This window comes from Cheilinus undulatus, linkage group 4 (genome assembly GCF_018320785.1).
Source record: "Cheilinus undulatus linkage group 4, ASM1832078v1, whole genome shotgun sequence".
NCBI lineage: Eukaryota > Metazoa > Chordata > Actinopteri > Labriformes > Labridae > Cheilinus > Cheilinus undulatus.
Genome location: NC_054868.1, coordinates 12,721,460 through 12,793,548, shown reverse-complemented (window position 1 = coordinate 12,793,548; position 72,089 = coordinate 12,721,460). Strand labels below are relative to the sequence as shown.

General features: G+C 39.0%; 2 protein-coding genes across 5 annotated transcripts; both read right to left on the bottom strand.

Annotated features, from left to right (window-relative positions):
- Positions 1-7,738: 7,738 nt before the first annotated feature.
- Positions 7,739-15,880, bottom strand: crybb1l2 (crystallin, beta B1, like 2). Of its 4 annotated transcripts, none has more exons than XM_041785536.1 (6): positions 15,822-15,880; positions 13,847-13,947; positions 13,015-13,133; positions 12,256-12,388; positions 11,988-12,130; positions 7,739-8,652 (listed from the first exon to the last, which is right to left on the bottom strand). In XM_041785536.1, the coding sequence occupies exons 2-6, from the start codon at positions 13,940-13,942 to the stop codon at positions 8,481-8,483; spliced, it is 663 nt and encodes a 220-aa protein (XP_041641470.1). In that variant the 5' UTR covers positions 13,943-13,947; positions 15,822-15,880; the 3' UTR covers positions 7,739-8,480. The 4 variants fall into 4 exon arrangements, with proteins under 4 accessions (XP_041641470.1, XP_041641468.1, XP_041641469.1 ...); XM_041785534.1 differs by lacking the exon at positions 15,822-15,880 and adding an exon at positions 14,669-14,722; XM_041785535.1 differs by lacking the exon at positions 15,822-15,880 and adding an exon at positions 14,582-14,700.
- A 24,379-nt stretch (positions 15,881-40,259) lies between these two features.
- unc93b1 (unc-93 homolog B1, TLR signaling regulator) lies at positions 40,260-71,727 on the bottom strand. The gene is made up of 13 exons (XM_041785525.1): positions 71,584-71,727; positions 65,377-65,493; positions 65,139-65,280; positions 63,211-63,364; positions 62,957-63,118; positions 60,886-61,015; positions 60,019-60,112; positions 59,388-59,512; positions 56,082-56,264; positions 55,618-55,891; positions 55,408-55,529; positions 55,190-55,312; positions 40,260-43,506 (listed from the first exon to the last, which is right to left on the bottom strand). The coding sequence occupies exons 1-13, from the start codon at positions 71,584-71,586 to the stop codon at positions 43,249-43,251; spliced, it is 1,887 nt and encodes a 628-aa protein (XP_041641459.1). The 5' UTR covers positions 71,587-71,727; the 3' UTR covers positions 40,260-43,248.
- Between the last annotated feature and the right edge of the window lie 362 nt (positions 71,728-72,089).

The window sequence follows — 72,089 nt, the reverse complement described above, 5'->3', positions numbered from 1 at the left end:
GATCAGCTGTTTTAAAATCAGAAAATGGGAGAAAATAAGTAAAGACAACATACATTTTAAGGTGATTTAACAGAAGAAAGGCTACTGATGATAACACTGAAGCAGAAAAACAGTGAAGATGAGAAAGAAGCAAAACAAATTAGCTGCTGTGTGTAAGGGAGGTGTGCAGGGGTGTGTTTGAGGGGGCTGAGGAGGCAAGGTTACTGGTTTATTAGTTTTATTTTGAGGAGAAGACCCCAATAAAACAGATCACTAATAAAGTGGGATTAATGTTATGATGAAAGTATTTCACCTGCAGTGATTACCTTTAAGAAAATAAAAATTAAAAAGATGGAAATTAATACTAATATTTTCATTATTGCAATGAGGAATGTGATCATTAAAAGCGTGTTGAGGGCCAGAGTCAGAGTCTGCTTAAGGCCTGACTTTGGCAAGGGGCGGCCCTGTTTGGGTTTCATTTACTTGCGCATGTGCGACCAGTAAATCTGCTGATTTTTAAATTATTATTAAATATTTTTTGTTGCTAACAAACTTCTGCTCCACACTTCAGCCCACTTGTTCAAGAGGGTCTGGCTGCAGCCCTCGAGCAAACCTCTATGCTGAGGCGTTCGGCTGGAGACCTCTATGCTGGGGTGAAACCTCTTCGCTGGGGCGTGACGTCATTGCCCAAGCCTACGCTTGGGCGTGCAGCGTGTTAGCTGTTGTTAGCATGACCTAGCTGTTGTTAGCATGACTACAACGCTGTGCTTATGACACATTAGCATAGCCTATATTTGGGCTATATTTGGGCGTGCAGCAACACACCCCAGCGTATGGTTCTATGCTATTAAACCCTGACTGGTTTGGTTTAGGCATTAAAACCCGACTGGTTAGATTTAGGGTCAGCCTGTTGGCAAGCGGATAGAGCTGAAATTTCGTCGCGGGTAATATACGTCACGCCCCAGCGGAGAGGACTGCTGGCTCGGGCAATATACGTCACGCCCCAGCGGAGAGGTCTGCAAGCTCGGGCAATATACGTCATGCCCCAGCATAGAGGTTTCGCCCCAGCATAGAGGTTTCACCCCAGCATAGAGGTCTCCAACCGAATGCCCCAGCGTAGAGGTTTGCCCGAGGGCTGCAGCCAGATGCCTCTCCACTTGTTGGCGGTAATGTACAAATGAGCTGGTTTGCCTACCGACTTTAACTCCAACAGAAGAAGGCATATCATCTGCCTCGAGGCTTCGCTTGAATCCGTCATGTATCCATATATGCTGTGGTATAAGCTTGACATCGTGCCGGCGTGCTGTGTTTCACACGGATGGTTATTTGTGTGGCACAATGTATTTGTTTTTACTGTTATTATAGCATAACATGCAGTAAACATGTGCTGCGCTGTGTGAAAATCATGAGTGAAGAGAAAGAAGACGATGCATTCATGCTGACAGACACTCGTCCTGCTGCGTTTTTACACACTCACTGGCTGTTAAATAATGGCAGATGCGGCACTATGCTAGCGCTGTATCGATATTTTATCGTAAAAAAGGTTTAAATAAAGAAAAATAGTTTCCTACGGAGATTGAAGAGCCTTTAACGGGTGGAAGTGTTCAGAACTCCAAGATTACTAGCAGCCTGCACATCGCGCTCATACGAGATAGCGGTCAGTTTATGTCTGCAGACTTCAGGGGATTTAATAAACTTCAATGAAGAGAGACACGCTTCATTATTCAAGCATTGCTCAGATGCTTTCTCCCTTCTCTCTCTCTCTCTCTCTCTCTCTCTCTCTCTCTTCTGTGTGCGCATGTCATGCATTTAATTAACGATTTCAATTCAGCACCCACACATCTTTGTTTCAGCGTATTTTTTTCAAAATGCTTTAGCACTCTGAAGCATTTCATAAGACTACATTTTGATGATAAGATGCCAGTTAAATAGAAACATTATTGCTACTAACAGTGACTGAAACAGAGAGAGCACAGAGGTCAGAGTTCATGATCATACAGTCAGGATTCATCACCCTTTGAGAAATAGATCAAATTTCTGGAATGTAAAAGTCCAGCTTCCAGAAATCATCATACCATTGTGTGGATATTCTTGCTAGAATGTGAAATATTACACTAATGCTTGAAGTAGAGGAAGTTAAAATAGTTAAGTGTCTCTTTACCTCAATGACAAAGTGAAAAACAAAAGTAAACTACAATATAAGAAATAAAGAATTAGCTGCCAAAATTTCGATGATCCCTAAACCTCAATTATGGCATAATCTAATGGAATTATTTAACGTCCTTTCCTTTCGACTTTGATAAATGTAAGTTGACAACAGAACTATTTTAGATATTTTCTTTAGATAACCTTTAATACCTATTTTTAACATACAAGTAGTCCATTTAAGGGACCCACTATATTTTATCATTTGTCTGGTACTATTTCTCTTGAAAAAAAGCAAAAAGGGTTGATTTAAAAAATGCAATATTTGTTATTAGAGTACTCAAAAGAATCGATAGAGTACTCGATTACAAAAAGACTTGATAACTGCAGCCCTAATACCCACAACATGTGGGAACACGAAATTTGCTGATAATACTGGCACTACACAATTAAAACACGACACTTTGAGCAAACCCAATGCCAGTCGGAAACATAAAATGTGTATTTATCAGTAATACAGTGAAAATGAGGGGAAATGTCAGTATTTATTTCGCAAGTTTACAGTGTGCACCCCTAAATTTTCTGCTTGCGTCCCTAAAATTTTAAGTTAGGGGCCACTGTGCTCCTAGTAAAAAAAAAAAAGTTAGTCTGGAGCCCTGGGTGCTTGTTCCTCAATTAAATGAAGAACTCGGTTAGCAACCACCACAGTCTCAATCTGCAGGAAAGTCTCTCTTTAACTGACAGGCCTATTAAAGGCTAAGCACAGAGTTTGTTATACTGACAACTAAGCCTTCTGCAGACATGTCTGACTCATACGCTCATATATCCACAGTAAACAGCGTGTCATACTTGCTGTAAAAACCTGCCTGTTTTTTACTCTGTTGTATTTCTTGTCTCCTCCAAAGTCTGCAGACTCAAGCAGTTGATCAGTGCACTGCTGGCAGAAGAACACAAATGCCGTGTTTCAAAACAGTGGCAAAGAAAATGTGAGAGTCAGTCACTTTAAAGGGGGTGAACATTTATGCTATCACTTAACGTATTTCTCTTAACTGACATTAATATGTAGAAATCTGCTTTCACTTTTATATTAAAAAGGAGTTTTTTTTAAATAAAAAAAAATGCCAAATTATATTGACCATGATTTATTTATAACACCAATAGAAGGGTAAAACATCAAAGGGTGTGAATACAGGTGGGGATGTGCGTGTGTGTGTGTGTGTGTGTGCACGTGTGGGGGTGTGTGTGTGTGTGTGTGTGGGGGGGGGGGGGGGGGGGGTATTTTTCTGCTTGATGTCTTTTATTAAAACATGGTGATTCTCAGAACAAACATGCCAGAGTCTGTTTTCCACAGAATCAAACTGTTTCCAGCACAAGCACATGACACTAAATACTGTCCTCTGAAAAATGAATGCACTTTGTCAAATTGACCCACTTATGATGAAGTACCAATAAGCCGGCTATTTTGTTGAAATTTGCGGTGTGTTTAAATTTTGTCGTACATAAATAGAAACTCTATTGATAGCTGAAAATAATAAGTAGATGTGATGAATCATTTTAACAGTTATTTCTAGCTTGAAGATAACTGAAAAGCATCCTCATATAATTCACTAAAACTATCCTTTGTATGATTTGAAGCCCTGTCAGCTATTTAAAAGCCTGAACAGTCTGAACATCACTGACAGAGGAGAAACCAGACCGCACTGACAGTGTGCAGATAACGTCATCAAGGAGGAAGTTTGGAAGTTTTGAATATTTGATGAGTCTAAGGGGAAGAGGTGGGCAGAGCATAATCGATTATACGTTATTAAAAGTGCAAATCCTGGAAAAGTCAATTTTGGTGCTGACGTCTGCAGGCCACACACAGCATTAATATTCTGTTTGGTGAGAGAGATAAATCATGCTTCAAAATATAATATGCCACTGTAGAGAGAGTGCTGGAGGAGTTGGAGTGCTGCTTTCTTTCACACATTAACAATGTTGGTCCAAATTGTTTTCCATCAGTGCAAATCAAATCTGTGTCTCTGCAGCATCATTATGTTGAGAAATCAGACTGAGTGGACACAGTCTTACACTAGCAAAAACAGATCCAACAAACTGGTTGATTTTTCAGTTTACTAGAAGTCTGGAAAATTAGAAAGAAGAAGAGAATTTTGAACGAACATGGTCTATCAGTATGCATGTTTGGCCTGTAAAAATAGCCACAATGATGTATGTTTCCTATGAAAATTAAACTTGCCACTGTACAAATTCCAATCCAATGCAAAATTATACTGTTTAAATGGTAGATTAACTTTGGTGTGGACTGTATCTTTTATTATAGTCTTTTAAGTCTCCTTCAGTGTGATTCGATGTGTACCCATCAACCGGCTTTGCACACAAAGACACGTACGCAGAAGCTAACATGAGAGTAGTGATAAGCCCATCAGCAAAGTCTTTGACCTACTGCGGGATCAAAAGATTGCATGGCACGTGACCTCAGTCAAGACAAATCATACGTAGAGGATGGACATGAACAATAAGCTAAGAGTGTCTGTCTGAAGTTAGCAGTAAAATACTGCTGTTGCTATTCTGTACTCTTTGCAGACACGGATACTAAAGATGAATATTTAAATTACTGGAATTTGATCGCAAACAAAGTGACTTTGTGTTTCGCAAGTATCCATATACAGGTGCATCCCAAAAACTAGAATATCATGAAAAAGTTCAATATTTTTTGTCACTCTTTTCTGAAAGTGAAACCCATATATTGTGTAGACTTGTTACACATAGAGTGAAATATTTCAGGCCTTTATTTCTTAAAATGTTGATGATTATGGCTTACAGATAAGAAAACCCAAAATTCAGTGTCTCAAAAAATCAGAATATTACATAAGATCAATTAAAAAAGGATGTTTTACACAGAAATGTCAGGCTTCTGAAAAGTATGTTGATTTTTATGTACTCAATGCTCAGTTGGGCCTCCTTTTGCATGAATTACTGCATCAATGCGGTGTTGCATGGAGGCGATCAGCCTGTGGCACTGCTCAGGTGTAATGGAAGCCCAGGTTGTTTGATAGTGGCCTTCAGGTCATCTGCATTGTTGGGTATGGTGCCATGGCAGCCCAAATCATCACTGACATCTGCTGGTGCTGGTCCACTGTGTTTTCTGAAGTCCACAGTCGTCACAGCCATCTACCAGGAAATTTAAGAGCACTTCATGCTTCCTTCTGCTGACAAGCTTTATGGAGATGCTGATTTCATTTTCCAGCAGGACTTAGCCCCTGCCCACACTGCCAAAGGTACCAAAAGCTGCTTCAATGACCATGGAGTTACTGTGCTTGATTGGCAAGCAAACTGGCCTGACCTGAACCCTATAGAGAATCTATGAGGTTTTGTCAAGAGGAAGATTAGAGACACCAGACCCAACAATGCAGATGACCTAAAGGCCACTATCAAAGCAACCAGGACTTCCGTTACACCTGAGCAGTGCCACAGGCTGATCGCCTCCATGCCGCATTGATGTAGTAATTCATGCAAATGGAGGCCCAACCGAGTATTGAAGGCATAGAAATGAACATACTTTTCAGAAGCCTGACATTTCTGTGTAAAACATCCTTTTTTAATTGATCTTATATTCTGATTTTTTGAGACAGTGAATATTGGATTTTCTTATCTGTAAGTCATAATCATCACATTTCAAGAAATAAAGGCCTGAAATATTTCACTCTATGTGTAACAAGTCTATATAATATATGGGTTTCACTTTCAGAAAAGAGTGACAAAAAATATTGAACTTTTTCATGATATTCTAGTTTTTTGAGATGCACCTGTACACCAATGAGGCATCATGTTCTTCCCTACATTCTTTGTGTGCCATATAGAGACACCTAGTGGTGTAAACATGCACTGCACTTAAGTTCCATTTGATTGCCATAGACCAGGGGCCACCAAATGGTGGACCGCGGTCCGGGTCTGGACCCAGTCACCATCCGATACCTGGACCCGGACCTACAATCATTAGAAATACAAAGAGAGTAGACAAAAAGATGAGTGAGCTGAGACCAGCAGTCTAGGGCCCTATGGCAGGGGTAATCAATTAAAATTCAAAGAGTTTGTGTGATATGTGCATCTGGGTGCGATTTCAGGGACTTGTTGTGCTAATAAAATATGAAAATTTTCTTTGTCCACAGCTCACCCGTTTCTCCGTCGGTGAAGTTCTCCTTTAGGGCTCTATGAAATCCATTTTATTTTTTACCAAATTCCGTTTTAATATTTTGGAATTCCTTTTATAACCTTTCCACTAATTTTACCATAAAAAGAGTGCTCTGTTTATTTAAATGAATAAAATGTTCACTAATTAAATAGAAACAACCTTAAATGTATTGAAAAAGGGCCACAGTTGGCCCATGAGCCACAGTTTGGATAACCCTGATATAAAATAAATATAACCAGTGTAACAGTCAGATATTTCCAACATAAGACACATCTACTTGTATAATCACATCCTAACTGATGTTTGTAATGTAAATGAATCAATCCTTCTGTTCTCTCAAACAAACAGTGATACTAACTTAATAAGAAGGTCACAATAAAATGAAATGGTTAAAAGTATCCCTGTTACCTAAACATTTTTTACTCTCTCAATATGTAACAGCCCATGCAGTTTGATGCTGCATTGTCTTTTTACTCATGACTGTAACTTTTCTCTCCTCATCTCTCTCCACCCCAGCTGTCCGTCTGTCTGCTTCATATTAGACTGCGTTAATGCAGACATGTATTGCGTCGTTAACCAACCAAAGGGAACTACGGTATCTACAGGAGGAATTATTAAGCTAATTGATACTCAAATAGAACATCATTTAGACTGTGGGACTTCGAGTCCGTCCAACTCAAGTTTGAAGCCCTTGAGGGGTGGGTAGGTGAGAGGTGTGTCTGTGCCTCACGCAGAGTCTCTCCGTGACTCTTAGGTGTGGTGGTACCCTGATAGTAGGATTCTAGTTTGGTACAAATGTCAGAAATAACACCTGCATTGATGTGTTTTATCATTGTTCAGTCAGATACTTTACAGTAAAGATGAAAAAAAAATGTTAAAGTGTTAACTACCTCTTTAATGACAGGCCACATACCATGACGCCTGTTTCAGAATGTGTAGTCTCATGAGTGAGTCAATGTATGCTTAATTATCTACTGAGTTTTTCAGTTAATATTTTATTATCATAATAATAAAATAGCATAATTTTTTTTGCAATATTAACCGCTAATTTATTGGCACTGATAATTATTATACATCCTAAAAAAATATTACAGCCTTTTATGCAAATATGTAATTGCACAGCCTGACATCACAATCACAATTGCACTCAGATTAATTGTACAGCATACTGTCCAGTAGCTGTACACATCATGGAAGTCTCTAAACACCATATGTAGTTCTAGTAACTGGATGTCTTGTCTCAGGCGACGCCCAGCCTCCCTCCATCCAACAAGGATAGTCTCCCATTGAGACGCACATGTTCACAACTCAGATCAGGAGGAGTGCTGGGAAAAACCACTTGAAATTCTCAAGAAAATGTTAGGGATGTCTGTGTGTGTTATTATTACAATATTATGAAAGTACTATACAAATAAAGTTTTATTGATTGATTAATATCACAAACAACATAAATATGGTAGCAGCTTTAAGTTCCCAAGATGAATCTTAGACAACAGTCTCAAATGGTGAAGCTAAGCTTGCAAAACATAACTAAAACAAACAAATAGCCTCTTGTGAAATGGGAGGTTTGTACATTTGTTAAATAAGACATTGTTTCAAATGGAGCAGGATGTGAGATGCTTTATTTGGTTTTAGGTTTATGTGTTTTGAGGGTCTGAGCACAGAAAATCTATGACCCCTTATCTTGCCATTGCTTTCACCTGTCTCAGCCCCTCAACAGGAGCGCACACAAATCCAAACTGGTACCCCCGTCAGTCAGACGGTAATGGGCTGTGTGAGGGCTGACGCTGGTGTGATGTGGAAGAGAAGTTTGAGGGGGAGAGAGGAAGTGAGGGGAGGAGAGACAAGAGTGGGGAGAGGTGAGCTGACAAACAGAGATGGTGTGAGAGAGAGAACAAAAATGATGCATGATTAAAAACAGTCTCAGTAGACTGGGGAGGAATCTCCTCTGTTACTTCAATTACAATGTTGCAACAACTAAAAGAACCAACCTACTGAATTCCCTTCATCCTGCAGCTTAACATCTAAGAGGCCGTAGTTCAGAGAAGAAATATCAAACCCTTTCCCTTTTCCTCTCCTTCTTTGCCCTCCTCCCCTCACTTTCCTCTCTGTCTCTATGCTCTGTCTGTCCTCCTAGCCCTCTCTTCCTCACCCTCGCCGAGTTTCACTTGGAGGACGGGGTGTAGCATCCATGTGGGTGCCACTGCATGTCACGAATGCGCCTGATGGACTGCATCTGGGGGCTGCGGGCACCAAACTCATTGAAATGTCTGAATTCACCCTTCTCCAGCAGGTACTGGCTGCCACGATATCCAGGGAACTGATAGCCCACAAAACTGGTGAGAAAAGAAAATGAGGAGGAAACAGTTAGCATGTTCATAATGGGCATAAATAGGAAAGATGAACACATAAAGTTGTACAAAACAGGGTGCCTGTGCCAAACACAGAACCTGTTTTCATTTAAGAAACAAAAATGAGATTAAAGGATGAGTACATAGTTAAAAGTGAGACTAAAATCCAAGACAGCTGTGGACCAATCAGGGAGGATAAACATCTAACAAATAAAGACATCAGTTTGTTTGTCATGCCGTCAGGCATGAAACCACAGGGCAGCTGGCCTTCCAGCTGTTTGTTTCAGGCAACCTCGAAGACCAAATGATGAAGTAATCACAACAGTTAAGAAATCGTGTCTGCTGCGGTCCACACCTCTTTGCACAGAGACCGAGAGCTGCTGACGTTCATGACACCCTCTGTTAGCTGCTGATGAAAAAGCCCCACAGAAAAACACTTGGTTGCTGATTATGCTGTTCGACGATGACGACAAGGATGTGATAACTGTCTGACACAGGCAGCAACACAAAGAGAAACCTTTTGTTCCAGCAGCAGGTTTGAGTTAGACTGAAATGTTTCAGTGGTTATGGATTGGGAGCTGCAAATACAGAGGAGGTTTAAGTGAGCTGAGTCTCAGTTCCATTGTAAAATAATAATGAATGCTTCAGTTTTGGAAAGCATTCCTGCTTTGTTGCAGATTTAGTGAAGGTCAGTTTCACTCTTAAGTCTGCATTCTTAGAACTAAAACAGCTTAGCTTAGCTTAGCTTTAACAACTAGAAAGAGCTTTGTGGGCCTTTTAGGCCAGGGGGGAGATTGGGCTGTGATAAAATAAGACCTGTATTCGTTAGATCAGATTTGACTCTGTGGATGACAATGCTGGTAATTTAACCCCCTGACTATAACAAAGAACACAGTGTGTGATGCTCCACTAATACTAAGTAGTTTTAACTTTACAGCAAGCTAACGGACATATGGCTAATAACATAAGCATGAAGTAATTTTGATGGCACTATAGTGAAACATCAGCTAACAAATGTTTACATGATTACAACTTATTAAGTCTGGTCTCACAAGCAGATAGAAATCTGCTATATAGTTTGTATATCTCTTTTTGCAAAACAAGCTTTTTGTTAGATTGCTGCAAGAGTACAGCTAACATTTCAAGCATCAAACATCAGTCATATTCTAGGTCAGTTTAACAAGCTTTTAGAGATTATTTACAGTTTTTCTTATAAACCCTTCTTTATCTCTGTCTTCACTCTTTCACCAAGGTCAAGTTTATAGAGAATCAAACAATTAAAAATAAATAAATGTTAGTTAAACTGCAGGGTATTTTCAACTGTTTTAAATGTGATGAAACAGTTTTCCTCTATCTTAGTATCAGTAAACCAAGGAGGGCAGGGTTTGACCAAGGGTCTTAGTAGTTGCTGTTGGTCAGAAGGCTTAACCTCTTAAGATTCTGTGTGTACATATGAGGTCATTAAATCTTGTCTGCCTACCATATAATAACTTCTACTTTTATAACTTTTTGGAACAATTGGACTAATTGGACAGTTGGAGACTAATGTTCATGGAAATGTTGGGGAATTTGTTTGGAAATTTTCAGGTATTTTCATGGACATTTCAGGTATATGTGTATTTTGGAGAGTTTCACAATTTCAGGAAGTTTGTTTGGATGTTTGGGAGAATTTTCTGTCGTTTTCATGATGTTGTATTTGTACATTTTGGAGAATTTACTTAGATATTTTGGGGTTATTTGCTTGAAAATTTTCAGGCTTTTACAAGGTGTCAGCAACTTTTGGGGATTTTATTTTTAAATGCTTGACCTTAACAAGTCCATGTGGTCCATCTTCAAATAACAAGAAAAGTGACTCCCCCATAGCTCTCTCAATGACTGGCATCATGTCATGCTGACTGAAGACCCCCAGCAACTGGGCGGTACATAGCACAAAACATCCGCCCTAAAACCGGGGCAGTGCAGAAACCTTGAGGAGATTTGCAGACATAAGTTTGAATAAAAAATAATAATAATTCCTGTTTGGGGACAAAGCAGAGCCTTTAAAATTCTAAGGTGCCCCTATTCCCTAAACCAGTGGTTCCCATTTTTTTTTGTTTGTTTCACACATCCATCTGGTAAACTTCCATACACAGCGTTTGGGAAAGGGCAGAGGCTTTGAAAAAAAAACTTGGAGGGTGATTGGATGAACGTTATGTCTGTCACATCTTCATGGGCCAATCAGAGTATCAGAATATCACCAGTATCTTGTTGTTGCTTGCTTACATCATGACTCACACCCGAAACTCCTGCCCCTCAACGCTGGTTGGTCCTGTCACTTTCTAACTGGGCCCAAACGGTTCAGATGGGAGCTTTGCAAGGTGGATATGCCAGTGAGAAACTTAGAAACCTTGCTTTGCAAGGTTAGCTCTCCTGCATGTCTCTCCCCCATTCTCTCATCCCTGTTTGTGACTCTGGCCACTGTCCCCTTTTATGGATAAGGGCATAAAAGCCCAAAATGTATCTTGACAAAGAAACAAACTCAAAATTCCCAAGTTTAAAAAGTCTTTAATTATTGAGAAAAAAGAGACCCTTTTTACTTTTAAAGGCTATAAATAAATGTGAAATAAAAAGCAGAATTTCTGATGCAAGGCGAAAAGTCAAAAATCCAACATCTGTTTTCAGTTTGGGTTCTTGTTAATCTGTTACTTCACACTGATGTTAATTTCTAATTTAAAAACTTGATTTTTTTAGGTACTAGTGTCAAAAATCAAGGCTTTGTTTTGAAAATTTCATTTTTTTCTAGCAAATTTCTGAATATCAAACTCTGAGATTCTGAGTTTGATTTCTCAAAAATTAGCAACTTCATAATCTCCAAATTTTTAATATATTTTCCTTAAAAAACTTGACTTTTTTGCACAAAACTAAGAGATTTCTTAATCTTTTCATCTTTTAGGTTTGCCCTCATACATAATTTTTCAAATAATGATTTTAAAAAATGTATATACACACCTAATTTTACCACATCTGAGCAGATCTTTGGCACCCCTTCAGGGGTGCCTGGACCCCAGGTTGGGAGCCTCTGCCCTAAACCAAAGTTCAGGTCTCAGGAGTCTTAGGGCCTGTCTCAGCTCTGCCTTTTTGTCTGTTTCTGAGCTGACAGATAGTTTGAGACAGCATTTTCAGTATGGCAGCTTTTAATACAGTCTATGGTCAAGTTAGCTTGATGTTGTCTGGGTTATTAAATCTGAGCAAAGTTACCGCAATACAGTGCATAACTCAATCATTAATCAGAGTATTTGAATGTTAGGCTAGCCTTTTCATACCCTAATGGTACTACTCACGTTCCACAGCTGACCACAATGCTGCCCACTCTATCAGTGAAACCGTGGGAAGATAGACTAGGGACATCATCATCTATGATCTCCATCTTGCGGCCCTTGAACTCTCCAATCTCATGCAGGGTGATTTTGTGTTTCTCAGGGTCCTAGAGGGTGATGGGGGAAGAAAACAAGAGGAGGAAGTAGTCGAATAAATAATATACAGTCGACTTCATGCAAGGATAATAACTGCCATACTCTTAAAGGAATCATTATTGGACAGGAAGGCTACCATGCGGACAGGTCTAAAGGATAGCAGGTAGTCATTTTTCTGGCTGTTGCTCCAGGAGTCCCAGCGGGGATACTCGCCCTTCTCCAGGATGAACATCTCACCTGTGAGGTTTGTCTGCTCAAAGCCCACAAATCTGAAGGAGAGGAGAGAAAAGGTCACGAGGGAATGAGGGAGATGCACTATAGCTTTGACTGACAGTCATTTTATTGCTTTTAAAGGAGGCCTCTGATGATTTTATACATTATGGAGTATGTGAAACTAAAAACAACCAAGCCTTTCCTTTTTAGTCATTACTGTTCTTTTTGTTTAGTGTTTCTTGTGAGACTGCCAATTCAAAGGCAGAGCAGTACTAAAGAAAAAACGGTTTGATTATGGGAATGCTTTAGTGAATCATTTGTAGTTCTCCTGACTCCCTTTAATTTGCAATTATATGTGCTTATCTTGAACATATTTCCTGACTTGACTTTTTTACTTTTATTGGTCCACATTGTTTCATGATATTGCACCTCTTCTTTACCAAAGTTTTGCTGCCTTTTTTTGTTACTTTTAGAGTTCATCCTGCAGCTGTGCAGTGTGCAGATCAGCCAGGATAAAAGCATTAGATACATGATTAAAATGCAAAGTGTGAAATGTCACATAATGGTGGGGTACAAATTTGAGATCACCTGCTCTCTGCTTACACAAGTGGGTGTGTTTGGTACATTATATGTCCCTGGGTGGGTGTGTAAGTGCAGCTGCAAATGGCTACAGGCTACTTACGGTCCGCTTACAACACGCAGGGAGCGCACCTTGTCCATCCCCATCTCACATACACTCATACACTCCCCAGTGATCTCAATGCAGCGGCCCTGCAAGTTCTCCTGGTCAAACACACACATCTGGAGATTTGGAGAGGAGGAACAATGATAAGAATGGGAGAGAGGGAAGAAGCCGAGATGAAGACTTGATAAAGTGTCCACAAGCAGCTCCACAGCTCAGTTAGAAACCTCACATACATACTGCAGCAGCAGAGCATACAGTAGTTTTGGTTGTGATGCCTTGGCTCTGACCTTATTACTTCTTTAAGATTGATTTGATGTGCAGAATTTGAGGAGTGATAAAATAGCATCTATCAGGTGGATGATGGGTGGTGGGGGGCTTTAAAGTGAGAATGCAGTACTGATTCAGGGCAGAGCCAGCAGAACACAGGGAGAGATCATAAGTCTTGCAACTCAAACAGACCACCAATTAGGGAGATGTTTTTCAGGTGTTTAAGTTATGACGCATGTCAAGTGTGAAATCAGCACAGCTCGAGTTGTGTGCCTCAGTTTGCTTGCAGGTGTCGCTATGTTTAAATGAAGCGACTTTGATTGAGACAGGCACTTGACGCACGGAAGCCTGACATCCTTTTTTCTCTGTCAGTTGTGGTTGTCATCCGCCTCCTCGCTGGCAGACATGCAGCAGCAGGTCAGGATATAGATATCAGCTAAGAAGGTAAACTGTCAGTGTGATGCCAACTGCTTCACACAGCATGGAGAGACTGTATGGTGTATCTGTAAATGACCGACCATCTGTTCTACATGTTTTGTGTAGTGTGAATAGTGTGCCTTACCTTTAGGGATGTCGTGCCCATCTCAGACATCTTGTTCTGAGCTGCCTTCCCATCAGTCTGGGAAGCAGACTTAGATTTCTCTCCTCCAGCAGACATGATGACTGAGAACAGATGTCAGAAAAACAGTGAGATTCAGTTTTAGAGATTTGTCAGTGAGTTGCATTAGAATATTTTGTTGGTCTGGGAAGTTAGGTGTTAGTTAGGGCTGACAGCTTTAATTCGATTGGTCGATTAATTGGTCGAAAAGCTTTAGGTCGTCCAAGATCACCCTGGTCGGCGAATCGCCCCGCCCCCCCCCAAGACGTTGGTCTGTGGGCAAAAGCCTGTGAGCTGCTAACAGAGAGAGACGTGCTGCTGCGGACAGGAGCAATGCAGCTCTAGGAATTACAGGTAAAAAAGCACACAAAGCTAGCAGAGTGGGATATTTTCTGCTATTTTACAGCACTAACAAAACAGCAGAAACAACACATCAACTCGTCACAAAGATGCAGGCTGTTTGTATTGAAGCGGCGCTGTTGAGTCTCTCTGCTCTGCCCTCCCTCACTGCACCAACTCCCACGGTCAGTTTAATTCACCTGTCGGAAAATAAGCTGCGTAGTATCATCTCTTTTTATAATCCCCTTTAAAGTGTTCACGTTAGCTTTAGCTTCTCTTACAGCCACACAGAAAGGAGAGGTGACAAAAGGCGATGTCTGCTGGTCTTAAGTCCCGACGAGTGAACTTTTTTCCTCTCACCTGCGTAAATAAACGCTGCATGCTGTCTGCTTCATGCTCATAAATGACACAGCAAGGGCTGGATCAAGTGATCCTTTTAATAGCTACCGTTATAAATGGATGAAAAACGATGATCTGAGGTTATTTTGTAGGCTGTATGAGTTTGAAGAGTTACAGCGCCGGAATCACAGAGATCAAAGGCAGGTGCGCGCTGATCGTTTCTCAGTTAACTATATTATGTAGTAAGACGTGATACATTAATGCTTCGAAAGGCTTGTTACGTTCGTTTAGGGATCATTTAGAGTACCAAGCAGGTGCAGTCAGGAGCCTGGATGGATTGAATTAGGTAATTGTTTTTAATTAATGTTTTTTTTTTTGTTGTTTTTTTTTGTTTGTTTGTTTTTTTTTTAACCTGAACAATTGATCGATTAATTGGTGCCTGGGTGCGATTTTGGTCGACCCAGTTTTTCTTTGGTTGACTACAACCCCATAGTTAATCAAAAAAGCAAAACAAGTTTGGACCCTCTTTGGTTTAGTCAAGAAATAGTTTTGCCAACATATTCTTTATCCTTTACTCTAACATTATCATAATTTTTAACAAAATTACAGAAAGACAGTGAGAAAGTATGTTTCCAATCAGTTGTCAACCTTATAGCAAAATGGCATAAAATTGATGGCTTATATTTTCTCCTTTTGTTCAGCTTGATATCCACATAAAGTTTATGTATAGCCTTCTTAAAAAAGTAACCAGTCCTTTGACCTCAATAAATCATATATATGAGTCTTTTTCCCTTAATCCCCTATTACATGGGAAGAACACTTCAAAAGAACAAAAACATCATTGCCATAGCTTTTTTCAGGCCTCATCAAAGCCAAAATTAGCTTCAACTTTTACTTCAAAACTTTACAACACAAAATTCAATCTTGTTACTTCCACTCTAGTATAGACGTTTCTATCAGTAACATTCCAAAATGAGAATAGGACGTCCTAATTTCAGGTATTTGGGGTTTCAAACTAGTAGAACAGAACCAGTTTTAGTTCATGAGTATAAGGTATACAAGAGTAAATAAAACGTCTCAAAGTTTTGAAGTTAAATCAAAGCTGGATCATTCTGATGTTTCAGTAAAGCATTAGCACAAAGGTTTGACTTGCATATCTTGGGCTCACACCATGAAAACTTTTATATTATTTTTAGCATTACATCAGGTTTCCTTCTTTCTTTTCTTTACACTCTGAAAGTTTTTTTGTCCACTGTCTTACCTGTGGCAGTGTGTGCGTAAAGGAGTAGAATCAGGGCTGAGACTGGTGCTCTGTGTGAGAGTGCGCCCGCCCCATTGAAGCTTTTATATGCTGGCGCCTAGAGAGAGGGGATTATAGACACAGAAACAAACTCGCTGAGCTCACAGCCCCCACAGAATAGAAATACCCCCATCATCAAAGAGAGAGAGGCAGGCAGAGAGAGAGAGAGAGAGACGGAAGGGTAGGGGGATGATGAGGAAAAAAGCTGAAAATCAATACATTTTTGACCTCAGAAAACTTGATGTGAGAGAATCTAACTTTAAAACCATTCCTTCGTGACATGAATCCATGAGCCGGATAAAGAGTGCAGTCAGTTTTCAGTTACACTGCAGTTAGCTTTTTCTCAGCCATAACCCCAGTAAATGGGTCCTATAATAACAGCAGCCACACGGACCCAGTTCAAATTTAACAGCCTGTCACAGAATAATTCACTCCCACTCCCATCAGAGCTGTAATCGGGGGGCAGTGGGACAAACAATAACAGCAAAAGCAATAAACTGTGAGAAGCAATTACCTTCGTGTTCCACCTCTGGGTGTGCAATGAGGTTAGGTGTGTGCATGGACAATAATCTGAAACTCTCCTCATCATGGAGGAAGGGAGCTATTAAATAAAACACCTTCGCCTTTTTCTTGCGTGGGTGAGTTACATATTGTGGTGGGCGTTAGCTGCAAGTCCATGAGATGCTTCTTCTAAATTGCCCAAGAGAGAGCACGCAAACCAATGAATCTCCAATCATGACTGCAAGGTCACATGCTCTATGACATAGAGACCTCACATTTTAAATAGGACGCGAAGGAAATAAGAGTCCCTGCTGTCAAGTGGATGAGATCCTGGATAATAATTTCCTAGGTTTCATCAGCAGCCTCAATAATCCTGCTGGTTGAATTTCCTCAAACCCTTGTGAGTATGAAGGCAAGAAGAGTTAATCAAACACTTTTCTTCAGCTGTCTGTTAAAACCCCTAGTCATGCTGTGAGTCACTGTGCAGTGAGTAAAGGCTGTAAAAATAGTAAGTGTCCAACAGTGAAAGAGAGGGAAGTGGACACCTCCTGGCCACACCTCTGAGTAAAGCTTCTTCATCTCAGTTACTGCTGAGTTGGCAGATTAAGGGTCTGCACTTTGTCACACATTAATTCATGATTTAAAAGGACTGTCAGTATGACAAGGGGCAGATTATTGTGGATCAAATTGTATAAGAAGTCATTCTGCTACAGCATAATTGTAAAGGTGTTGTGACTTTATTTAACCCCCCAAAATGGGCCAAACCTCCATGTTCCAAGTCCTAGCAAAAATCAATAAAACACAAAAAGGGCCTAAAAAGAACTGACCCCCTTGGAAGTTTTGCCCTTTTATTGATTTTACGTAAAAATCATGGTCAATATGAATTGAATTTTGACCCAAAAAGTACAAAAATTTTCCCAACCTTAAAGTGAAAACAGATTTCTAATGGCTATTAAACAAATATATGTAATGTAAAACAAGTCATTTCATAAATATGTGCCCCTTTAAAGTGACTGACATAATTTAACAGAGGTCCAGCATATTGGTGCCACAATTAGTGAAATGAGGATCACATGAGTGCAGTGAATGGGTCTCATGTGATTGTAGTATAGACACCTGTGGAAGGTCCAATCACTGGTTAATCAGTATGCCTGGCTACTATTACACCATGATAACAAAAGAACACTCCAAGCAACTCAGAGAAAAAGTTATTGAAATGTTTAAGTGAGGGGATGGGTACAAAATTTTCCAAGGCACTGAACAGCTCTGAAGTTCAGTTAAATCCATCATTAAGGAATGGAAGGAATATGGCACATGTGTTAATCTCCCTAGATTAGGCTGTCCTCACAAACTAAGTGACCTTGCAAGAAGGAGACTAATGAGCACACAACAACTGTTGCTTGAGTTCTTCATCAAAACTTTATGGGATCCACTTTCTACTTTCTGTGGTAAATGAGTATTTATCTCTGATTTATAACTAGCACCTACAGGATTTAAAGGTGCCTCTCTAGCTTGATAATGTATTTCATCACGACTTCTTGCCAGATGTTTGCTGTACCATGGAGTTGTCCCTTAACCTTGCAAAGCAGATGGATACGCAAGTTTCTGTGTTTCTCACTGGCGAATCCATCTTGCAAAGCTGAACCCTCTGGGCCTGGTTAGAAAGTGACAGGACCAATCAGCGTCGAGGGGCAGTACTTTCAGACGCGGCAGATCATGATGTATGCAAGCAGCAACAAGAGGCCGGTGCAATTATGGCGGAAGACATTAGCGTGGCTGCTGCTAAAGCACCAGTTTTATCAGAACATGACGAGATTTCTTTGTTAAAAGAAGAACAAAGAACAGCATTGAGTTGTTTTCTTTTTAAAAACAACAAAAGTCGTGCACTGACATGTCTACAGTTGCCATGGTTCACATTATGCAGCTCTTTATTGGGTTTACTCCTTCGGCAGGGGCACAGCTCGCTGGCGGCTACGTCACGTGTTTTGTTGCTCTGATTGGCCCGTAAAAATGTGACAGGCAGAACGTTCATCCAGTCATCCTCTGAGTTTTTCTTTCAAAGCCTCTGCCCTTTCCCAAACGTTGTCTATCAGAGGTTTATCAGATGGCGTGCCAGGTTAGTTTTCCTCTGATTTTTAATTGGTTTTTCTGTACTTTAAAAGAGTAATGGAAATTTGTTTGTGTGGTTCAGAACTACTCTGTCCTGTGGTCTGATTGTTACAATTTTACTATCTCAACAATGATGCTCACGGTTAAGTATTAAGTGGATCATGTGACATCATATCACTACTTTGGTGCAATAAATAATTAACCACCTAACAATATTATATTCAAATACATGTACTTTAATATGAAGTTGGCCCTCATTTTGCAGCTATAACAGCCTCCATTCTTCTTGGAAGTCTTTCCACAAGATTTTAGAGTGTTTCTTTGGGAGTTTGTGCTCGTTCATTCTTGGAGCCTTTATGAGATCACGCAACTTTGGCCCAGCAGGTAGAGTCAGTTATTACACAATTGGAAGGTTGTGAGATCAATCCCCAGCTCCTGCAGTCACGTCACTGTGTCCTTGAGAAAGACAACTAATCCCAATTTGCCCCCACTGCTTGGTGTGATGTGTAAATATGTATGGAGGCATTTGAATGGGATGAACAAATACTGATGGCCAATTCTCCTTAGCAACCTTTGTCACAAGTGTGGAGTGTGTGGGTGTGAATGGGTAGATGTGACCTGCATGTGAAAGCACTTTGAGTGGTCAGACGACCAGAAAAGCACTGTACAAGCTCAAGTCTATTCAAAGGTGCTTGATGGTAAGGTCAAGGCTCTGTGTGGGTCGATCAAGTTTTTTTTCACATAAAACCCATTAAGCCATGTCTTCATAGTCCTTGCTTTGTGCACTAGGCACAGTCATGTTGGAATAGCTGTTGGAATATTCTTCCAAAAAAAGTTGGAAGCACAGCATTGTCTAAAATGTCTTGGTATGCTGAAGCATTAAGATTGCTCTTCACTGAAGATAAGGGCCTAACCCAAACCCTGAAAAACAGCCCCACACTGTTAACTCTTCCCAACAAACTTCACAGCTGGCACAGTGCAGTCAGACAGGTAATGTTCTCCTGGCATCTGCCAAACTCAGGCTTGCCCAAACTGACTTGTCACTCCACAGAACACGTTTCCACTGCTCCACAGTCCATTGTTGGTGTGCTTTACACTTTATCTGACGCTTGGCATTGAACTTGGTGAGCTGAAGCTTGAATGTAGCTGCTCGGCCATAGAAACCTATTCCACGTAGCTCCCTCTGCACAGTTTTTATGCTTTCATTAATGCCAGTGGAAGTTCGGAACTCTTCAACTATGGAATCAGCAGTGTTGGTGACTTTACCCAACGTGTTCCATAGCAGTCACTCCATGATCTTTCATTGTCTTCCACTGCATGGCTGGGTTGTTGTTGTTTCTAAATGCTCCCACTTTCTATATCACTATCCAGCAGGGATGAAACTTCATGAACAGTCTTATTGCAAAGATGAAATCCATGCGGTACCCGACCCTAAAGACCCTTTAGGTCAAGACCCTTTTATATCGCGAATGTTTGCAAATGGACACTGCATAACTAGGCATTTTAATTTTATACACCTGCAACAACAGGTCTGATTGACCACATGCATTCAATAATTAATAGGTGCTGCCAAATACTTTTGTCCATATAGTGTCTGACAACCCTACCCAGAAACCCCCTTGAGATCAGGGCTCATCAACATCTACCATCCTGACACATGTAGTGTGATTTCAGCAGTGCGTCTAACCCAGTGACTCCCACTGGTGAATTTAGGGAGTTAAATTGACGTTTTTACATGGAGTTGTCTGTGAAACAGTGACACTATGGCTACAACTCCCATGAGCTCCAAATTAATAAACATATGAACTGTTCAATTTCCAAGTCAGGAACAAGAATTTATGTAGTTAACCATGGTGACAGTGGGAAGACCTCTCCCCTTCTTAACAAGAATTTCAAACACTATGTGCAAAAGTTATTACTGCACTCAGCATGCATCCTATGTGTCAAACATAGCCTATAAAAGTGTGATATTACCCTCAGTATGCTCTTTCAAGTAAAAGCCCACTCTGCTCTTATCTGGGGAACTGTTGGCATTTTTCACACAATGCTTTATATTGAATTTGTTTCCTGTACAGTAATCTGGTTATTGATACCACTTGCAATTTTTTTTATTTTAGCTTTACTTTGCTTCCCTCGTAAACCTTCTCTCTAGAAAACAGTCATCAAGCACAAAGGCCATTTGCACAGGCTACATATGTTAATCATTCAAAAACAACAGGTCTCAGCTAGTATTTGTTCTTGTGTGACCTCCCTCTCTTTCTCTACCGCCTCTCTGATTTTTCTGTGTTTTTGTCATACATGTTCATTAAGGACAAGTTTTTAAATTGTTTCCTAAGACTACATTTCCCAAACATGATTAACAACTTTAACCTCCACATCTGTAAAGATATGGCAAACAATCAAATGAGGAGTTATTTATATGTTAGTTTTATATATATATATATTATTTTATTTATTTATTTACTTTTACAGGAGCCCTTATGCTGTTTATAAAAACAATCTAAACTAAAGCCTCAATTTGGTTAAAGCTTAAGTAAATCTGTGTCTTTATCCAGGCAGAATGAGAAATTCCCAGAAAGTTTGTATAACAGTGATCATTTACATTTAGGAAGGTTGTAAATCTTATTCAAAAACCTGAGGTGGGAAAATTGCTAGAAGTGAGAGACTTCTAAGACATAAAAGTTACTCAACAGAGGAGAATAGCTGGAAGGCAGAGAGACAGGTGAACAATAACAGCTCTGTGTCAGCATCATTTACATATGTTAAAAGTAGCATCTTGGTAAATAAACATGACAAAATGAATAGAAGGATTCAACAAGAAAGGACTTGCATGCAAACAGAAAAAGCAGGCAAGGAGTCTACAGCATAAAGACATGTGTTTTAAGTTTTACACTTTTTTGTTTTGGATCAACAAACTACATCTGTTAAAAGAATATGTCATACATAGCAACAGTCAACCCTGCCTCCATACTGAGATAAAGGTTTCTGTCCTTTTCTTGCTCAGAGTTGATCTTACCTAAATCACTGAACTTAGGACTTGTAAGAAATGTTTAAGCTACTTAGAAGCTCAGCAGATTCATAAAGGCCCAGGAACTTTGAGGAGACACAGAGGCTGTGTCTGAAATCACACACTCAAAAAAAATCCCTCAAAATATGAACCGCTCTGTTCCTGTGCTTGCTGTGCTCCTCTTACCTAAGTTTTTTGTGAATGAGAGCAGTCAAATATAGTATTTTGCTTGTTAAAGATTTAAACTATGCTGCAGCGATACATTTCACAGAAACTAAACCAATAAGGCCTTGATCACAACAGCTGGAATTTGTTTCCCAGTTACCTCTCAGGCAGGTATCAATGTGTCAAGATAGGACACATCAAGTCCTCTTTTCTCCACATTATTACGGGAGTTCCTCAAGGGTCAGTCCTAAGACCAACTTTATATTCTATACATGAATGGCATACGTAGCTTCTTTGATAAACAGCCATTTCCATCTTTATGCAGATGACACAGTCCCGTATACTGCCTCTGATACCATTCACAACACCACTTTGTGTCTGCAAGAATCATTTCATGTTCTACAAGGCAAACTTCAAAGCCTGAAACTGGTCCTGAATCGTAAAATAACAAAATGGATGTTATTTTCTAACAATAGACAGATTGACTACAGTAGCGAAAAAAGGTTCAGCTTGAGCAAAAATAACAGAGTGCAATTGTATAAATATTTGGCCTATGGATAGATGACAGACTTTTCTTTAAAGCACACGTTGGCAATTATCTAAACTGAGACAGCAGTTGGGCTTTCTTTTCAGAAATAAATCAGTTTTCCCTTTATTTGTGAGAAAAATAATTATTAAAGCAGTTTTCTGATCGGTACTTTATTATGGAGATGTTATTTTGCAGCAAGTATTACTTTAAAACCATGTGATGCTCTATCACTCTGTACTACGCTTCATTTCAGGTGACAGCTATAAGACGCTAACCTGACAAGCTAGATGGATTTGTTTCACTCATCCATCTGGAAAACCTCCCATAGACAGTCTTTGGGAATGTGGATTGGGATTAGAAGAACGTTTTGTCTGTCACATTTTTACAGGCCTATCAGAGCAACAGAACATGTGACGTCATAGCCGCTACAAAGAGTAAACTCCATAGAGAACTGCGTAACATGACTGTAGACATGTCAGTATTTTCACCCGCCCAAACACCAAGGGTGAAGCTGCAACAATAGCATCCTACCATGTCAGACACACTCTTGCTAAACACAAGAAGTCATTTAAGGACGGTGATGTTGTTAAGCCTTTGTCGAGGCTGCGGATGCACTTTTTGATTACTTTATAAAACAAAGCTGAGATCATGGCACCCATTAAAGATGTGCAGTTATCCAGGAATACCGTTACACAACAATGCAAAGAAATGGCTGTGGATGTTGAGGAACAACTAAAGAGGGATGCTGAGGCATGTAAGTGTTTTTCTCTCCAGTTTGATGAGTCGACTGACATGGTGGATGTGGCATAGTTGTGTTTTTATTAGAATGAATTTTGGAGACATGAGTGCTGAGAAAGAGCTGCTTACCATTTTGCCATTGAAAGGGCACACACAAGGTGAAGATATTTTTGATGCCTTTATGGAATATGTGAACAAGAGCAAACTGCTCCTCTTCAAGCTCATCTCAATTACAGCTGATGGAGCTCCAGCGATGATAGGCCGCACCAGCGGGTTCATTGCACTGTGCAAACAAAGTGAATCTTTTAGACATTCTTAATTACCACTGCATAATTCACCAACAGTCGTTGTGTGGGAAGATTTTAAATACGAAAGAAGTGACAGATGTCATGATGAAGATTGTGTGTTCCGTTCAAGCCAGGAGTCTGCAGAGGAGGCTGTTCCATGCTCAGGAGACAGGCACAGAGCACACTGACCTTTTGCTTCACACAGATGTAAGATGGCTCAGCAAAGGGAAATTTTTGGAGAGATTCAGCAAGTTGATACCTGAAATAAAAGAGTTTTTGAAGCTTTCAAAACATGCAGAATATGCAAAGCTGGGAGACTCTCAGTGGCTTTTGGATTTATCATCTCTCACAGATCTCACAGGCAATGAAAATAAAGATGTCATAAAAATTATCAGCAGTGCATTTAAAAGTAAGCTACAGCTGCTGTCAACTAGGCTGCAATGCTGTGACCTGTGTAATTTTCCTCACATGCAGGCAGAACTGCAACATCAGGGCAAAGATGATGCACAACTTGAAACTGTACGTTATGATGAGCAAGTCAAGAGCGTTCTGGCAACATTTGAGAGCTGTTTCGCTGGCTTTGCATCCATTGAACCTGTTGCTACCTACATGTGTTTTCCATTTGGTACAAGTATTGATGTTGATGACACTGCCTCCAAAATAGTGTCACTGTTTCACCTGGAGAGCTCTTCTGCTGAAAATGAGCTTCTGACACTGCAAAATGACATTGAGATCAGATCCAGAGCAACACCTGGCATGAATGGAAAGTTTTGGAAGCTACTGTCAGAACAAAAGTATCCCAACCTCAGAAGATGTGCCTTGAACCTAACAGCTCTTTTCTACCTATTTGTGCAAGTCTGCCTTCCCTCATATGAAGATCATTAAGTCAAAGTACAGATCCACAATGGCTGATGAGCACCTTGTGGCTTGCCTCCGCCTTGCAACCTGCTCCTACTGCCCTGCTTATGAAAAGTTAGCTGCCTCCTCCCAGTGCAAGAGATCCCACTAAGGTAGACACATGTATTTTTGCCTTTCTAACTTCTAAAAAGTACTCCATATCTGACCTTTATGTGGTTTACTTCTGTTTCTGTTGTGTATATGATAATATTGAGGAAGGCTACTACTGCAGACCAGAACCTCTGTGTGTTTTATGTAACTGCAGTAGATCTCAGCACACTGGCAACTTAAAAAGTAGATCTTGGTTCGAAAAAGGTTGGGCACCCCTGGTTTAAGGCAATAAATTCAAAGCATTTAGGTTTACTGACAACATTCAAAACAGACGCATTATAATGACTTTTGACATAGATTGCGACAACCCCACTATTACCAGCTCTGCCTATTTGTAAAGTTTTTGATGGTAAACCTTAATACTGGATAAAGACCAGCAGAAGTAAAGCCTTTGAAAATGATGGCACCAGACAGCAGGTTTCAGAGCTCTGAATCTTTCTTTCTTTAATGAAGTGCATCAGAAATGTACAACTGAACAACTGTGTCTCTCCCACAGCGGCAGACTGCAGGATCTCGCACACACCCTCTCACTTACACAGGTGCTATAGATTTTGGCCCCGTCCACACGGAGACAAATTCAGGAGTATATTTCAGTAGTAACAGCGTATTGGATGACTGTAAACGATACTTTCTAGTCCCAGAGTGCACAAATCCGTAAACAACTACCGTTTCGTCTCCATGTAGACGGCCAACCAGATCTTTATTGAAACAATTACGTCACACATGACGTAGCTCTCCTAAGACGCCTGCGCGGGTCCAACCAAAACAACAATGGCTGATTACAGGGTTGTGTTCGTGCTGCAGAAGCTACTGAGCTTTTATGGCTTTTACAGCAAATCTGATGCTCCTTTACCACAACTGCAAAACACATACACCAGATGTTCTGAAATCCAATGCGGAGAACAACCAGATGGGTAACTAAGTTTGTGTCAGTTTTCTGTGATATTCTTCTCTCTTTTGGTGCATTTTTGTGGCAGCGTTACAGGCTTGGCATATGCACTACAACATTTTCAGTTGTTTCAGTGGTTCTGTGCTTAGGCAGATATTTCCTGAAACGATCCCATATTTACGGAAAACTTTTTCAAAACGAAATGCCAATATATCTTTTTCGTTTCCGTGTGGACAGAGCCTTAAGCTGAGCAGAAGCCCACTCTACCTGCCCCCCTCCCTCTCCCTCATCTCACCTGGCCACTCTCCCCTTTAGTGAGAATCTATTCATATTAACCTACATTTACAAATTAACAATATTTACAATCAATCACACATCGCAGAAGGCTAATAATCAATACAGCATAATCACAATAACAAAACTAGAAAAGAACTCAGAGAGCGAAGACCTCTGCCATTAGCTCTGTCTCCCAATAGTAAAGAATCCTTTAAAAAATCCCTGGATCCAGACGGTGATCTGGATCACACCCAAAATCTAATCAGTTATTCCATTTCTGACATTTCCTGAAAATTTAATACCTAATACCACTAATATTCCAGGGGCAGAGCAGTGGTAGCTGGTGCCTAAGGGCCCTCTGAAAACTGATTGGCATCCCCAAAAACCTGAAAATGGTTGTCTATTTACCTTGTTAGCCATTAAATAGAGCGTAAAGCGTTAGTTCAAGTACTGTAAGCCAACATTAGTTGATGGCCAGCTGATTTGCTCCATTGCTCTCATGCTGCCTTATTTAAACTGCTTTTACCTGTCCACACTCTGCAGCTCTCTCTGCAAGCTACTCTTGCAACCCTCCTCCACCCCAGCTCCTCCTTCATTCTGCTGTTGACTTAATCACTGGCATTCTGTTGTCAATGATGCCTACTCTGCCCTCACCTTGTGGATGTTAAAGTGGAACCAAAATCCTTATATATTTCTATATGTGGCCCTCAGTGGAAAAAGTTTGACATAGAGCACTTCTGTTGTAGATGAATTGATACTCTTTGCCCCCCACCCACCCACCCACCAACCTGTAACTCATAAACAGTCATGGAGACAGCAGTGACATCAGTATGAGAGGTTGGGATCACACTTGTAGTGTAGCCAGTCTTTTGGCCAAGACAATGTTGCATAGTGTGAAATGGTGCATGAACAACAAAAAAAAAAAAAGTGTTGTCCAACCGGCCTTTAGCCTCACTTTTGCTCCCACTGCTGCATTGGTGGTGTGCATTCATGGATGAATATGAATGGGTTCAGCTAATACTGGTGGCATAGCAACCTCTGCCATCAGTGTAGGAATAAGGGGTGAATGTAGTGAAAGGGTGTAAAAGCGCTTTGACCATTCAGACGACTAGAAAAGTATTATACAAGCTCAAGTCCATTTACCATTACCATAACTAGGGACTGGTCCAAGCCTGAGACAACCCTATAGGCTTCAAAAAAGATCTGTCTTCTTAGAAATGGAGCGTGTCTGCATCACAGAACCTGATTGGTAGATTCCAAAGGAGAGGGGCCTGATCATTTAAGGCTCCTTCAACCCTTCATCCTTTATCCATAGTATTTTTAAGACATTTTCGCATTCGGTACGCTCCAGCCCAATCTGTTGGGGTTGTCTCAAGATGCAAAGCATGATGTGCTATAATTAAAAACATTATATCACATAAGGGACGGTCTGTGTTCTATTCCCCAATTATAGAGTCATGATATCCCAAACCCTGTCTCTAATTTAACCCCCTACACCAGTGATTCCCAACCTGTGGGCCGTGGCCCCCTGGTGGGTCGCGGAGGTATTGCAAGTGGGCCGCCAAATCATTTCCAAAATAGTATGATTTTTTTTCTGGGGGGGGGGGGGGGGGGTGTAATTATATAAAAATAAAAATATCAAATACACTGATCAAATACACAATCCAACAATTCCAAAACGCTCTCATGGACAAGTTGTGACCTGTACATTCACCACACTATGAAATAATCATGGAACATCACAAGATGGAGATGTTTTAAAGTTAAATGCAAAGTCAGAACTACACTCCAGACATGGCTGCTGCACTGTGTCACTCCACCCAGTGGTTTTGTCAAGAAATAGTTCAGAGTATTTGCTTCATGCGTCGTAATGTTACATAATTATACGTCGTTATTTCAGAGCGTGGTGAATGCGCAGGTCACAACTTGTCCATGAGAGTGTTTTGGAGTTTTTGGATTGTGTATTTGATGAGTTTGATGAGGGAAAGCCGGAATACCGTCTACTTACATTGAGTTGACACAGCAGGTCCGAACTCGGCAGCGGCGATCTAAAAACAGCTTGCACTGACAACTGAAGGTAACGAACCTATTACTAAGACTATAGGAATTATGGCAATGGACGAATTTGCCAAAATGTTGAAGTATCCCTTTAAGCACTGTTTCCACTGTTTTAAATGTTTGCACATAATATTGTTGGATAGTGTTTATGCACATTATATTTGTTTCATATGTTTACTCATCACACAGCTTGTCCTCTTGCATCACTAAATTAAAAATAATAAATTAAACTGAAAAACAACATTAGCCTTTTCATCAGTTTTATACGTAGTTTGACGTATACATAACATCACAGAGAGCAAAGGATTACACAATGGTAAACAGAACACATTGAAGCAGTTTTATTATATTCATGGATTTAAAGAGATCATTCTTGGTACGATGTATGTTGTCGTGTTGGGGCTGAAAATCAGTTAGGGGGCTAGCAGAAAAAAATCCAAGGCTAACCCAAATGTCATAATAACACAGGAGGCACATTATAAAAACCCAGGAACATATCACATCGAAAAGCCAAAAGAAAAATAGCTTCATAGATAGCTGCTTGAAATAGGTGAAGACAGGTATAGACATGTCTACCCCTGATCAGTCAGAGTCCAGTTGAAATGACCTCCAGTCAAAATGCAAGCTAAATATAGCTGGTTCTTCTGCCATGACACAGACTGTTGCTGACTGACGAGTTTGAGCATTTTTACTATTGCCTTATATGTCCAATGTCATTCTCATGTCTCTCATGTCATTGTTCATATTGTTTGTACTTACACATCTAAGGAGTGCCCCAAGAGAGGAAGAGGACTCTGTTTGCTTTTATACATGCTGTTTAAATCTTTATCTTATTATGAAATATATATAAAATGTAGTCTTTTAGTCGTGTGGATATGAGTTCAGTCTCACTTACTTTATTATCAATGTTATCCTAGCCTGTGCCACCTTGGACACTGTAGACAAGCTTGAGTAACAGTCAAGGTCACCCATAAGGGGGAGAAAGGAGAGAGCTTTCTGGGACCCTGTGAAATGGGGGGCCAACAGAGGTTAGGGTAATTATGGTCGATTGTAAAGTTAATCTGTGATAACCATATTTTATATTTAACCTAATTAATAATAACCACTCGTATCAAAGCAACAAAAAATGAAAATGGGTTAAAAAGTGAAAAAAAGTGAAAACAGGTATGATATAAGTTGAAAAAGTGACGTGAATAAATGAACATCAGAACCCATTAATTGCTTGACACACTTTTCAGCTCCAAAATGAGGGGGGGGGGATTCTCTGGGTTTTTCAGATACCCAGCCAATTCTCTGTGCAGGCCTAATGTGACTATTTGGTTACGATGATGTATGAAAGGTATTGCAGCCAATAAAACATCAACTTTTTTTTTTCTTTTTATCACTTTTGCCTTCACACATGCAGTTTATGCTGAAAATTGGATAATTTCAGGGGTTCTGTACACAGTTTGTGGGGGTTAAAGGACATATCTTTATCAAATAGAACTCCAAGGTTCCTTACAATGAAGTCAGACTGATGCCATGCATCATTAGAAAATATATACATCATTAGAAAAAAAAGGGGTTCACACTGAAGCAGAAGTACTATACTTCTCTTGTCTGAGTAGATAAAATGAAATGAATAAATGAAATAAATGAAAATAAAACAAGACTAGGTTTAAACCTAGTATATGGCTGACCACAACTATCTGGGATGCCTGTTGAAATGCCTGACTGAATTGTGTGTTTTGCAGAGTGATTTTTTGGTTGGGGTATGCACTTGTGCTCTCTTATGTCTATAGGGTGAGAATTGAAGGATCCCAAAAGTTTGAAGTATAAAATGAATTTGACACACATCTGAGAGAGCCAATAAAATACATAACATTTCTTTGTCAAAATATTTCCCAAATAAAGCAAACTCTAAATGGAGCATGGGGACAATAAATAAACCATAAAACTGAAAGACTACAATAACTACTATAACTACATTCTACATGTTTTGTGTCAAAGCCATGTTAGACAGCCTGGTACCATCCTGATTTATATGGAATTTATTGTTACTGGTAACATAGATTTATAAAGCTCCATTTTCTTCTCTCTCTCCTCCTCTCTCTCTCTCTGTTTGTGGAAACTGAATGGTACGCGGGGTCCTGAGCAACGTCATCCCCCTCCCTTCCTGCTTGTCTTTTATCACATCTGACTGGCTACATAGAAGCAGGTGCCTCTACACAGACACATCGAGTCAACCACAGCACTAATGTTGTTGGCAGAACAGAGAGGAGAAAACGCATCACTACGTCTTCCCTGGCAAGACAAGAAAACAGCTCCATGCTGTTCTTTGTTCTTCTTTCAATGAAGAAATGTCATCAAGTTCTGATAAAACTGACGCTATAGCAGCATCCACGCTAATGTTTTCCACCATAATTTCACCGGCCTCTTGTTGCTGCTTGCTTATGTCATGCTCAAAAGTACTGCCCCTCAACGCTGATTGGTCCTGTCACTTTCTAACCAGGCCCAAAGTGTTCAGATGGGAGCTTTGCAAGATGAATTCTGGATGGATTCTGTGAGAAACATGGAAACACGCAAATCCATCTGCTTTGCAAGGTTATCTCTGCTCTAGTTTGAACAAGAAATGTGTCCCTTTTCCAAGTAAACTGGCGTTCCTACTGCAACATCCAAGCTAACTGCTTATGCAGGAGCAGGCCCTGAATATGACGGTCAAGCTGACCATAATGATTGGGAAACCATACCAAGACAGACCTGTTTTTTTTTTTTTAAACAGTTTTTTATCAAGAAATGTCCTGTTTTGACAAAAGGGTAATTTACAGTACACAATTCTGCTGAAGCAGGTCAGCAAAAGAGTGGAAACATCTTTCCCAACAGGAAAAGCTTTGATAGTTGATTTTATTCTGTATTTCATACAAAGATGTGGTTCAGTTCTAGTAAAAAGGACACAATGCTAAAGTCATATCTGAGGTATTTCCAGCACCCATAGAGGGCGATCAGTCAACGAAACTCTGCCCATAGCACAACACTGTATGTATGGTTCTAATTACCACAGTTGAGGCAGCCCTTACCTGGCTTTCAGTACAAGCAAACCCAACTCCATATGGTATGACTCTGAAAGTAGCATCACTCAGTCAGTCAGTCAGTTATTCAGACACAGAGAGAGCCATATGTAGGCCTGACCTTAACAGTCTGCCAAAAATCAGATCAGGTCCTAATGTCTTGAAGGCCTGCCACTACTTTCACATTACCTGTTTAGTTTCACCTGGCTACACTGGTAAGTAAAATTGTGTTTCATTTGCATGGCAATATAAATGTATGCAGTGTTTCCTCTTGATACTATAGCACATGTAAGGAGAACAAAATTGGCCCAAGCACCAAACCTTGAGAAATCCCTACACCCTTGGTTTCCAACACGGGGTGAAAGAAATTCAAATTGATCAATATTTTTTATAGCAATAAGTCACTTTTTTGTGTGGTATGTAGGGGGGTGCAGAACTTCTTTGATATGTGAAGGGAGGGCTCAGTGGAAAAAAGGCTGGGAACCACTGTCCTAGACTAACTGTGGTGTGCATATGACTATTTAGTTATGTGTACAAAATATGAAATTGAAAATTGTTGGCATTGAGCCAAAACCTTATATAACCATTTTCATTATTTATTAGTTTTTATTAACCAGTGCCATTGGTCAGGTCACCGTTTATTTCTGTCAATGAGTTTAGACATTTTAAACCAATAGAAAGTGTCAAATAAGATGCTGATGCTCACCATTCAGTGAAGGTTTTTTTTTTTTATTCCCTGAAAAGTGGTGATTTTGGAGATAGGAGGTTTTGGAATTTTAAGTTTTAGTGATCATCCTTCACACAGTCTAGAAAATCAGACATCAGTTTATTGCACCTGCATCAGTGTCTGCTTTTAATATAACATTGTTGATTTCAACTGCAAGACTCTGTTGATAAATGAGAATTTTAACCATTCTCATCAGCTTTCTTTAGAGAAAGAGTCTTCCTGATGAGGTAATAGGTAGTTCTGCGTGAGTTACCATTCTGGTGCACAGACCAGCAGAATTAATTTTATATTCAGTACAAAAAATGAGGGTAAGAATACAATTGCAAGCATAACCTGGTAGGGCTGCATGCAGGGATTAGCGCTGTTGCCTCACAGCAGAAGGTCCCTGGTTCACTACTCAATCAGGGAGTTTGCATGTTCTTCTTGTGCATGAGTGGGTTCTCTCCGAGTACTCTGGCTTCCTCCCACCACCAAAATATGCTTGTTAGGTTAATTGGTGACTCTAAATTGGCCGTAGGTGTGAATGTGAGTGTGCCTGGTTGTCTGTCTCTATATGTCAGCCCTGCGATTGACTGGCGACCAGTCCGGGGTGTACCCCGCCTCTTGCCCAATGACAGCTGGGACAGGTTCCAGTCACCCTGTGAACCCCAACAGGATAAGCTGGGGGGCTGAATGGATGGATGGCATAACCTGGTCAGGTTTAAGATGCTATTTCAAATGGCACATTAATGTTGTAATGCAAGTTTTCCATTTTCATAAGGATGTAAAGTTGGTGCAGAAACGTTGCAAAGAAGAGACCCTAGAAATTCCGGAAGTAAAGGAAAACCACAGTGGCCATCATGTTAACATGACGCAAACACTGTCCTTCTGGGCTTATATAGAATCCTGTCTGTGTATGAATCTGCCTGTATGACAGTAAACATATGAAAGAAAGCCTTGTATGAGGCTTCTTATCAGCACTCTACATAAAATTTCTAGAGCCATAGACCAGCTGGAGTGAGGTGGGGGGGTAGTTACCGTGGCAACAGTGGTCCATCATCCAAGTGATGGACAAGGGTTTTTAAAATGTTTGTTTAATCTGACACAGACTCATAGATGGACACAGAATTGATGTGCGGATGTAATTAATAAACATAATTATCTGTGTCCATTCATTTTAAACTTAAGTATTTTAAAAAACATCCCTGCTATACTACATTAACAAAGGTACTTTGATATCCTTTTAACTTTTAATTCACTGATTTTTTTAAAGATCAGTTGACTGATACAATAAAAACTCTTTTATGTCAAAGTGAAAACATATTTCTACAAAGTAGCTGTCAATTGAAAGAAAAAAATGTAATGTAAAATAAGTGATAACATAAATATTAACCCCCCTCAAGTCAGTGCACCTCTGGCTGCAACCACATCACTAAGTCTGTGTGGATAGGTTTTAATCAGGCTTGCACATTTGGACACTGAAATTTTACTCCATTTTTCCTTGCCAAACTGCTCAAGCTCTGCCAGGTTGCATGGGGGTCAGGCATGAATAGCCCTTTTCAAGTCCAGCCACAAATTATGTATTGGATTGAGGTCTGGGTTTTGACTCAGCCACTCCAGAACATTTCTTGTTGTATCTTAAACCATTTCTATAGCTTTCACTGTGTGCTTTGGGTCATTGTCTTGCTGGAAAATAAATCTTTCCCAAGCCATAGTTTTCTTGCAGACTGAAAAAGATTGTCCTCCAGGATTTTTCCTATATTTGCTGCATTAATTTTACCCAGTACCAGCCAGGGCCAGCTACTGAGAAGCATCCCCACAGCATTATGCTGCCACCACTGTGCTTCACAGTGGGGATGGTTTGTTTGTGGTGATGTGCAGTATTTGTCTGATGGTTAATGGCCCCATGTTTGTCTCATCAGACCAAAAACCTTTCTTTCACTTGACTATGGCATTTCCTACATGCCTTTTGGTGAACTCTAGTCGAGATTTAATTTGAGTTTTCTTCAACAGTAACTTTCTCTTTGCCACTCTTCCATAAAGCTTTGGTGAAGAAGCCGGGCAACAGTTATTGTATTAGGAGTCTCTCCAATCTCAGCTGCTGAAGCCTGAAACTCCTTCAGAGTAGTCACAGGCTTCCTGGTGTCCTCTCTCACTGGTCTCCTTCTTGCAGGGTCATTCAGTTTGTGAGGACAGCCTGGTCTAGGCAGATTTACACATGTGGCACATTCCTTCCATTTGTTGATGATGGATTTAACTGAACTCTGGGGGATGTTTAGTTCCTTGGAAGTATTTGGTATCCATCCCCTGACTTAACCTTTTCTATAACTTTTTCTCTGAGTTGCTTTGAGTTTTCTTTTGTATTCATGGTGTAATAGTATCCATGAATACTGATTAAACAGTGACTGGACCTTCCATATTTATGCAGTCATTCATTTTACCTTATATTTTTATTTTTAATTGACATTAATTTTTAGAAATCTGTTTTCACTTTGACATTAAAGACGTTCTTTGTATTTCTGTTTGTCAAAAAAGCCAAATCATATTGACCATGACTGACTTATAAAATCAATAAAAGGGTAAAACATCTCTATCTCTCCTTTGTTGAGTTATTTCACTATATGTTTACTTAAGAACCAACCTACCTTTATACCTAAGTGTTGGCACATAAAGTGAAGTAAATTAAATATTTCAATGTAGTCCTTAAATTAGGCTATCCCTTTCAATATCATATTTTTAGCATTAAAATGCCAATACTCATCTTAACTTCTCCAGCAATAATTTACAACCTAAAAGTATTTAACGTGTTATTTGTGGCTATTTTCATGAAGCAAATTCCCCTGTTCTTATTTCTTTGATTTTGGGAGCAGTAATTGAATTGGGTCACTCCGGATGACTCTCCAAATCCTTCTCATTCTCTACCTATAGCCCCGTCCATTGTTGTTCCATACCGTGGCACTGCTGACCTATACGAATAGGCCAACAACAACCCCACATTCCCCAGCCTCACCTCTGTGCCTGGCTACTCTGTATATGATCTGCTGAGTCGGCAGGCTGCAAAGGGTCACAAAGAGAGAGAGAGAGGGAGAGAGAAACATGGAAGCAAAGGCTACACAGCAGCTCATTGAGCATCTTACTGACATAAAAACTAAACACAGATGGGTGACATGATGCAAACATTTCCCCTGTGTCAAGGGGGCCATAGTTAGCCAGAGAAGTAGGCTACCTTAGCTCATCTGCCTCTGCCTTTTAAAGTGAACCCTCTAAAATATAAAGTTGGCTGCACCTTAATATTCCTTTTATTTGTCATTTATTACCTACCTTACATCAAAGAATGCTGACCTATCTGTAGGCAAGATGTAACTTACTTAATAAGTTTGTCAATGTTTAAGTTTTTTTGGGTGTGAGAGGCCAAAATATAATTCACTAGCCACAGAAAATCTTTTAATTATCCATTTTTTTTAATGTTCATTCTGAACTTGTATCACTTACAAGAAATTCAGTTTTGTTCAACAATGCTCAAAGGGGACATATGTTACCCTTTCAAGACAAGTTTATATTGTTCTCAGAGGTCCCTAAAACATGCCTTTAAGGTGAATTGCTAAAAAAATCACTCCAGTGTAGGATTTTTGCATGTCTATAAGCCCTCTGGACCAGCCCTGCTCAGAACAAGCCGTTTCTCTGTCTGTGGCTTTAAATATTAATGAGCTGTCTGACTCCGCTCCTGACCACACCCCTCTCCAGAAATGGATGTGGCACTCCTGAAATTACAATGTTACAGACACTTTTATCCAAAATTAAAAACCTGACTGGGATTGAACCATCAATCTCTTAGATTAAAGTCAGCAGGGCAACCCACTGAGCCATCTAGCATCTCAGCTGGCTGCTGAGAGGAAGATCAGCAAAGGAGGGTAGAACTTTCTTCCAAGTGGGGAGGGCCAACCAAACCTAGGGGTGCTCACAGGTCTAACACTACAGCTGATGCCATGGCGATGAATCATACTCCGTTAAACAGGAAGTTGTCTTTTGAAGGGCTGAAGCATGTACTGTCAGCTCCTGCAGTCACATGGTGATGTGTCCTTGAGCAAGACAATTAACCCTAGTTTGCTCCCACTGCTGTGTCTGTGGCACATACAGTAAATGTATATGGATGGATATAAATGGGATTAGCTAACACTGATGGCAGATTCTCCATAGCAACATCCGCCATTAGGGAGTGAATATGGAGTGAAAGGGTGTGAAAGAGTTGGTGTGACCAGCAGTGTTAAAGTGATTTGAGCAGTCAGATGACTAGAAAAGCATTATACAAGCTCAAGTTGATTTACCATTACTATTTACCATGAATATTGGTGTATGCAATATGGCTCCTTCATCATACTCCTCTTTTGCATCAACACTGCTGCATTCAGGTCTTCCACTGATCAAAGCAGTAGCTCGTCTTCAGACAGTTCTCAGAACCTCTGTCGTTCTCTTCTCACCTTCTGACACAGACTCAAAATGTGTTGTTTGAGCACAGACTTGATCTTAGGAAAGCCACACAGTGCAAGAGTGCTTCAGCAAGAGCTGGTGTGTTGTCTTGATGAAGAATGAAACCATTTTACACAACTGTGATCTCTTTCCTTTGACTTTTTCTCGCCGTTTTCTAGAACTTGTTTGTGATATTGTTGATGCACCGTTGACCCTTCCAGGACACACTCCTCTAAAATGATACGCTTAATGTCAAAGAAAACAATCAACATGGCTGTGAAGGTGGACTAGCTTTGTCATGCTTTCTTCATTCTTGGTGATGATGGTGTTTTTCAATGCATTGAAATTTATCAAAATCAGCCCCACTTCATAGCTACATTTGTTATTGCTGTTATTATTATCAGAGTATAACCTTGCAAGGCAGATGGATGCGCCCATTCCCTTGTTTTTCACTGGCGAATCCATCCTGTTAAGCTCCCATCTGAACCGTTTGGGCCCAGTTAGAAAGTGACAGGACCAATCAGCGACTTGGGGCAGTACTTTCAGGCATGGCAGAGTCGTGACATAAACAAGCAGCAGCAAGAGGCTGGTGCAAATATGGCGGAAGAGCTTAGCGTTGATGCTGCTAAAGCGTAATTTTTATCAGAACTTGACAACAATTCTTTGTTAAAAGAAAAACAAAGAACAGCAGTGAGTTGTTTTCTTTTCAAAAACTACAAAAGTCAAGTACTTTTATGTTTATAGTCCCCGTTTTGCGTTATTTTTGGTAGCTGCGCACGCGCAGCTTGCCAGCTGCTACATCACATGTTTTGTTGCTGTTATTGGCCCGTAGAGATGTGACAGACAGAACGTTCATCTAATCACTCTATGAGTTTTTTTTCAAAGCATCTGCCTTTTCTCAGACATTTCCTATTAAAGCTACCCCAGATGGATGTGTGAAACACATCCATCTGGCGTGTCAGGTTGATTAAAGTATGCACTGAATGCTGATGTGTGAAAAGATGTGAGGCCCTGTTTAGGGCTACTTGTAGCCATAGTTTGTTGTTGTGTTTTGTCATTCAGTTTTGCACTTAGGGGCCACCATTTTTATGTCTTCTTTTGAGATGAATTTTCACACATGCACACTTACACCCATACCAATACACACAGGTACACTTCATAAACATAAGCATGTCCAGGCATATACTCACCCTCACACAGACCCCTACTCCCCTGTGTGCAGGTGACTGTCTTTGAGTGGTAGCATTTTCATTGAAGGTGTCAGAAGTTCAAATCTGAGTGCTACAACATCCATAACTGCAGCCTGGACAGCATCCGCTCTATCTGAGTGGAGAGTGGAGCGTGAGTCACACGATCTGTATGCCTGCAACTTTCTGTGGACAGCTGACTGACCTTGCGTGTATTTGTGTGAAGTGTGTGTCTCTGAAATAGAGCGGGGGAAATATTCAGAGAGGAAGTAGTGCCCAGGATCCCTCTAAGGCAGTGACCTCTGAGGCCACTCTGCTCGATATGTAAGGTGCACTTAGCATACACTGTGGTTAGGAGGTCATCTTTTCTTTGCCACAGTCTCCATTTTTAAATGAATACCTCATCACAATCACCTCAGAATCTTACGGGGTTGTTTTACCAATCTAAAGCTATTTATACTGCCAGGGCTTCAATTTGCAGAGGCTATTCAAAACTGGCACACGTGCCTCCTTTGTGGAAAGCTGTGATCTTTGGTCAGCAGTGGATAATTGAAGGTTGGAATCGTGATTTCATCCCTTTGAAAAAATGATATGGAAATTTGTTATCTCTTACTGCACTGTCAAAAGGATAAAAATTTGTTTGAAAAATTGTTCATGTTTTTAAACTCCAAACTGCTCTGAAAGCTCTTTCATCATACAGTTATAATATGTTCTATTTCTAAGTTCACCTTTATCCAGCCAGAAACATGTTTTTATTCACTTGTTCAGAGCAGGACAAAAACTCTAAGAGCAATGAAACAAGAGGCCTACAGTAAGAACAACTTAAAAACACAATGTGAAGATACAAAAATTATGAGTTAAGTTTCAAGAGTTCGGGGAGTCTATCATTCCCTGTTGTACCACACCAGGTGCCTTAACCCTCCAAGATTGCAGCTATTTTTTTTAATCACTGGATTTATTGTCTTAAAATGCTTGTAAAACATCAACCTCCTGGTGAACAGTCAAGCTCTAAACATCCTTTTTTTCAGAACAACCTGGGATTTAAGAATATATGTGCTGCAGTAATGTCTCTTGAATTTCAAAAATGTTATAGTCTATAAAGTCAAAAGAAAAATGAAAATTACAATTCAAAGGTTTTTTTTATGCACAGGTTTGCTCTCTCATATCTTTGAGACCAAAAAGTGAAAAAAAATCCTTCTGTGACAGAAATTCTTCAAAATATTCATATTTACAAAAGTCCTGGTGCTTTTGAGAATTTGAGTCATTATTAAAATCAGTTCCTGTCTGCAGTGACACAGAGGGACACATCACAGCCTCTCTGTGTCTTTTTCTCTACATTACGAGTCATTCAGGATCTCACCTCCAGTATCTAAGTGTTTGCCCATGTGCTGTGCTGTGATGACAGAACAGCCTGCCATTGGATCTCACAGCCCACTCACAATGCATTATGGGATACAAACAGTGATACTGCTGACGACATTAGTTGCAGGAACAATTAAAAAAATAGATTATAAATAGATAAAAAGATGTTCAATATCGTGTAGAGTGTGACATGTCGAGTTACATGTATAAATTTAATCTTTAAATACCCCAGAAGTCACCAAAGTTCCAGGCAGAAAATGTTCTATAAAAGCTAGGAAAGCGTAGCATCATTAGAACAGCACAACAGAGGGCTTTCATAGGAAACAGTAAGTGGCTACGATTTATGGTTCAAAAGGATTTCGACTTTGTATAACACGTCTCCTCTTGTTGTATATGACAGCGTCGGGCTCAGGAAGGTTAAGTCCCTTCACTCTAAGTGTTGAGTTTGTGCTGGGCAGCATGTCTCTCAGTCTATGGGGTTTGGGTTTGGGTTTAGAACCTGAGGACTATCTACACAAGTCCTGGTACAGACAATGGTCTGGTTTCTAGTGCCAGTTCAGTTTCTGCACTTCTGGAGCACCTAAGGCAATGAACCTCCAGCTGATTTGGGGCTCTTTCATTTGCTACTCCTCTGTTATTGCATGTCCATGGGATTGTTTGTTCATGTGTATATGTGTATTCCTAGTTGATGAGGAGCATGTTTAATAACAGAGAAAAATATGATACAGCTTTTTTTCACCAAAATAAAACAAAGGTAAACCTTTTCATTTCAAAGTGAAAAGAGATTCTACAAAGTAATGTCAATTAAAAAATATGTTTGGTGGACACCAAACACTGCACATCACCACAAAAACACCACCCCTACTGTAAAGCATGGTGGTGGCAGCATAGTGCTGTGGAGATGCTTCTCGGCTAGCTTCTCTGAAAGACTTGTAATGGTTCAGGGTAAAATGAATGCACAAAATACAGGAAAATCCTGGAGGACAATCTGCAAGAGAACTTAGGGTCGGTTTAAAGACAACAATGAATGTTCTGGAGTGGTCGAGTAAAAAGCTCAGACCTCAATCTAGTACAGAATTTGTGACTGGTCTTTTGTTCTAGCTGTCCCACCAGTCCCGATGTTTCCTTACAGAGCTTGAGCACTTTTGCAAAGAAGAATGGACTCAAATTGCTGCCCTCCTCTCCCAATCATCCTCTCAGAGGGCCACATCCATTAAGCCACATCAATTTCCTGAGAGGGGTGGAGTTAGACAGCTCATTAACATTCAAAGACACAGAAACAGCTCGTTCTGGGCTGAAACAAGGTTTTTTAGATGTGCAAAAATCCAATAATGGAGAATTTGTTTAGCAACAAATTTCACAGGCATGTTTTGGGGACCTCTGAGACCAATTTAAATTTGTGTTAAAAGGTCAAAATATGTGACCTTTAATCACTGGTTCCACGGGTGCTTATGATCTCAAGTGGGGTGCAAAGCTCATCTCATGGATAGTTTATGCAAAGGCTGGTTGGTGTGGACAAGTGTGTACGGGCCTGGTTTGTTGAGAAATTTTCCAGAAAAACTATTAAAATTGATGTGAACTTCAGACAGAAAATAGTTGGTTCTTTCATGTTGGTTGGGAGGGTCAGCTTAAATACCAAAAGGGAAAACAAAACAAAGGTATTTGTAAACTTTATAAATTTTCTTTTTTAAGGTCATGCTTCTGTAATTTGATTTAAAAGGTATTAACTGAAGCATCCAGCAGGCCTACTTCAGAGGCTTAAGCTCAGTTACAGCTCCAATGCATTGACACAACGTAGACATACTTTTAAAAAAATGAGGTCATTGCATAATCAAATCGCATGAGAAGTTTTTTTTGTCTCTAAATGTGTGTAAATGTACATTGTAACAATAACTTTGAGTGCATGTCTCTAAGGTGCTGTAGCATTTCCATGGTGACAATGTTCAGCTGCCACTACTGATATTCAAAGGTGACTCTTTTAATATAAAGGTGACTTTGAGATTTCACCACCAATTTGTTAAAGAAACAAAATCACACACTGCAGCAGCAAACTTCAACAAACCTTTTTTTTTTAATGTGTCAGTGTAACCAAAAGAAAAGTACAACATTGTTTCAGCTTCACATTATAAAGGACCAACGTTGCAGGGATATGTGCAATATCATTAGCATTTACATCCATTTACTGAAACATTCCTTTCATTAAAAAACATGAAATGTTTAATGGGCAATACAGAATGTTGACTTCACCACCCCCCAACCCCACCCCTTTTAGAAATACAAAACCATTTTTGTTTGACAAAATAGACTACAGGTGAACTAACCCTGCCATGTGCATTACCCACAATGTAACCGTTAGTCTAAAGAAAGAATGACATTCAGGCTCAAAACGACTGGAACAGCACAATCTATAGATCATGGTTAAAGAAGGATATATCCAGAGAACATGATCTTACTTCAAAATATGGTCAGTACCAAAAGAAAGAGAAACAATAACCTTCAGTCTATTTAACAATCAAACTTTTTTTGCACATTGATGTGTAACCTAAACTCCCTATGCATGAATCTCCTATAAATAACCAAAAAGCTGGTAAAAACAGATACCCACTATGCCAGCTTTAGTGAGACTCTAGTCTCTGTCATGAAACCCAAAAATTAAGTCCACTAGCTAGCTAAAATGAGTTAAAAAAATAAACAAACAAACATTGTTGGAGAGCTACTTTGCAAAGAGTAAAAGGCTCAATGAGACAAAAGTAAAGCCTACCACTGCCAAGTAACAAAAAAAAAACCTACATGTAAAAGTCAATACCAGGAGTCCTACTTACAATATGGGTTTATTGTGACATGATTCTCACACACCCACTGATCCTGCATATGGTGAGTTGTATTTTTTCTGCATGTTGTTTGTTTTTAATGCTGTTTGTATCATTTTATTTCAGTGCATTTATCCCCCAAACATGACCAGTCCATGAAAACCTAGTCTTTCAGGAAACCTCGGCGCAAAAAAGGTCAAGGACCGCTGATTTGTTGGACATATTTCTAACCATGACATACCAGTATTCATAATGATAATTCCTGTTGACTGCGGTTCCTTTTTTTCTGATATTTCAAAGTGAAATGTTTAAACAACCCTGAGATGCCATTAAATTCTGTGTACACTTTATTCTCATTGTCATGATGAATTTATCATTACGGCAAACCCCAGACATTCTACCCTATTTTAATTCTCGTCAGAGCTAACATTTAATCCCTTCAGACCTGTTTTCCTCTTTTATTTCTTTAGCAAATGTCTGCAAATTTAATCCCATCCATATCAGCCTCACATGTGTTTGCATATTGTGCAAATTAGCAAATTTTAGCTTTTGGCAACATTTAGAAATGAAACATAAGCATATTACCATTATTATTTTGAGCATGTTACAATAGTAACAGCATTTTCACTACCTAGACCATAGTCAGTGGTGTGGTTCAGGATATACAGAATATACCCACTTATCTTTTAGTCTCCTTACACTCTTCTTTGTAAAGAGTATACCCCAAAAAAGGATATAAATTGAGATGATCCCACTACATGGCAAATAATTTACTAGAACTGAATATTAGTTCAGTGATTCACATCAAAGCCAAATCTTTAAACATTTTTCAGTTTGTAAAGAAAAATGAAGGCATGGCAATTATTCTAACAGATTAATATTCATTTTTCTTTACTTTCTGTACAGATACAATAAATTAGATTAATTTTTCTTCACTTTCTATTATAAATTTGATTCATTTTTCTTCATGTTTGATCGGGAAAAGAATGTGGTGTTCCCAGTGCATTGGTGCAGATAGAAATAAAGAGTATTATAAGGATTTTGAGCTTTACTAACTCTTTTTAAACACACTGGTATTATTTTGAACACATCTGTAAGTACACACCACATTGGCTTTGGTGGTAAGCTGCTGAAAGAAGTCAGTGTGAACACCATTTTGGGAGTGGCAGATTTGCTATGAATACAAGAAGAAGAAACAGTTTTTTTTTTAAGACTATGAGTTTAAAGTTTTCATTTAACCAAGAAATGTTCATATATTCAATGACTGAAGTACTAATAATGACAATCAATGTACAATCAAGTCAAGCTGGTGTCTACATATTTATGTCTATGCCTGACACAGTTCACATAAGCATTAGCATTGCTGCAGCCACTGTTTACCAAATTCATAACTGCCTGGCATTGACCTTCCCTATACCTGATGCATAATACAGTAGTAGCAGCCTGAATCCTCTTTTTCACTTATCTACTGAGATGCCTCAGACTGCAAGCATGTCTGAGCTCTTGTATTTCATTGAGTCAGTCTTTCCTAAGGAACAATTAAAAAAATATCTTCTTATGTTCACAGGAAACCACCTGCTTGGATAAAGGCTTAAAAATGCTACTGATAAAATATCTGCAGGTACAGACTTTAAGGTAAACAAAGACATAACAGCGAAAGAGTCTGCTCTCACAGCACTTATCCAGCAGCACCAGACTCTCCAAAAACAACTCCATTAAAACAACCTCACCCTGAGGAGGAATAAGAAAATCAATTTCTAATTTCTTTTCTGTCTTTTTGAGTTCTTTCATGCCAGATAAGTTGTCATTTTTTAAAAATCAATGCCAAATATTACAGAACTGTTCCCTTTTTAGAAAGACACAAAAGCAACTTGTTATTATGTAGCCTTCAATAACTGAGCTGCAAACTGTGCAGCAAAACAAACACAAGCTCTTCTTGTTGTATTGTAAGCTGTAGGCTTGATTTATTTAGTATGTGCCACTGAGACTGTCAGAGCGACAGGTAAAATGCAATACTTTTTTTTTCTTTTATTCCTTCTTCTATATCACTGTTATGATATTTGTTACACCTGCATTTAAAAGCTTTGTAAGGTCAAGCATATAAGATTTATATGTGCATAAATACCTCTAAAAATATGAATGGAGAAGGAACAGCAGATGGCATTCATTTCTCTTGGTCTTCCTCTCTGTAATAATGACATCTGTCAGCCATGTCCCTTCATTACCCTGTCCTTCCCCTTGCTTAGCCTTCCTGATGCTCCTCCCCCTCTCCCTCCTTTATAATGGCATCCTCCCCTCTGGGACGGTAACCCCCAGCCACTCTCCTCCTGGCCCCGGGTGAGTCAGCCCCAAGAACCCCTGCCCCTTGGCCTTCTTCCTCTATGTTGTCTTCATTCATCTCCTCCACAGCATAACCCTCATCATCTTCGTCTTCCTCCTCACTCCTGTCAGAGTCTGACTCATCGGAGTCGTCCTCTTCAAGGTAACGGTAGCCTTTGACCTGCAGACACAAATGGAACATCGTTTAAAAAGTGGCGAAAGAAGCTGGTTTTATATAGAAATGTTTTTCAGTCAGCATTTAGTCACTCATTAAAAACTGTTAAAAAGCTCCAACCATGACCGGACTTGGACTACACACAACCACACTGCAGGATGAGGGAACAATTACTGTTATCAAACTCTCCCAACACCAACTAAGGGTTGCATCACCTATGCAGAAGTAAAAATTTAGCCTAGTTTGAGAGCAAGTTTTTACTTGTACAAGAGAGAGAGGGGTTGTGCTCTACTAACCTTTAAAGTGTTTTACCAGCTGAGATCAGTTACAAATTAAATCTACATCATACAGATAAGGACAAAATTATCAGCCTCCTGAGTATTTCCTAAGTGTTGTTAACAGAGCAGGGAATTTTTAACACAGCCTTTTCAAACATTCTAGCTCTATTTTGGATGCTTACATTAGTTTGTTTTGCGCATAGAAACAAAATTATTTCACAAAAACTGAAAACTACCAGGGTCAAAACTATTTCCCCCCTTAAGAACTGACTGTCTATTTGGGCCACAGCACAAATCTTATGTCCTTGTGGTGAAACCAAACTCTGAAATGGCTTAAGCTGCAGACTCAATAGTTTCAACACGGGATTTAATGTGAATTTAACACAATAAATTAAGAACAGCTGGTGCAACAGGCCAAAGACACCTGGTGTTATGATGATAAAGACAACCATTAAACAGAGACACACTGTGTTCTTTTTCACTTGTGATTCACCATCATGTTCAATATGTCATCTTGGTCACATATATCACACCTAAAAGCAACTCTCCTCTCACAGACATATCCTCTTCATTTCCCAGGCTTCTGTTATTGCTGCCAATGTGCAACTATCACATAAGGAAAATCAATACTGAGTTCACTCAGTCCAGGAGTTTAGCCTCAGGACCAGACCTGCTTCTTTTGCAACAGTCCACAATTCCTGGGGTTGTAATATTTATCCCTACATTGCCTGACACTTGGCCACTGTGACTACTGGGCCAGTCCCAGAAAATAACCTTAATGGAGCAACATCTGGATAGTTAAGGCAGACAACTCCAGCAGCCCCAAACTTAGCATGTATCATTATATCTAATCATCTGACAAACATCCTCTCGACTGGCTGTCTATTCAAGCTGCTAGATTTCCAGTCCCTCCCTCTGCTCTGCAATTGCCAGCTCTGCCATTCATCTGTGGAGTGCTTTTGCTTTCAACACCACCACCGCCTCAGCATCCACCTGCAGGCTCTGACTGGGGGGTTGAATATACAATCTCAACACTCCCAAATTCTGCGTGAACAAGTTAGTGAGTAATGAGGTCAGAGCCTCAAAGCCAAAAACAAACTATGCTCTGCTGTATGAAATATATAAAGTCATGAAAAAATGTTGGCTGACTGCAGTGTATTTTTAGGTGATTAACTAAGCTTTAGAATGATGAAACCATTTCATGTTGAAAAATAAATAAATAAATCTCATTCAAAAAGCAAATAAACTATGGTAAGTACACTGAATGTACAACTTTTATAAAATGCGCTACTCGAAAGATTCACTCTTATCAAGAAAGCACTTGATTAATTAATCTTTGTCAGCAGAAATGATGGAAAATACAGCACCACACTTTGAACTCAGTTCAGGGCATAATAAGCAATCACAGAGAGGTCAAAACCTAAATTAAATTACTGTCAAAGATTCCATTTAAAATAAAGGTAACCACAGTAACAGCATGTCTAATTTGTGATACTTAATCAGGCTAAAGCTCATAAAGATTTGTCAGTACACCTAAAAAATGAAAGTTAAGATAAACACAGATTTTCACATAGGCTCTATCAAGTAGCCATAACAGAAATCAATACTACACTAAAGGCTGATATACATTGTGTGATTTTGGGGTGTTCAAGACAAAGGTTGACCCATCATGGTGATATCTTTGTGGCTGTGGCTCTAAAACAGTGGTCCTACGTCAAACTGTGAGACAGGTTGAAGGAAGGCTGCTGTCATGGTCTTGCAACCAAAGATAGCCTGAGATATTTCTGACTGTGTCAGCAATTTAGAATGACCATCTCACAATATGACTGCTGCTACAACCTATGTTGACTAACCAACCACTACCATTGCAGCAAGAACTGACCAATGACCAGCATCAACCAATGGCCAGTGACCAGCACAACAAGCAAGTTAGCATAATGGAGACAATACCAAAAAGCAGAAGTCTGTAGGCTTCCAACAAGGGGGAAAATCTTGATCTCAGATGATTTTTCTAAGCATATGAATGCTCCACTCACAACAGCCTTGTTGTTGCTTTACTTCATTATTAACCACTGTGCTAGCGGCATAGATGTAGTGCTAAAATATAATTATTATTGTTATCCATGAATTTTCAAATGTACTGATTTACAAAAAAATGAAAAAAAAAGTAAATCACATTAATATTTCTTGATTAATATGTCAAATTATAGATATTTACTTGCATTCCTGAACAGAAAAAATTAATTTTAGTGGTTGAATGTTATGCTTGATTCATTTCTGACTTCTCAGAGAAGCCCAGAGAGCCGGCTCAAATTTGGGTTAATTTAGTTTGAAATCCCTCATTCCCGTCCAAAATGGTAAAGCGTGGAGAGCTCACTGAAAATGAAAGAGTCCGCATTAAAACACTTCATGTTGGTGGATGGTCTTTGAGACAAATATGACAGGTGGTCTAATAAATTTGTTAAGCACTGTACATGATGCACTCATTTGGCGCAAACTGATGAAGTTTATTTCTTGCCTATTGTGTACATTGTAGCCTGCGATTTAGCTGTTTAGTGGGAGACGTCATTGCACAGTCTGCACACATCAAAATTGAGTTCATATGAGATTCATGTCATACAGTGTAGCATGCAGGAATCTTAAAAGATTGTTAAAAACATACAGTACATAAAAGGCTTTAGGAGTCCTGACAGAATATATCACAGAGAACTACTTATGAACAGTATGGTGCAAAACTTCAAGGTATGTTTGGGCCAAAAATTGAGACTGAAATAAAGTGTAGATGTGGTGAGAAGGCTGCCTGAGGTCCTGAGGAAAGCAGGATTGACACAACCTAGGTCATGCTCTTGATGTCCTTGCATGTTTCCAGGAGCATGAGAAAATAATCTGTTAAAAAAATAACACAAAATAAGTCCACACCCTTAGGGTGGAGTAAAGGGTGGAAATGGAGAGTAAGCACAGCCTAGCGTACGTCCAGGCGCATAGTAGAGTTTCCACAAGCCAATGATTGTGCTGTGGATTTCCTAAAGCCTGAAAGACACTGGCAGTCTTCAGGCAAATCACCAAGGGTGAGAAAAGGCCAGAGCAAAAGAAAAGCCATTAGGCTTGACCTTGGCTGCATAAACATGTGGGTCGACATGTTGAGTTTTGACCATGACTGCCAGCCCCCCCTTCCCTTGCATCCCTGGGTTGTGGCACATCAGGCCCCTGATAAATCCTTAGCTCCTTACATGCCTTAAACATATGGACATGACTAAATAGCACTGAGGAGTCCTGATATCAAAATATAAGACTTGAACTTTTCTCAATCCTCTCTCAGCCTTGCTTGAACTTGCTGCTGCTGAGTTCATCAGCTTATGAAGACAGTAAAGCCTATGTTACGCTTGAAATATCTGCAGAGTTGAGAGTGTCCATGCATCAACGTAAAATAAAATCTTCAGACATGTCCCTTTGTGGGGGCGAATTTGTGCCTGGCAGCTATTGTATCCAAAATGATGTCAAAACACACTACAGATTAGGGCAGAATGATTTGGGAAAATAATCCAATTACAATTTGTTTTAACCAATGTAGCAATTGCAATTTGAAATGTGACTATTCTTTAAGTTCCTCATCTTAAGTATTTTGCAATTAATCATTCTATAAAACAACCAACACAGTATTAGACTAAACAAGGAGCTGAACAATTTTTTAAAAATACCTATGTAATTGTGAGGATTTTGACTTGCAATGCAAACTGGATATGAATTGTTGTATTGAAGAGAGTGACCATTTTTATGTCATTCTAGAATTTAATAAGAAAAAAAGTGCAAAAAAAAGGAAAATAGGATTTTTTTGGAGACTATTCTAAAAAATGGCACTTGAATGACTGCATGATTATGTAATGCATAGCATCTCTGCGGCAAAAAAAAAGTTTTAAACCGGTATTTTGACATAAATTTCAGGTTAAAGAAATATTGCACCTTCTGCGATTTGAAAATTGCAGCAGACCATTTCGTGATTTTAATCTAATTTTGATTAATTGCCCAGCCCTCGATAGATGTGATTTTTGAGGACCCTACCCCCTAGCTCTTGAGAGAATGTTTAGGTTTTGCAGTGAAGGAGAAACTGGTCGTAGGCATAAACACAACAGATATTTCCCAGTCATGATTCTGCTTTCACGCAGCCCTAAGACTCCAGTTTCATTAGAAATACTGAGGTTTATTGAGGTATCTGATGACAAAAGACTGTTGGCTAACTATTTGCTGTAATGGTTTGTTGGTGTTTTCTGTGGACTGGAGGATGTAATTTGGCTGTTACACCGCTTTCCACATTATTATGCAAATGATATTTTAATCTTATTTTCCTAAATATTAATGCAAATGACAGTCAGAATATTTCTCAAGTCATCAGCTGTTAGAGCATAATTTAAATGTTTTTGAACAAACTTCATAATGATAACCATTATTTAAAAAAAATAAATAAAAGCCTCAAAATGCAGTGTTTCACATTATTATGCAAAACAGAGTTTTAAAAGATTTCATAGGTTGTAAAGTTGTAAAGCTATTTCAATCAAAAACATCTTAACAGACAAAGTTACATGTTAACATAGAAGACATCTGTGGCTGATTCAGAGCGCAGACGGGTTCATGCAGATAAAGGCATAGTGAGGAAGGTTTCTGACGGACAAATTCATTAGATTAAGAGAGCAGCTGCTAAAATGTCATTACAAAGCAGCAAACAGGTATTTGAAGCTGCTGGTGCCTCTGGAGTCCTCCCAACCTCAAAGTGTAGGATCCTCCAGAGGCTTGTAGTCATGCATAAACCTACTATTCAGCCACCCCTAACCAATGCTCACATGCAGAAATTGTTGAAGTGGGTCTAGAAATACATAAAGACTCATTTTCAAACTGTCTTTTTTACTGAGGAGTGCCATGCAACCCTGGATGGTCCAGATGGAGGAGTAGTGGATGGTTGGTGGATGGCCACCATGTCCTAACAAGGCTGTGACATCAGCAAGGAGGTGGCGGAGTCGTGTTCTGGGCCGGATTCATGAGGGAGAGCTGGTAGGCCCCTTTAGGGTCCCTGAAGGTGTGAAAATGACCTCGGCAAAGTATATAGAGTTTCTGACTGATCACTTTCTTCCATGGTACAAAAAAGAAAGCAGTGCCTACTGTAGCAAAATTTTCTTCAAGCATAACAATGCACCATCTCATGCTGCAAAGAATACCTCTGAGTCATTGGCTGCTATGGGCATAAAAGGAGAGAAACTCATGGTGTGGCCCCCATCGTCCCATGACCTCAACCCTATTAAGAACCTTTGGAGCATCCTCAAGCTAAAGATCTATGAGGGTGGAAGGCAGTTCAGATCAAAACAGCAGCTCTGGGAGGCCAATCTGACATCCTGCAAAGAAATTCAAGCAGAAACTCACCAAAAACTCACAAGTTCAATGAATGCAGGAATTGTGAAGGTGATATTAAAAGAAGGGCTCCTATGTTAACATGTAACTTTGCCTGTTAAGATGTTTTTGATTGAAATAGCTTTGATTTCATGTAAATATGACCTTCCAATGCTGCAAATTCAATGAATGACCATTTTCAGTTCTTTACAACCTATAAAATCTTTTAAAACTCTGTTTTGCATAATAATGTGGAACAGTGCATTTTAAAGTTTTAATTGTTTTTTTTTTTTTTTTAAATAATGGTTATCATTACGAAGCTGTTCAAAAACATTTAAATTATGCTCTAATGGCTGATGACTTGAAAATATTCTGTCATTTTCATTAATATTTAGGAAAATAAGATAAAAATGTCATTTGCATAATAATGTGGAAAGCGGTGTGGCTAATGTGCTGACGGGCTAAATGAGAGTTATTGTGAAGTTAAGTGTTGTTCATGTGTTAAATGCAATATGTATGTCCAAATTAATAGTCTATCACACTTCATTATGTTTGTTAAAACAACTTACATATAGATGAATGAAATAAAGACTTTTCATTAGTCATTTTCAATGTCTACTTGTGTGTGAACTTTGTAAACAAGCTGGGAAACAACATTTTTTGTTTACTTTCGTAATTTGGGATCAGAACTCAGGACAGAAATATGTGATCCAGAAAGGAAAAACAAAGCTTTTGTAAAGCAGAGTAACTCAATATTTGATAGCATTTTGAGCTAATGTGAAGTTAGCTTTTATTATATGTGTGTTAACATTAGCCCTTTGCAAACTAAACGTAACCGCTGCCATTGTTTATGTGGTCTTTTCCACTGTTTTATTCATATCCACATTTCTCCTTTTGCTTTTCAGCTTTGTGAAAGCAAAAAGTTTAACAGCCCACTGTAAACATTTCAAGTAAAGGCTAGAATATTTGCTTTCTAGCTTGTGCTGAAAGCTTGACAGGCCTCCCATGCACAGTTACGTTTACTAACGTGACAGCGGCTGTTTTAGGGCTGCTCAGTGAAGGTTCGATTACATTTCAAGAAAAGTTCAAATTAAATCAACTTTGTACCCGTTTGCTACAATGCAATTGAAAATGAATGCTTGGACAAAACCTTTTTCATGGGGCTGGAGGTGTCAGGTTTCAACTGAACTGCTGATTATTCCTCTAAATCAACCCCACTGACTTTCAGACTTGTTGTGATGTCACAAAACTCTCTGTTAAAAAAAAGGCCTTCACCTCAGATTCAATTTAACATCAAAGTAACTCCCAACTTTGCTGAAAAAAGTAAAGCAAGCTTTCAAACTGTAGAAACAAATTTATCTCCAAAGAAAGGTCAGACATCCAAATGATGAAACAATAAGTAAAGCCTGTTTTTATGGGAGGGTGGTGAGGGGGTGGGTTAAATGTCTAAGCTTTCACAGTATGAAAGCTTCTTAACTTACAACTCACAGGGCAACACCAATAGAGAATTCATACCATTCACCAATTTGTACGTCAGACAAAGAAGTCATCAAATTCAGCTGCCTGTTCATCTGAGGGAAAGCTGCTCACACAGTGTTTAAAGCTCAGCCTGGTAGAGCAGCTAGGGATTTATTTCACAAGCCTTTTTGTGCATATTTTTAGTTGAATTTCACCACAAGAAACAAATTATGAATGGAACACTTTGACAGAAAAAATTCAACCAGTTTCTGTGGCTCTTTGAGGTCAAGCAGTCTACTGCAAGCTAAAGTGAGCTGATAGCACAGGTTGGATTAAGGAGAACGTTTCTAATAGTGAAGATACTAAAATATCAAAGCAAAAAACTGCACTCCGCTAATTAATGTTTCCTCATCTATCTCCTTCATCCACATCCAGCTTGAAGAACGAGCTTTGGCTGTTGGTCCTCAGATGGAAAAAAGCCAGTCTATCTCAAATATATGGACCACAGCATGCAGTACAAAGTTTAAAGACAAACACGGAAGGGGCTGAAAAACTGGGTAAGGTGGAGCATAGACACTGATATTTTGTACATAAGAATAAAATGTTAAGTTATACTTAAATTTCTTTTCAAATGTATTTGTCTTTTGCACTTAAATGGTTGGCATTATAAATTTGTTTTGGAACTGTTAAAGATTTAACGCAGACTTCAAGGGTTAGGCTGACTGATGGCAACCACTGACTACTCATGGTAGTCAGTCTCAGACAGACCTGTCTCTGTTTCCAGCAAAGTTAGTTGATCATATGATCCTAGTCTGATCATATTTAGTCAAAGACTGCAAAGTTTTCAGCTTGTAATACTGTTGTTCCAGCATGACTCTGTGTACAACCCAGCAGCTGAAACACCATTGTTGTCACTGAAAGCAACATTGTAGAGGAAATTTGGTTGGTGCACTCTGGCGTAGACCAAATAAAACAAGCTGTTATGCCTCCTCCTCACAGACAACGTGCATTTGTTGATAAGCAGAATATTTCATAACGCTTTACTGTAACTGTTTAAGATTTGTGAGATGCCAAAGAAGCAATTTTACTGAAATCTGCATGAATTTTAATCTGCTAGCATCTACAACCCCAACATAGTCAGTATGGCATCAGACTTGGCTCCACAAAGCGCTCACCAGCTTGTACAATTCTGTCCAATAATTTCACAAGTGCTTCTTCTTGCTAAAACACTTTCTCCTTTTCTCTTCTTAGCTTCAATGGATACCTCTCCTCCTCTCCTGTCTCTTAGCCTCAGCCAACTATACAGAGACAGGCTTTCTTGTCATTTTAGCTGAAGGCTGTTGTGTAATCTAATGCATAAAGCTGGATGTACTTCTTACAAGCGTAAAGAAAATTATCTGAGTTACAAAGGGAGGAAAGCGCTGGGTTCTCTTTGCAAAGAGGACAGACATCATTCTCTCAGTTTAAATATATTTTACTATTAGGTCAAAGCAAAGGCCTTTACACTTTAAGGGTGACACAAACAAATGGCACAAGAATGTGAACAATTCAGAGGCAAATTTTCTTTCTATGCACCTCAGGATCAACACAATTTTGCTAATAAATTAAGCACATTCTAAAAACATTAACACTGCAAAGGTCTACAATGTTTTTTTCCTTTCTCCTCTGATAAACAGTGATTTATTTTGGAGCAGAAGATAAAATGAGGCTTCCCCCTCTCTCTCCTACGGTCTGTGTGTAAAGGCACCTTTATGCACAGCAGTAGGTCAGTGCTGTTTTGTGTCACCGTTTCATTCACTGAGCCAGCCAAGAGGAGAAACCAACTTCTCATTTATTCTATGAAAAGTATAATTAATAATAATATTAAAGACACAGTTGAGACTCCTGTGAGAGTAAGAGAGTAACTCCACCCACAGCACACCAATTGGCTGTTACAGACTGGTCAGAGGAGTAATTTCCGTAAGCTGAATAATCCGGAGAATTTATTAGCCGTGCCTCTGAGGTCAGATGAGACTGTGTTGTTAAATGTACAGTGCTTAACAAATTTATTAGACCACCTGGCTAATTTGTCTCAGACACCATCTAACATCATGAAGTGCTTTAATGCAGACTCTTTCATGTTCAGTGAGCTCTTGACGTTTTATCATTTTGAATAGGAATGAGGAATTTCAAACTGAATTCACCTTTTTATACCCAAGTTTGAGCTGGCTCACTGGGCTTCTCTGAGAAGTCAGAAATTAATCAAGTATAATATTCAACTACTAAAACTAACTTTTCTGGTCAGGAATGCAAGTCAATAACTATAACTTGAAATATTAATCAAGAAATAATAATGTGCTTTACTATTTTTTCAGTTTTTTTGTAAATCAGTAAATTTGAAAATCCATGGATTACAATAATAATCATATTTTAGCATTAAAAATATCATTTCCATAAAGAGCTTCTACATATTAGTGTAGTAACCATTGCAGAAACATAAAAAATGATTGTGGTTATGCCAATGCTGTTGATTTAGGGCAGCTGTGGTATAAACCTTACTTTGGGTGGTCGTCTAATAAATTTGTTAAACACTGTATATACCTGGACCGGAGTCCCGTTAGATTGGAAACAGCTCCAACTATGCAAATAGCAACATGGACCTGTTGGGCTGCCTCCTGCCTGTCTCCCTCTCTTACCACGCTATGTAAAGTAAAAACAAGCACTGGCAACTGAAAGATGACAATCATCATGTGGAGTTGGTGAAGAGGCAACAACAAATGTTTTAATTGGCCAGATGTGTACTCGTTGGGAGCAAAACGCTGAAAAAAATTGACTACAGTTTGAAAAAATATCCACTGAAATTTTGCGGTGCAAAATTACATTGCTGGTGTGGAAGCTTGCAAACTTACTACAAGTTTGAAAAATAAATATTTTGTAAAAATTATTTGCACAAAAAGATCACATCTGGTGTGTAACAACCTTAACAGTACTGCTATTTTAAGGTGGAAAAGTTACATATTGTCAGGAGTGGAAGATAACCATTTAAATTTACACATTACAGTAATTTAGTAGCTCTTTTGTGTACTTGTACTTTTCTGAGTAGTTTTTGAGTAGTAGCCAATCTGAAATGATTATGTCTGGTCTGAAAACTGACGGGCCAATCAGTGTCATATGAGAAGAACAAAGCAGTAGCTAATGGCGGGGTCTGATTGCACTGTAAGCCAGTACACAATGGCTGCCACTGGAGAAATCAGCTTGGATGTAGCTACAGCAGCAGTTTTTCAGAACAGTCCTTAATTCCTTAATTTAAATAAAAGCAAAGAATTGCGCTGAAAGCTTTTCTCAGCAGAAAAGATGTATTTACTCGTCTTCTGGCCAGCTTAAGCATGAGTTTGTTCCACCAACTGGCTCCACATACAGTTAGCAATTGTAATGACTTCTGTGCCAGTTCACTCTATAGCTGTGCAAGTCAGCTGCAGTTTTTTTTCTTGTATTGCAATTGCAATTCAATGCGCAATTGTTTTTTTTTTTTTTTGTGTGTGCTTTTAAAAAAAAAAAAAGAAATAAAATATTCTATATGATAACCAACACAACACAGAAAAAATATCTAATTTTAACCAACATTGCAAATGTGAGTTGTACGGAAGGGAATTATCATTTTTTATGTCATTCTCAAAAATGAGGAAAGTAGGATGTTTTGCCAACTATACTAGACAGAATTAACACTTTAATGTTTGCATGTGTAGAGCATAACATCCAACTGGAAAAAAAAAAAAAGAAACGTGTTTTGACACATTTTGGGTCAAAGAAATATTGCAGCTTCTGCTATTCGAAAATTGCAGACTTATTGTGAATTGATCTACATTTTGATTAACTGTCCAGCCTTAAATGAGACAGAACATTTTTCCAACATCCCTCCAAGACGTTTTTCAAAGGTTCTGTCTTTCCCAAACACAGACTATAGGCAGTTGCCTGGACGGATGTGAGACATATTCTATGCAGTAGATATTTAGAACAGTCCATCTGGCATGCAAGGTTATCATACTTTCACACCATCACTGCATTAAACAAATAATAGTAATAATCTAAAATAAAAGTCAAATTAAAGAGATGAAAATTTTCTCTCAATGACCCGGAATTGGCCAGACAACTACACATAACAGTCAGTAGCACATAGTAAGAGAATGATTTCATGTTACACCCAAAAACAGCTGTTGTATTTCACTTTAGTATAAAGGCATGACTTTGCCTAAACAATCATGTTGTAGATTCATATCACCTTGTTGTTACTGCACATCAAGAAACGATCATATTTTACTGTTATCCCCTTGGGTATCAAAAGTAGGCATTTGGTACTCTGCACTTTTGGGACACTTTAAAGGAATTACTTTTTTACTTTTGAGTCAGTAGATTTATATACCAGTACCTTTACTTCTACTTCAGTAAACTTAACCTAAAGACAATGTACTTTGAATTGATTACAACAGTCATGTGCTTTTCCATCACTGCATATTGTTGTTTTCATACCATATCATTTCATCTTTGTATTATTTCACTATTAACATGATCATACACCAGTTTATTCAAAACTCTTTTACCTTGTGCCGTGGGCGAGGGATGCGAGGCAGTCTGTACTGAATTTTCTTGGCCAGCCGACGCTCCATCACCCAATAACAGTAACATGCCAGCAGCAAAGTGGCCAACAAGATGGAGAGCTTGGCCTGAGGAAGAGGGAAATATATGAGTGAAGAGGGAAATGCTAACTTTGAGATACAACAACCCATTTAATATCTTCCTAACAGAAAGTGAGTCCTACCCTCATTGGCAAGTTGGACCACAGGTAGACTATGAAGATGGCGATGGCCTGCCACCAGTGATAGATGGTGTAGACAAAGTCCAGACGTTCTTTTTCCTCAGCGTACAACATACCAACCAGAGCTGACACAAACATAGAGGAGTTTATGTTGAAACATGTCATGTGTAAACAAAGTTAGTTTAGAGTCACTCAACCACAGCCGTTACTCACTGCTAACACCCGTCTTGTTCAGGGCGGTGCCGAGTCCCCACAACACAGAGATAACCAGCACAGGGATCTCATACTTTGAGTCACTCTTTTCTGGAGAAAATGCCATGAGAACCACCAGCAGCACTCCATGTACAACAGCGCCCCCCATTAGGCATGCCCAACGTGGGAGGTACAGGAGAAAAAGGGAGAGGGAGGAAAATATGGAGCAGGAGAGGCCGTAGATAACTATCAGGAGCCACAGTTGTTTCAGGCCCAAAGCACACACGCCATAGGACTACAGAAAGAACAGAGATGATTACATGAAAATGTATGTTGTCATATCCCTGTTCTTAGCATCAACATGCTCTTTTGTGACTTTTAATTAATAAAATAATTTTGCATTTCAAAGTATAAAAACACTGACAAACATAGGTAATGTAACTTAAGCTTCACTGCTGTTCCCTTAATTTCAAACATTACAGTACCAGAGAGAATCCAGTGACTGCAAACAGCAATTCTAATCCACTGTAGATGAAAAAGGGACAGAGCAGTCGCAGTCTGTAATCTCTCAGGTGTTTGAAAGGCAGCTGAAAGATGTTTCCCCAGCCAATACTGCGGAGATCGATTTCTTCTGTTGGTCGGTATGCAGCACCACACAACAAAAGGAACTGTGGGCAGGAGAAAGACAGTAGTCAATTTTGAATAATTCTTGTGTTTTTGAGCACTTTGCTCAGAACAATGACACAATTCTTCTTAGCCTATTGTGAGACAAAATAACTGGCTGCTAACACAGTGCTGAAAAACAGCTTGGATGAATACATATGCAAATGTACAAACACAACTGTCCACACATTTAAACACAAATCTTCTTCCCAAGCCAGCCTTCTAAGGTGCTCTATAGTGTGTGGAGATGCTATCCTGCTTCTTATTGAGTTTCACCAGATATACAGCTAAGATTAGGTTTCCTTCACAAAATTGTTTAGGAAAAAATCCATATATTGATGTTCAGTATTTTGAAACACATTGTTAAGCTTCCAACACAGGTGATTCAGTTCATTGGTCTATAAATTCAAAACCTCATTCTCCCCGTCAGCATTTTCTGCACACTTTATACAGACTATTTATCTTTTAAATTAAAAAAGATCAATAAGGGCTTCTGATGGTGTGCAAATTACAACATAACTCAGTAAAGCTTTGCCTCTGTTGTCTTCAAAGTCAGCAGGACTTTGTTTGGGTTAGTTCTCTTGAAGCAGCTCTTTTTTTTCGACTAGTGTTTGGGCATTAATCAGTATAAATAACCTTGTCAAATTAATGATCTTCATCACAAATGCAGGCAAAAACATTTGGCACAACTTAAGCTGTGTTTGACATTATCCTAATAAAATACTGTAATACTGAAATACTGTTAACCTGTAATATCAGCCGGGTCCTTAAAAGTTTGTTGAGAATCTGCATGGAGTTACTGTAAAAGTGTTGCTTGGTAGCCTGTAGTTTGTAACCATTTCTCTGGGGATGCAGGATATTATCAGAATGATATCTGATATTTGCTTAAAAAAGTGAAGCAGATATGAACATTTCTGCTGATATTTACCACCAATAATTTTTCTATAAAAATCTGTATACTACAGTGCATTCTGGAAAGTATTCAGACCCTATTTTCTTTTCAGTTTTGCAGACTGATGTGACAGTCAACAAAACCCTTTTGATTCTCATTAATCTACACCCAGTTCCCCATCTTGACAGTGAAAAACAGAATAAAAAATGTTTGCAAACTCCCATTCCCCGCAATTGTTACTGAGATGTTTTACACTTTAATTAGAAGTCCACCTGTAGTGAACTGATTGATTTGGAAAGGCACACACCTCTCCAACCAAGCCATGAGGTCAAAGGAACAGCCTGAAGAGCTCTGAGACAGGATTGTTGCAAGAATCAGATCTAGGGAAGGCTACAAAAATGTCTGCAGCCCTGAAGGTTCCCATGACCACAGTGGCCTTCTTAATTATCAAATGGAAGAAGTTTGGCACAAGCAGGATCTTTTCAAGAGCTGGTCCCAAGGCCAAACTGAGCTATCAGAGAGGGGCCTTAGTAAGACAGATGACGATGCTCTGGAGCTTAGTCAGAGTGACCACTGGGTTCTTGGTCACATCTTTTACTAAATCTGGATTTACACTGTGCGGTTTTCCTGCGATTCATCCACAAATTTGGAGTCGCACGACTCCAAAGGGAGTGGTGTTACTCTCAGTTGGATCGGGCATTGTTTCTTGTGCTGTGTACAGGGGCATACGACGGCCAACCACAGCCCATCGTACAACCGCAAGACCTGCCCCTGACTGGTCGTGAGGATTTCACGACACTTCACAGAGAGAGCAGAAATGCGAGCAGAATAAACAACTTTGGGGGATTGATTTTCTTTGTAAACTGTCAGACAACGTCCGAAATTACCACGACAACGGCTGGGATGACTTTCTGACACATCCTGCTATGATAAAGTAAATAAACTAGCAGGAAATATTCCTCTCCGCGGATCTGAGGAGATGATGTTTGTGTGTGTGGGATAGAGAGAGATAACGGGAGAGGGAGAGAGGGAGAGAGAGTGGGATAAATAGAGGGGGGAGAGAGAGAAAATGAAAGGAGACACTTCACCCTGAGTGTGTGAGTCTTTTCAAAAAGGAAACTCTGTGGGTTTCTGTAACAAGTCCATCCCGATTTCAGTCACACCCTGTGAGCACTCAGGTTGTGCACGACTGTCGGATCATATAGTGTGAGCACACAACTCACACCATACGATGGTCATGCGTCGTAAATGATTCAGTCGCACAGTGTGAGATGACATTCTGCCACGACCATCATACGGTCGGCTTGAAATCGCAGTGTAGACCTGGCTTAAGGGCTTTCTACCCTGATTGCCCAATTTGGCCCCGGGGACCAGCTCCTGGAAGAGTCTTGCTTGAGTATTATGAAGGCCACTGTAGTCTTGGGAACCTTTAGTGCAGCAGATATTTTTTGTAGCCTTCACTAGATATGTGCCTTGCTGCAATTCCATCTCTAATCTCTGCAGACAGTAGCTTAGACCTCATGGCTTGGTTTCTGCTCTAATTTATATTGTCAGTCTTGAGGCCTTCTATAGAGAGCTGTGTGCCTTTCCGAATCATGTCCAATCAATTTGATTTTACCAGAGGTGTGCTCCAATCAAAATGTAGAAACATCTCAGTAATGACTGAAAGAATTGGGAGGCTGCAAATTCAAATTTTAAGTTTTTTTGCAAAGAGTGTGTAGTATTTCATTTTTTTTATTTTTAATAAATTTGCAAATTTCTAAGTATAAAATTATGTTCACTTTGTCATTATACAGTGCTGGGTGGAGATTAAATAGAATTAAAAGGAAATTTCCAACTATAATATCAGGCTGCAAAAGCACAAAATTGAAAAAATGAAGGGGTTGTGAATACTTTCTGAATTCTTTGTATATCAGCTGTAATTATTCACCATACAAACAGATCATAAGTGAATTTTTAGTCAGGCCCAACAGACCTATTTCAACTGAAGTCTTTATCTTTATTCATCATCATTACTTACACTTTGAACTTTGTGAATTTGTTTATCCTCAGATTTTTTTAAGGCCTGAGGTTTTGGACCTGAACTTCATTCAATTTGTGAATATCAGCAAAAATCCAATATCCTACATTCCTATTTTTCTCACAAGAGACCAACATATCAGATAATAAAAGAGCAATCAAAACACATTAATTTCTTTGCAGTGAGACAGGTGTGTGTGTGATCATATTATCTTACGATGATCATTGCAAAGAAGGCAAAGCCCATGAGCACGCTCTCCACCTCAATGAGCAGCATGGAGCGAGGCAGGTTTCTCAGCAGAGTGGGGCTGAAGCCAGGGATCACTCCCGTTATTTTTGCTCCTGACAGAGTAAAAAGAAGGTTTAGCTATTAGAAGGTGAGATGATAGGAAACTACAAGCTTCAGTACTGTTTGATTTTTACAAAAAATGTCAGCTCTGTATAAGAAGCTGAAATGTTCCCTGAAAAAGCTGAAAGACAGACTAAGACGTTTGAGAGGAAACTACAATGTGTGATCATGATTTTGCATTGGTCTAAAATGTCCCTAGTTTTTTTTTTTCTCCTCCTATTCTTGTTTACATTAAATATTAACCATTGCCAGGAAAATACTTCAGCTTTAGCAGAAGTGTTGCACTTCTCTAGTTTCACAGTAACACCTTGTCGAGCCAACTACAGTAAAATGAATATAATGTGTATGCAAGCTAACCTGTGAAATCTGGTCATTTATGGAACCATAAGTTGAAGTCATGAAAAAGTCACTGCTGCTAATGATAATAAAAATAATCATAACAATAATAATAATAACAATAATGACTTATTGGTGGGGATTAAGTGACATGAGACTTTACCACAGGAAGTGACATTGGCAAGAATGTGGCCATCCTCATACACGTATCCATTTATGACGAAAAGCATGGGGAACTCAGCAAAGACGAAACTTAGCTGATGAGAAAGAGAGAGAAGACAAGCAACAATGTTCATTTGTTTCTGCAGTCAAGTCAAAAACACCAATGCTAAACGAGAGTGTTGTAGTACTCGAGAACGGTCTTGGTCTTGAGACTGGTCTCAAGACCACATTTTTAATCTCTTAGTCTTGTCTTGGACTCGAGAGCATTTTTACTCAGTCTATATTCTTCAAACTTCACTTATGTGATAATAACAAGAAACACTTGTTAAAACAACAAATAGCTACACCTGCAAAAACTCAGACATCAGTCCATCTTATTTCTAGTCAGAAATGCCTCTGAACGCTTACTTTAGGCCTCATTCACCTGAAAAATCTAGAAAACATCTCATTTTCAGATATTTAAAATAATTCCAAACTTGTCAGTGGCTTTTAGATACATACAAGGATTTATTTTTTACAAAAAACAAGTTGAACAAATTTGTTAAGATTCGGGATTTTTGCATGTTCGGCTTTGAAAGACTTGCAGACACCCTGTTTTTATCTGTCAAATCTATTAAAAAGGAAACTAAAATTCAAGAGAGAATGTTCTTTAACTGGTCAACCATGTCATGTTTTTTAAATTGATTTTCTATGGTCTTAGTCTGGTGTCAGTCTCAGCTTGTTTCGGTCTTGTCTTGGTCTTGGTGCACCCATGTCTTCAGGCAAGTCTTGGTCTTGGATAGTGTGGTCTTGAGTACAACACTACCAAACAATGCACACAATATTAAATCAATTTAAGTCTCAGGATAAAAGACAGCCTAAGACTTACATGGAAGATGATGTAAAAGATAGACTGGAAGACAATGATGTAACTGTGGCACACCCCCTTAGGCAGCTTCTTTTGCTCCTGCACATTTTCATCCTTGTAGTTGGTGAATTCATAGTACTGCTGGGCCATCCTGTGTTGGAGCATGTGTGATAGGTGAGAAGGTGGAAAATGATAATTGATTTGCATTTATTTAGCACCTTTCCAGTCTTACAACCATTTAAAGCTTTACACCATGCTAGCTTTCACCCTTCCACAATCACAATGTCATAGTCATATATCATGCCATGCAAGGCCAGTTATCAGCTGATTGTTAACACACTCGTACATACAACCATATGCTTTACCAAACAATTTTTGGTTTAGTACTTGGCCAGTGATTCAGATCCCCCAGGAGAATCTTGTGCAATATGTAAATGTGCAAAATAAACGTGGGTCACACGTTCACTGCACTCAGTTAATCTACCACCAGTTGACTGGACCTCTTTTGAATTTGGTCGGTCACTTTAAGGGGTCAATATTTATACAATAACTTTTTTTTTACCTCACAGATTTTTGTTTGACATTACTTTGTAGAAATATCAATGAGTAGAACTTGAATGTTGAATTTACGGATGACAAATAGTAGGGGGCCCAGGACAGAACCTTGAGGAATGCCTGTAGAGACTGGAGACTGGAATTTGAAAACTTTGAGTTGTATGAACTGAGTGAGACCAGAGAGGTATATTTTAAATCAGTGCAGAGATGTGTTAGTGATTCCAATGGAGGCCGGTCTGTCGAGGAGGATGTGATGGAAAATGGTGCCAAAGGCCGCACTCAGATTGAGAAGGATGAGAATTGTTAATGGTCGGGAGTCAGCTGCAATGAAGAGATCATTTTTCTTTTAACCAAGGCACTTTCTGTACTATGAAGGGGCTAAAACCAGACTGGAGTTGTTCAAAGAGGTCATTTTGAGATAGGTGAATGTGGAGCTGAGATGTGGCTGTTTTCAAGAATTTTTGAGAGAAATGGCAGGCTGAAAATTGAATGAAAGTAATTAACATTGGTGGGGTCAGAGCCAGGTTTCTTAAATATGGGAGTTATTGCAGCTCATTTGAAAGATGAAGGAACAACACCAGAGGTAAGTGAAGTGTGAATGTCTGTTATCAGGGAGACCAAAGAGGGTAAACAGGCTTTAACAACGACAGTTGGGAGAGGGTCTAGCAAGCAGGTGGATGGCTTGGTTTTCTGAATGATTTCAGAAATTTCAGAGACAGAGGGAAGACAGAAACAATAAACCAAGAGGAGAGAGGAGCTGAATGAACCAGAGAAGAAGAGTTAAGAGTCAGAAAGACCTGCAAAAATCAGTGGAGTATGTGTGAGGAGCCATAGAGTCCAGGGCTCATGATACATTGTTAACCAGGGACCTTGTGTTCCCTGCACCCCGACTAATTAAACGAGAGATGATAGATGTTTTTTTGCTGTAGAGACAGTGTCTCTGTATTGAGGAATGTGAAACAGGTAGAGAAGGCAATGTTAATAGTGTGCCCTTGTCTCTTTCTTTGTCAAAGGGAACAGCTGATCCCATCAGGATGTTGACTGGGCACTCTGTTATGAAAAAAACATGCAGACATTTTTCAAGGACAGTCAACATGCAAAATTGAGGCAGACCAGTTATAATGCTTTGATTCAAAATGCAATGTGCATTACCACTGTGTGATTTATGGAAATACTGTTGTCAAAAATCTCATGTGGTCATGTGATATATAACATTTTAGTCAGCATCTGATCAATCTTGAAGGTTATTTTGAAACCTGTGGTGTTAAAAACCAGTGGTGATACAGTATGTCACTTATTTCCTTTGGCTTATGAACTTTTTAAATGTTGTTTGACTAGAGGTCATGTGTAGATTTTGGCATGATATACGTTTTGAAGATGGTAAGGTTTAGTGTAAGACAGTTTTAGTTTGTTATCAGATTTGTTGAAATTTAGCTCAAATTTTTGTGCCTTAAAGGAACAAGCAAATATTTGAGGAGATGCTTTCCCAAAAAAAAGATCTTCCTTTAATTTGTGCTGTGTCCTGTGCCATTCTTACCTGGTGACGTAACTCCCCAAAGAGGCCCAGAAGGGCACAATGGCCACACCAATAGCTACAGCCGATGGAACAAGGGTATAATAACGCTCCCAGTAATTAGTTGAGACAAAGAGTGCGTAGATCCCTGAAGCCAGGAACATCATCCATTTGGTACCAAGAAACCTATCAGAGAGAAAAATATAGGATAAAAATGTACAGACTGTCAAGGACATTTAAATAAATAAATGTTTTGTTCTTTATATTTATGTATCTACCTGATAAGAATGGGGGTATACAGCAGGCTTATGATGGGTGTGACATTAATACCCATCAGCATCTTATGATCAATATCCTCCAAGTGAAGGTTGCTATACTTCACCTCCCGGTATGTCATGTCATAATGGAGTAGCAGCTGCATCTGCAAAAGACCTGTAGGAAAAGCAAAAATACCTCTAACACACATCAATGTTTTTTTCAGTCCATTAACATGCAGTTTCAAAAAAATTCTAATTTTCATGTTAATCAGGCTAAACCTGGAGTCTTAAAATGCACTGAAACATGTTATAGCTGTCTCAGACTGGGTACATCGGGCATGCATCCCAGTGACACAGATGATTTTTCATTTTTGCTTGTATGTCAACAAGTCAGGGCTTTGTCGCTGCCTGAGTGAGTGCTGTCTGATACGTGTGTCTCATGTGCAGAGAATCTAGAGAATAGAAGTCCTGCCTATTTTTTCTGTGACCCACTCGTGTCTCTCAACCAAAATAGACAGGAAAATTCTAAACAGTGAGACATATTTCACTTGTTTTAGCAGATCTGTATGCCTATATCAGTAGCCTATATTTGCAATGTGTTTCTTGACAACCCTGATGAAGGCCACAAGCCGTAAAGGATGGATCTAATAAAGTTGTTCTCTAAACCTGAAGCTTTCTTTTTTCACATTTGTAGAACTTGTCACTGGGAAGACAAACACTTTACAATTACACTTCCTGTTTGTGCTTTTCAAAGATCAGTTTAGCATTTCTGTGGAGAAACTCGCATGGTTTATACACAATACTTTTATTCTGATTTTTCAAAGCTTAGTTCAACTGTACAATTAAGCAAGGAAGAAGGTTATTAGAAACAAGCCAAAAAAGTATTTCCACCTACTATTTCTCCATCAACAAATATATTTGCATCTGCTTGTATACAACGGCAGTAGTCCAGTTAAATACTCTCTCAAAGCTATGTAGCTCCACTTAAATATGCATGTGGGAGAAAAGGGGGTTGGTGTCACACGGGTTGGTTGTCCCATTAATTATGGTTCACCACCAGGCTGCGCTGTCTCCTAAAATCTGGTATGGAAATTTCCAGAATTGGGACCAAGGCCCACCTACATGGTCTCTGGAGTAGGACAGCTGAACTTGAGGTGAAAGGACTTTTTGTGTTTTTCCTGTCAAATTATAAATATTCAGCTCCTCTGTATTTTTCTTCTAGGCTTTGACACAGCGGATTTTTAATAAAACTACTTTTAGTTATAGATGAGATTGTTGTTAGCTAGGTAAGTAGTTGCTAGACAATTGTTAGCCTCGATGCTAGCACGAAATTCCAGTAGGGTTGGTCATCACATTGTCTTTGGGGTCAGTTGTCACAGCTGTCACATCAGTGGGCACACAAGCTCTGCTTAGTTGGAGTGCACAGATCCTACATTGGCCATTACTTTAACTCAGACAGTGAATGCCTGTTGCCTAGTTGAGTAGGCTATTATTGTCAGGCCTGTTTGTTTTGTTCTTTATGTTGTTATAGGCCTACAGGCTGGCCCAAAGATGTTCCTGTTCATGTTCCTTGCTCATTTTGTGTGAAGATGCATTATGTGTTTGTTGACTTGTCAGTGCAATTAAAGTTTCACATTTCTGCCTTCTTTTTAAGATTTTTCCCATTTAATTAACATTGTGACAACCAGCCCCGTGATGGGATTAGCTGTCACAATACATCAGATTTTCTTCGATAGTTATTTACTTCTTAGTTACAATAAGCTGGAAAATGAAAGCCAACACCTTAAGATCCAGTTCAATGAAGGAATACCTTAAGATCCAGTTCAATGAAGGGAAAACTATTGAAAAATGTTTGAAAAGTAACAATTTACACTAGAGGTAAAAGTGTGACAACCAACCCTGTTCTCCTCTAATCGTATCAAGCATGTTCTGCTGCCGCTCAGACCTACCCATGTACACGCTGTATACAATCATAGCCCCAAAACTGGCTGCAAGAACATTTTTAATGACCCCCAGCCTCTTCCGCCTGTAGTATTTCCTCTCCTCCTCCTCTTCATTGTACTCTGCCTGCGGAGCCAGAAACTCCTCCACCTGAGGGAAAGATGTGAAATGAATAATGAATGATAGGAGGTAGCTATAATTTGCTGCAGATTTACAGAGACCAGAGGATTTTCACAGGGAGCTCACCTGGTCTTGCATATCAGCTTCCTGTCCAACATTCAGCAGTTCATTCAGGCCACCATTGGGAGGTGCAACAAACTGATCTTGAGCTGTGACCAAAATTTCCCCATCATCTGCCTCCATCTAGTGTTCAAAAGAAGCATTACAACACATGAAGAGATAGTTTGCTGATCAATAAAACGTTTTCTTAATATTTTAGTAGTTCAGTTCAGGTGCCAAGCTGTCAAATGTATCTCTCCATGTATGAAACAATATTTATGTAGCTTTTTAAGTTTTGACAAGATACAAAAAAGTCATAATAATTTGGTATTGTATTTATGCCTGAATAAATAAGAAACATCATAACTTCTTTGGAGTGAAGTTTCAACTGTATAAGATCTTCCAAAATTCAAGATTGATTGAAGTTTCTGTTACAGCGAATAGCATTTAAACCAGTGGTTCTCAACTGGTCTTGTACTAGGACTCACCACAGTCTCTTTGATGACAGATGGTGACCAAAACCTTCACAAAAAATTACAATGCATATTTATTTACAGAAAATATTGCAGTCACAATCCTGGATGGATCAAAATACATGACTGAAAAAAGAAACAAGACTAAACAAGTACATTTTACACCCCATTTCCCCATGATAGAGTGTGCATTTTTTCCAATTTTCAAGAGATCTTCCAGAACCTCATATATATTGCAAAAGAAGCAGCTTTGTTATCCCAAAAAATTATATAAATGAGTTGAAAAATTGAGAAAACATTTTAATTGACCTATTATCTCTGTAAACTACTGTAAAATAAATTGTACAGAGGTATATTCACAAATAGCCTTGGTACTTCATCAATTTTTTTTTTTTTTTTTTTTTTTTTTAGGCACAAAGTTACAACCTACTGAAAACAACTACACAACCCACATTTGGGTCCCAACTAACCAGTTGAGAACCACTGATTTAAACCATTTCAAATTCCCTTTATCTGTGAAACTGTTAGCTCCCAGCTGTGCTTGGTGGGGCAAGGCTCTTTTGTTCTGAGTTCATCAAAATCAGTTTTGCTCAAATTAACTTAAGTCATAGAACACTTAGCTTGTTCAAAGAAATACAGATAAAACTGTGTAAATAAATTTTTCCCTCACTGAAAAATATTAGCCTTTAGCCAAACATGTAAATCAGATTTTTTGTTCAATTTCAGCTTTTGGCAGCAATGCATCAGGCTCTTCCATGTGGGTCGTGAGGGTCGCAGCTTTTCTTCGGTAAAATTTGGAGCTGCTGTCTTTAATTACTAACGTTCATTTTCAGATAACTTAAATTCCTTCTTCTACATAACAACTTGAATGCATAAGCCAACTGCCCAAAGCTACTTTTAATTTTACAGTATATTATCTTTTCCTACATTTGTTTCCTTCTCTTTTATTTTTCCATCAGTGTTTTTTATTATTTGGCAATCTCACAATCCCCATCTGATCGATGACATATACCTCAAGGAACAGATTTTAATGTCTCTGTAGTTCCCCTTGAAGCCAGAGCTTAGCAGTAAAAAACTTCCAGGCATCACTTCCTTTTCCATTTGGCACTTCTTTTGTTCAAACATCCCAGAGTAGTGCCTGTTCATCTGTTATGTTTAAGTTTGGTCATCAAATGTAAGGTATCCCACAGCTTTACTCAGGCTCATTTAGGTCAGAGGTATAATGCAAGATATATGCAGGTATACACAGTATACCAACGTATTTCTTAGTCTCTACAGAGTACAGCCACTTCCTCTCTCTCTGCACATCATTCAGTTTGTTGCTTCTTTACTAGGATGAGGAAGGTAAGACCCACCATACTTCACCTCTAATAATAATATTAATAATAATAATAATTATTTGATTTTTATAGCACCTTCTTAAAAACAGATGTTTACAAAGAGCTTTGACAATGAACAGAATCACAAGACAGAGCATCATAACACAAGCAACCAACACAACAGGAAGAACCCATGAAAACATCACCCCAACATCATAATCATCCTGCTAGACACATTACAAAGCTCAAAAACACGTCAAGTTAAAAAGACATCATAATACCTAGGTAAGTAAAATTCCAGAATAAAAGTAATGACCAAGAATAAAAGAATAAAAACCCAGAATAACCTAGACCAATCCAGGCAACACAGGAACCCAACTACCTAAAAAGAGACCTAAGGACCAGAGATGTAAGAGCATCTACAATATTAGGAATAAAACTCAGAGCAGTAAGAACAGAATAAAATAATTAAAATGTGTAGAGATTAAGAGTATTGATAAGCTGTGATTCATTATTTACAGTGGTTAGTTGTTTGAATATAGCTTAAGCCAGAGATGAGGATTGCTAAGGTTTTATAGATAACAATACCATTTTGATTTGTTTATTGATTTCTTTCTGTGAATTTTCTTTTGGGGAAAAGCAGACCATATTGGTTTTCACTGTTAAAAACTCAAATTTTATTGGGTCTTTTTCTCTCTGAATCCTGAACAAGATGTATGCCACCTTCAGTGAGAGTTAGTGACAAGCAAACTTCAATTACTGCTTTAATAAACACTCTTGATAACTTAAGACAGTAACATCGCGTGTTTTAGAGGAGACCATGCTAAAATATATAAAAGTCATCTTTTTTTGTTGGAAATGTCTTATTCAAAACAAAACATTCTCTGGATCTTCAATCTCTGAACTTGAATGGGAGTACAATACTACTGCTCATTTTCTTTAAAAGATAAAACCTTAAAATAAATATGAAACTAGTCTCTGGACGTATAAAAACAAAGTGAAATCTTGAAAAAAATTAACAGTTCTTGTTAGGATTGGGTGGTATCCATTTTTTAACACCATCATACCTTCCCTAAATTTTACCGAGGTACACGGTATTACCACCAGGTGTCAAAATAAAAAAAACCTTTACAACTGTTTGGAATGCACATGTGAGCAGAGAGCTCGCCTCTACAGCGCTTCATTTAATCCTTTATCAAAACATCTCAGCTCAAAAGAAAGTGAATAACAGGTGGGTGTGTTTATCACAGAAGTAAACAGATACTTCAGGACACAGGTGCAAACAACTTTTCTCGCTTTTTTCTTTCCGCACAAACGTGCACTTTTTTCCCCTCCTTCCAGAAGTAAAAGAGACATAATAACCTCTTATCATATAGGACCTGTGAGTATTAAGTCATGTTCAGTGTGTTTTTAAACAAATAAAGGATTGACCTTAAATATCATTTCTGCATAGCGTAGCAATGCCTATCTCCATCCTGCTTAACTTTATAGGGAGCCTATAAAACGTTAGGGACTACTTCAGTGCCTAGAATAACCAGTTAGCACTGATTAACTTCATATTTAAGATAAAAAGTAGTAAAAATAAGTTTAAATGTTTTTAAAACCCTTTAACGGTTTTAATTGTGGCTGGCATTACTGTGGTTATTAATTAATTTGATCATTTTTATCACTGATCTACTGAGAAAGAAGAATTTAAGTACATTTAAACCCACATTGTCATGGGTCAGTACAGCCAACAGACCATACTGCAGTTCAATGCAGCGGTGGCGCTGTGCCATGCTATGGTGCACATGTTTCTATGCACGCATTCATTGTTCCCACATCATTAACAGAAATTCTGTCATCACCTTCACAGTATGTTCACACAGACAGAGGTGTTGCTGGTTGGAATGGACACGTTATCTCAAGACATTTTTTATAAATGTGCGTTTTTAACTCAGTATTGTCTTCATGATGTTAACTAAAGCAATACCGTGACTACTTTTTACCGTGTTACTGCCCATTTCCAGTTCTTGTGCAAAATCACTGTTCAGCAGATGTTGCAAGCCATACTGTTCATGCATTTTTTGAGAAATGAAGCCACACTTTTGACCACTTCAGCCTCTTTTTCTGACTGCCTGCCATGTTTACTTCTTCCACTTCTCTGCTCTTGTTTGCACTGACTGCCTCTTGCAAGACCATTTTTTTAAACTTGTTGAAGTAAGGCATTGATAAGGGAATTGTTCAGATTAAATGTAAATGATCTGGATGGATTGGAACCGGTTCTTGATTTCCATCCCTAGTAAGCCAACCAGAGACAGAGAAGGGTCATACTTTGCAATTCTATGGGATGTCTAGAATTGCAATGGAGCTAGCTTTTTATCAACTTACCTCCCTCATCCTAATTTGACAGTGATCCTTACTGCTTAAGTCAAGCAGAAGAAGTTTAGTGTCAATGTGCAAATACAAAAGGCCTATTTCTACTAAAGCTGCTCAATTATGGCAAAAATCACAATCACAATACAAGCAGATTCAACATTTCAATATAGAGTATGTATGGGGATTATCATGAGGATAATTATTGTTACCAATGTCTGATTTAATGAATAGATGGATACTATTCTGGGGCACTTAAAAAGTCTAAATCTCGTGTTCAGACATGTTTTTAATTAAAGTTTTTGATTTTATATTTCATCCTCTGTTGTCGTAGCAGGCATGTATTACCTGTCATCTTAATTTCAGATTCTCCTTTCACAGTCCACCATCTTACAGGAGTGTTTTGAGCTTTTGCCCTCTTTCTAATTTCTGTGAAGTTGTTATTTATGGTTTCTTGTTCAGCAGTTGATATTAAGGATTTGATCATATCTCTATTAAATGTTAGTCTATTAAAATATCTGCAGGACAGCATCGTGAAATTTGAGTGTAACGCTCTTAAAAGGAAATAGTTTGAAAACCTTTCAAACATTCTTTGACTCATTTTTTACTTCCTTTAAAAAGTTGCATGAAGTTTAACTTGTATTGCTACTTGTAAACCCGAGTTGAGAAAAAACTTAATTGAATTGCTTACCAAATAAAGCACTCTTAAATAGGTCTATAATTTCCTTTTTTGTAATCTGTGAAAATTACAGGGAATTAAATGGTCTTTGCTATTTGCAGTGATTATGTTATGTTTTGAAATGTTATCTAATCTTCTATATTTGAAAAAAGATGGACTTTAATTATCTTCCATTTTAACCATACAGCCATCTGTAGGTAAAAAAACAACTACCTGCTAAATGACCAAGTATAGATTCTGCATGAGTGAACCAGGAAGAGGACATATCTGCTGCTGAAAAACTTGCTCATTTATTGACAATCATATTCTCTCATTTCTCAAAAACAGTTAATTAAAAAGAGTAAAACAGAACAAATTCAAACAGCCTACCTTAACCTTAAGTGCTCATGACTTCGACAGTGATCATGTCCTGAGCACTGTCGAAGTGCCCTTGAGCAAGGCACTGAACCCCCCAACAGCTCACAGCAGTGCTTTACAAAGAGCAGCAGGGCCATCACTCAGTGTGTGTGTGTGTAATATGTAAGAACAACAACAGAGTGTAAACTATTAATTTCCCTTCGGGGAGGAATAAAGTACGATTTTAACCAGCTCCAAGAAAAAAGCTGAGACTGTCCCTTTATGAAATGAACCTTTAGTTTTTATTTGTCTCCTGTTAACTTTACAGTTTGACTGTTCTGTTTTCACTAAGCATAGCTTGGATACAACCTTCCTTTGATATTTATTAAAAGTTTTAAAAATATAAATTCTAAATTCTTCTTCTTTAAAAGTTGGTTCCGTTTTTATTAACTTGTATACTGTAACCTGAGGTAGCCTACTATGAAAAGGGGATATGACACATTGTTGACACATTGACACAGTGTTAGCTATATGTAAAATACAACAAGGGGAAATGCCAAACGTATTAACTATTGCATGTTTTACTTTAAGGGGTGTTGAATATGTCAGGTTGACCTCCTGTTATCTTTAAAACATTAATTTGCCTTAATTTAGAATAATATTAATAACTTAAAACAGAATAAGATAGAATAGTGATTCCTCTAGATAATAGAAAAATAATAATTTGAATAAGAATAATAATAGAATAATAATTAGAGTAACAGAAGAGAATAATGATTCAGAATAATGATTCAGAATATGTAGAAATGGTGACACTAACATTTTTCGTTCAAGGAATAAAGTTAGCATGAGTTCTGTTGTACCTAACTTTTTTCCACGTTATCCTTGGTTTGACAGCTCCTTTAGAGAAGTCTGCTTTCTTTAATAGTATTTTGTTTCGTTAAGATTTATGTCAGCCATTTTTTCATGTTTATCTGTGGGCCACACATAGCGTACGCAAAAGCATGTATGTTTACACACTACCGAGGCATTATCATTTGCACCATCCACTAACAAACTGAATATCACTCACCATGTTTCTCGCGTGGAGCTCCTCGCGGACAACAGAATGAAAAACCTGGGAGACAAAGACAGTCAACCCACCTCTGTCTCCGTGTCACTATTTTTAGTTCCCTTTTCTGAAGTACTGTGTGCAGGTATAAATAAAAGTTTCGCAAAGGAAACGAAAGTCAGTCTGTTTCACTTCCTCCTCCAGTCTGCTTCAATGATTCTCTTAAAGGTACAGGCACATGCAAATCCTCCCTGCTCTTAACATCTTTATCAATACACCTATCTAATATTTTAAGACCTTAAGGCAGGGGTGTCAAATTTATGTTGAGTCCGGGTCCAGATTTGCTCCAATCCTGAGAGCCAAACTATTTAGGCCGGCCTCAGGACTAGATTCCAGGAGTGTCAAAGTCAATCGCGGATTCTGAATTAAGGCCTAACCTGAGAGTCTAACAAGGTCAACGTTTACCCTTAAAAGGTCAGCCTAATTTTTTCACCCTTAGTAAAATATGAAAAAAAATATAACACTGA

Bases quoted from the DNA above. Each gene is read 5' to 3' on its own strand.
- crybb1l2 (XM_041785536.1), bottom strand. From the start codon at position 13,942: ATGTCTGCTGGAGGAGAGAAATCTAAGTCTGCTTCCCAGACTGATGGG. The intron at 13,134-13,846 runs GTAAGGCACACT...CCAAATCTCCAG, and splicing joins TGGGCACGACATCCCTAAAG to ATGTGTGTGTTTGACCAGGA. The intron at 8,653-11,987 runs GTGAGTAGTACC...TTTTCTCACCAG, and splicing joins ATTGTGGTCAGCTGTGGAAC to TTTTGTGGGCTATCAGTTCC.
- unc93b1 (XM_041785525.1), bottom strand. The intron at 63,365-65,138 runs GTAGGTCTGAGC...CTTTTCCTACAG, and splicing joins TGTATACAGCGTGTACATGG to GTCTTTTGCAGATGCAGCTG. The intron at 60,113-60,885 runs GTAAGTCTTAGG...CTTTCTCATCAG, and splicing joins TCTTTTACATCATCTTCCAT to CTAAGTTTCGTCTTTGCTGA.